The 68,847-nt window shown below is 46.7% G+C and overlaps 8 protein-coding genes across 8 annotated transcripts in view; all 8 read left to right on the top strand.

The window, feature by feature from the left end:
• The window catches only part of HOXA11 (homeobox A11), a 2,394-nt gene extending 325 nt beyond the window's left edge, over positions 1-2,069 (top strand). The window contains exons 1-2 of the mRNA XM_054641112.1: positions 1-342; positions 1,837-2,069. The exon at positions 1-342 is cut by the window's left edge and continues 325 nt beyond it. Of these exons, the coding sequence (XP_054497087.1) occupies positions 1-342; positions 1,837-2,069 (575 nt within the window). The remainder of the gene's footprint in view (positions 343-1,836) is intronic.
• Positions 2,070-11,612: 9,543 nt separating this feature from the next.
• Positions 11,613-14,137, top strand: HOXA10 (homeobox A10). The gene is made up of 2 exons (XM_054637116.2): positions 11,613-12,432; positions 13,863-14,137. Exons 1-2 carry the CDS (start codon positions 11,613-11,615, stop codon positions 14,135-14,137), a joined length of 1,095 nt encoding a protein of 364 aa, XP_054493091.1.
• Positions 14,138-20,734: 6,597 nt separating this feature from the next.
• Positions 20,735-22,649, top strand: HOXA9 (homeobox A9). The gene is made up of 2 exons (XM_054636588.1): positions 20,735-21,281; positions 22,411-22,649. Exons 1-2 carry the CDS (start codon positions 20,735-20,737, stop codon positions 22,647-22,649), a joined length of 786 nt encoding a protein of 261 aa, XP_054492563.1.
• Positions 22,650-29,667: 7,018 nt separating this feature from the next.
• HOXA7 (homeobox A7) lies at positions 29,668-31,595 on the top strand. The gene is made up of 2 exons (XM_054633793.2): positions 29,668-30,043; positions 31,098-31,595. The coding sequence occupies exons 1-2, from the start codon at positions 29,668-29,670 to the stop codon at positions 31,379-31,381; spliced, it is 660 nt and encodes a 219-aa protein (XP_054489768.1). The 3' UTR covers positions 31,382-31,595.
• A 6,811-nt stretch (positions 31,596-38,406) lies between these two features.
• On the top strand, positions 38,407-40,427 carry HOXA6 (homeobox A6). Its single transcript, XM_054642390.1, has 2 exons — positions 38,407-38,842; positions 40,168-40,427. The coding sequence occupies exons 1-2, from the start codon at positions 38,407-38,409 to the stop codon at positions 40,425-40,427; spliced, it is 696 nt and encodes a 231-aa protein (XP_054498365.1).
• A 2,151-nt stretch (positions 40,428-42,578) lies between these two features.
• HOXA5 (homeobox A5) lies at positions 42,579-44,381 on the top strand. The gene is made up of 2 exons (XM_054642381.1): positions 42,579-43,140; positions 44,131-44,381. Exons 1-2 carry the CDS (start codon positions 42,579-42,581, stop codon positions 44,379-44,381), a joined length of 813 nt encoding a protein of 270 aa, XP_054498356.1.
• An 11,990-nt stretch (positions 44,382-56,371) lies between these two features.
• On the top strand, positions 56,372-57,853 carry HOXA4 (homeobox A4). Its single transcript, XM_054633857.1, has 2 exons — positions 56,372-56,960; positions 57,512-57,853. The coding sequence occupies exons 1-2, from the start codon at positions 56,372-56,374 to the stop codon at positions 57,838-57,840; spliced, it is 918 nt and encodes a 305-aa protein (XP_054489832.1). The 3' UTR covers positions 57,841-57,853.
• A 10,743-nt stretch (positions 57,854-68,596) lies between these two features.
• The window catches only part of HOXA3 (homeobox A3), a 9,577-nt gene continuing 9,326 nt past the window's right edge, over positions 68,597-68,847 (top strand). The window contains exon 1 of the mRNA XM_054635057.2: positions 68,597-68,611. The gene's annotated coding sequence lies outside the window, so the exon portion shown is untranslated. The remainder of the gene's footprint in view (positions 68,612-68,847) is intronic.

The following is a 68,847-nucleotide window of genomic DNA, read 5'->3' as shown; positions in this document are numbered from 1 at the left end:
AAAACACAGCTAACGTCTACCACCCCAGCACCAACGTCTCCTCCAATTTCTATAGCACAGTGGGCAGGAACGGGGTCCTGCCCCAGGCTTTCGACCAATTTTTCGAGACGGCTTATGGCACGGCGGAAAACCTGGCCTCGGCGGACTACCCGGTAGACAAGAGTGGCGAGAAGGCGCCCGCGGCCGCCGGGGCGGCGGCGGCGGCGGCAACTTCAAGTTCGGAGGGCGGCTGCGGCAGGGCGGCGGCGACGGCGGCGGAGAAGGAGAGGAGGAGGCGGCCGGAGAGCAGCAGCAGCCCCGAGTCATCTTCCGGCAACAATGAGGAGAAATCCGGCAGTTCCAGTACGTATAAAGGCAGCGCCGGAGCGCTTTTAGGAAAGGCAGCTTGAAATCTAGCGCACCGCCGCTGTTAAATTTTTATATGCTGTTTTATAAGCATATAAGGTTTATGAAGGGCCTTTAGATTTCCCCCAACAAAACTTTGTTATAAAAGGCGAGATCACGTGTTTAGTGCTGAAATTGGCCGTGAAATACCCACCGGGCAATGGATGCCTAATTTTTTTTTTTCCTTTTTCTTCTCATTTTTTTTCTTTTTTCTGCATTTAAAAAAAAAATAATAATAAAAAACCAGTTCCGTGGTCAGCTCTTGCAAATATAATAACGTTAGTTCTGTGCCTGTAAATTCGGCAAAAAAGGAGTTCCTGACTCCTTTGATATCAATGTAATCCAGTGATTTTATAAAAGCCATGTGTTGCACCAGAAGTCTAGTTAGGAGCTGAATTCAAAGCCCTCGCCGTTTTAACGATTGCGCTAGAATAGCGTTTAACAGATAAAGTAGCCGCCTGAACTGTAGCAATATATTAAAAGAAGCAAATTAACCTAAAGCTGGCCTTTTTGTCTAAAGGAAGCCATTTTACTAAGGCACTGTGGCAATTACGTGTTGCCTTCTGTCCAACAGTTTGTTACTTACAATTGTTATTCAATCTGTCAAAGTCTGATTTTTTTATGTGGGCTTTTTAAAAGGCAAAGCCAGTATACGGCCGGGGAAAAAAAATACCTCGACAATGAACTGTACCAGAAAAGGAAGTTTTTAAAGGGATAGCAGCTACGTTTAATGTAAAGAGCTCCTGAACCTTGAAACCTTTTATATTCTGCTTAATGAACTTTAAAACCGTAATGGCTAATCGAGAGGAGAATACCTCGATGCGGTGGAGAACGTGCTTGAAAATAGACGGCTAGGGGGAGAGGGAGACGCCTCAGCCATGGGCTCAGGGGTTTTTCCTCTGCTCGGGACGTAGGGACGGGATTAGGCCGGGCAACGAGGGCGAGATCCAAGCGGGCAGGGGCTCGGGGAGGGCTGGGCGCGGGCCCCCCCTCCCGCTGCAGCGCTGCCCGCTGCAGGCAGCCAGGTGATGGCTGCTCCCTGGGCAGCTCCGCGTGCGGGGTGGCGCCCGGCCGAGCAGCCGACAAAGGCTTTCCTCCGGCTCGTGAAATCCGCGAGAACCCCCCGCCACCGCTCTTTCCTCCAGCTGCCCTCCCCGCGGAGGAAGCGAGGCCGGATCCCCGCTCTCGGCGGGGGTTTCGCCCTGCGCGCTGCCCGGGGCCGCGGCGCCGCAGGGGCCGGGCTGTGCCGCGGGTCCCGGGCCCGGCCGCACGCACCCGCCAAGGCGGAGGGCTGGCGCCAAGCCCCAGACCCACCAACTCCGACCCCCGAGCGGGCAAACCGCGTCTTTTCCACGTTAACGTGCTTTCCCTGAGAGTGCCCCCGTCCCTCCTCAGCCCCCGCCGCCGGCCACCGCCGGGTCTCAAATGTTTCTGCCTTTTTTCGCTCCACAGGTGGACAACGTACCCGTAAAAAGAGATGCCCATACACCAAATACCAGATTAGAGAGTTAGAAAGGGAATTCTTCTTCAGTGTCTACATAAACAAAGAGAAACGCCTCCAGCTCTCCCGAATGCTCAATCTGACCGACCGTCAAGTCAAAATATGGTTTCAGAACAGAAGAATGAAAGAAAAAAAAATTAACAGGGACCGATTACAATATTACTCAGCTAATCCACTACTTTAAAACTCATAGCGTTTTTCAAGACGAGATTAAATTCAGATTTCGCCCTTGACAAGGTCAAGCCACGGGGTTACGTGGAGGAAGGAGGTGTGTATCTGACGGGACTAGAAGAATCTAAGGTTTTACACACACGTAAACCTTCTCTGGAACTGCGATGATGATTTTTTTTATATATGTATTTACATATCAACTGGAATCGATTTGATTTTGACACACATGGGATCCATTTCTAAACGTGCACGTCACCTCTGAGTGCAAAATCCATACCTCTTACCTTTCCAGGCACTGCGGCTCACCCTGCCACCGCTTTCGGCAGGCACGGGCGGGGACGGTCCTTCTCCATCCCCGGACTCGCCCATCCTCGGCCTTTTCTCGCCCCTGTGCTGCTGTGGAACATCTGTCTGGAGATTGCCAGGTCGGGCTCACCCAACCAGGACCACTGCAGAATATAAACTCTGAGAAATAATCTTTCGTTCTTCCTTAGGAAAATATCTGGGTTAGAGGCAGTGTTCCATTGCTCATGGGCTTGAAATAAGATTTGAAGGACGGACACACACACACGCACACACAGACACACAGACACACACACATACAGAACTAAAGAAAGGGGGGGATGTCATGTCCACACCTTCCTGGGGCCAACCGCGAGTAGTTGTAACATGGATGTAGTGATGGTTATAGTAGTGTTTCCTTTGGGGGTGTGGGATGGGATGGGGGCGAGGGGAAAAAAGACCGAAATTAAAAAATTAATTATTTACTTTTAAAAATCAGGTATAAATTCGCCATATGTCGTAAAGAAACAATCACTAAAAATAAAATTAGAAAAAATTAATTAGCTCTTGTTTTATTTATGACAACAGACTATGTGTTGCCATCTTTCTGGAGACAAATCATACACAAATACTAAAAATAAATCGGCAAAAAAGTGTGAATTTCAGCATTTTAAAAGAAACAACTCCTTAAAGGAAACTAACCTTCTGGCTTCTGGCTCACAAACTTTCTTCAGGAAATACCTGTGGAGAACGACAGTTTAGCAAATACCACACAACACTTAATTGAAACTTGGAGTTGTGCAATGCACTAACATTGGATGATTAAAATAACTCTATTGCATGTTCGTTTAAAGGTGACTAGTGAGGAGTTTAAACAGAAGCCAAACAATGTAAATATGGTAATTTTGTTGTTGTCTACTTTAAATGTCATGAGCTCTACTTTGTCGCCCAGTCGACGTATGCAAAGAATGGAGAGTTGTTTGAACTTATTTTAAATATCTATAAATATATATATTTCCCTGCAGGAACCAAAGCGTGAAAAAAATGCAATTTAAAAAAAAAAAAAAAAAAGAGGAAAAGAAAGGAAAATATTTAAAATTCTATAACAGTTTACAAAGGATACCGTGTTCTATCGTTGAGGTAATTTGCTGTTGAGAATATCTGAATGTATATTTCATACAGGAATGGTGTTTTACAAGACTTGTAAATAATAAAAAAAAAAGAACCCATGACCTATTTTGTTCGAATGCCCTTTTTTTTTCCTCTGGTTGGTTTTTTTTCAGTGGTGGGGTTTTTTTTGGGTTTTTTTATTGTTCCTTTGGGGCTAAAGGGTGTGGGATTTCTTTACATGTGCAACAAAGTGGTGATAAGAATGTTTTTGACTAATAAATTTTACCAAATGGATGTAATTTCTTTGTCACAATTCACAAAATGCAATATCTTTATATGACGTCACTGTTTTCAATATGTATCATCTATATGTATATACAGTTTTCTTTTAATATGCGCAAGTACTTGGTTGCATGTATACAGTGGAACAGCGCACAAGGAAAATAAAATTTAAAAGAAAAAAAAAAGAAAACTTTATATTTTTACTCTGGTGTTACGTTACTGCATGTTCTTTTATCCGATGTAACTCTGGGACCCGAAATTCCTCGTGACCTTCTTCGGCCATTTGGGGTGAATTACTCTTCTTTTGTGAACTTCATCGTTAAACCTTCTACTCTGGAGTTAACAAGTGAACCTAGGCTTGTTTGAGCGCACTTCCAGCGGGTCACAGGAAAAGGAAAATTAAGTGTGTACATAGCTCGCTACGTGTTAGGCCTTCTCCTTCTCCTGCCAGCACCGGTGGGGCAAGGTCCTGTGCTCCAGGGTTGGATGTGCCATTGCTGTTTGCTCCCCGCCACATGTGTCCAGGAGAAATGCCTGTCGGTAGCATTTGGGACACGTTTTATAAATTGGCACCAAAGGGAAGTTTCGAGCCAGCTGATGGATGTGGCCAGAATTTGAGAGCCCTAAGAAAATTGTTGTCTTTGGGGAAAAGAATCCGCACGGCAATGTGGTGGAAATGGACTGTTTGAAATTGTCCTTGATCTCCAAGGCAGGGAGGGGGTGGACTGAGGCGGGCAGAGGGGGGAGGAGGGCTGGAGGGAGAAAGTTGGAGAGGGCAGGGGGGAGAAAACCCCAAACACCAAACAATAGCTGAGATAGGAATGTGTTTTGAGGAGAGTATTTGAATCTTTAATGTTGACCCTAATCCTAATTAGGAGAAGAAAGTGGATTCTGTTTTTGCATTGTTTACTGGCTTTGAACTTCTGTATTGCTTGGACATCACCCATAACCTTGAGGTGAAGGACTTACTGACTTTGGGCCTTTGTTGACCACCGCCACCCAGCCAGACAACGTTTACCCAAAGGGAATGTTGAAAAGTGAGCGGGAAAAGAGGGGACTTTGTTTGTTTGTTTGTCTAGTATGCAAGGGGAAATGCCAGTTAAAAGGAGACAGACAGATGGATGGACAGACGGTGAGAGAGAGATAGAGGGACGGATGGAGAGCTGAATGGCAATGAAAGTTAAGCCTGCAAGCTTCCTTTCCTGGTTAAAAATTAACTGGTATTCAGAGCCAATCCTAGAGACAGTAAAAACATGGAGTTTCTGTGGTCGGGGTTTGGATTTCCTAGCCCAATAAAATCGCATCCTCTGTGTTGCTGTGACATTGCGGCCATAAAAACTGTCCGTGACTCGTCCGCTCGCCTGTACCAAACACATCGCTCTAAAGGCAGCCGAGGTGCGCCCAGAGGTTTTTACACCGGGAGGTGAGCCACCATTGCTCTCCGCCGCCGTCTGTCCGTCCCCCCGCCCGCCCGCCGTCCCGCCGCGGGGCCCCCGCGTGAGGGCGGGCGGGCAGACGGACGGACGGACGGACGTCGGCCGCGGTTTAGGGGCTGCTTTGCCACAAGATGGCGATCTTCAGATCAATGTCAAAGCCGCCCGGGGCAAGGGGAGCAGCCCTGCAAAGGGGAAAAAAAAAAAAAAAAAAAAAAAAAAAAAAAAAAAAGAAAATCTTGGCCTTTGTTCACTTTGCATCCCTGGAGCCACACGGGTAATTATTGCACTTACCGGGCTCCGCTGTACAAAAACCGGCTCGGGATGCCGGGGGAGGGGGGAGACGCTGGGGCTTCTCGGTGGAGTTAAAGCCTCTGGGCTTTGGGTTAGGAAATGCGCGAAGGTAAGTGTTTTCTACATCTATCCGGCATGGAGAGCGGCGAGGAGTGTGCGGTGACCGGAATGGTACCCTGCCATGTGGGGTGGCCCTTGCCCCGACCGCCGAGCACCGCGGAACAGAACTGCAGGGAGGGGAAAGGATGCAAAAAGTTGGTGATTAGGATGTGAAATAATATAGAAGGGACTTTCTAAGCTGCAGATGACCTTTTATTTTCTCTTAGTTTTGGCCGGCCGCGTGGAAAATCCACGTTATCTGGAAATATTTTTCAGAGTAACTTGTAGCTTTCTTCCACTTATTAAAAAGAAAAAAAAAAAAAAGAAGAAGAAAAAAAAGAGTGTAGCATTGGAAATATTATGAAACTTGACATTTATGTGTGGAACAGTAGGTGTCTTCAATCAAATAGATCTATGGCAACAGAGTCTGCAAATGACAGACAATTCTGACGATCTTATTAGTCTTGAACTATAGTTTAGTTAGGGTCGTTTGGTAGCTTTAAAGGGTAGTCTGCTTCCTTGCAGCTGGACACAGATTGTGGTAAACAACTTTTGACATACTTATGCTAAAAACTGTTTATGTGATTGCATATTAAGTCAATGTTCGTGCAAGACCAGATTTAGATTTCGATTCTTTCTTTCTTTCTTTCTTTCTTTCTTTCTTTCTTTCTTTCTTTCTTTCTTTCTTAATCAGCACATGTGCTGTAAACAAACAATAGTCACTCATTCTCATGTGCTCAGGGCTGCTCTGGATTGTAGCTTTGAAACTCTATCCTCTCTACGAGTACCCCTAACTCCAGGTTACTTTTCATGCCCATAAAATTTTCACATGTTTTTCTTATGTCTCCATTTGAGAAGGGTGGGCGGGAAGGTGGTATTGTATGGAGAAGATACTGGTTTGGCTACATACTTTAATACACGTGTTTCTTAGGGCAGAGTTTAAAATATCTATCCGAAAACATTAAAAATATTATTTTATCATTTCTTGTCTATGTATATAATGCCTGTTGCCTACAGCATTTTTTAAATTGTGCTTCCAGGGGACTGTTGCAAGTGTAGTTAAAAGCACATGCTCAGTCGACAGAGAGCAGTTTCAGATGATTATTGGAACCTATCGATTTCATCAAAGATGCTCCATTAAAAGCTCGGGGATGTTGATCCCTTTTGACTTCCCTCAGCAATGCCAGGATGCAAGAAGCCACGTGAGAAGCAGGGAGATTTGAGGGTCCCTTTGCAACATTTCATTTTACACCAGTCAAGTTAAACTCCGCATATTTGATCAAATATTTATTTTTCCCCTTGTTGTTTCCCTGTCCCATTCAATACTTGGCTGAATAAATCAAAGGGACCCCAGCAGCAGTTAAAGCGCCCTCTGGTTACGAATTGTTTACTGACGGCCGCGGTCATAGGATAATATTTTAAAAAAACAAGCTTGTTTCTTACAATAACTGTTTATTATTTCACATTATTTGGGTTTGCATGTTTTGGAGGGAAGAGGGGAAGCCAGCTCAGTGTCTACACTGTGTTTAATTAATCGTGTACTCAACTTCAGCTCACATACCACATCCAAACCCCTGGGAGGCTTTTTCATAAGCTCATTGGGTTTGTGTTTTGTTGTCTATATTTTTTTTTAATTTTTTTTTTTGTTTGGGTCACAATCTTTTCATTAAATGCTCTGAAATCGAAACTTCTGGCCAACGTGTGTGTCTGACAGCCAAGCTATACCACAACCAAAAAAAAAAAAAAAACCAAAACAAAATTGTATATGTATTCAGATCTTCTTTAAAGGGAAGCCAGCCACAAAAAAAAGGAGAAAGGCTACAGTTTCAAATGCTTAATAGAGCGGGGCGGCTCATCTCTGGCAATAGAAGGGCTACACTTAAAAGACAGACTTGGGCATGCAATATTTTCCCCACACATATATAACCCGATACCGTTGTTGCTTCTGCATGGTGTTTGGGGCTCTCTGGACAATAGAAAGCCCCGTTGTTCTCGTCAGTGCCGGAAAACGGGGAGGAAATAAAGCCCTAATGAATTGGTTTGGGTGTATTTTGTCCTGCCGCACACCAGCATTTGAAACTCGTCAGAATTACTTGCAAAATATGTTCCTAATCCAAATAAGTAAAACGATACATGTATAATATAAAACATAGTTAGGCGAGCAAGCCTCCGGATGGCTGGAATAAAATTAAATCGCAGCCTAATTTTTAACAAGATAATCCGCCAAAACAAGCCAACCTCCCCAGCAGCACCACCAGCGTGAAAGAATTTCTAGTAAAGATAAAATTAGTGGGGCCGTCATTTGTCACCTAACTTGGCACAGACGCTGTTCCTAAACCTCCTGTCTGAAATCCGCCTTCTTTGGAGCAAATCCAGAAAAGAAAAAAAAAATTAAAGGAAAAAAAGAAAAAAGAGGAATCTGGCACACACGCACGTTCCAGGGAGCTGACAGTTCCAATATTAAATAACTATAGTCTGATCGCATTAATTTTTGGAGCTGTATAAAATGTAGTCCGCGGCTGTATTCTCAGATAGGCGGCGCATGCACTCCCGCACAGACTGCAAGGCCGTTTACGTTTTCACAAATTGCAGCTTGCCCATGTCTACAAATAAAAGCATATTTTAATTAGCTCGCAAAATGCGTCTCTGGATTAACAGCGCTGATCTTTTGGGTTATACGGGCCAATAATAAAAAGATAAATCACGGTTTAACACGATACGTTTTGAGATTTCCAGTCAGAGTTTGCTTAGGCTGAGCTGTCGGTTTTTATTTATTCCCTTTTTGTTTTTAATTTTAGTTCAACCAATAAAACGGCTTAACGACGCTATTAATGCATCTATTATATTTTTCTTAGATCAATAAAATTTTATTTTGATAGTATTGTCTATGTACGCCATGAATTTAGATTCTCCACGAAAACACCTTCTCGCTGGCTTTGATATTTATCAGAATTTTATTTGCTCGGTTTTATAGACCCTCGGATAGCTTTACTTACAGAAGTAGAATTAAAAAGAAAGTAATTCTCGTCCCCTGGCGTCCACAATATTCTTTAAAATTTCTTTTAAATAGGGGTTAAGTTCCAAGGGACACATTGTTAAGCGCTGGTAACGCAGTAGCTGCACTCAGCGCATGCCAAATTAGCTCAGTTTAGTCAGAATTGACCATTATCTTTTATAGTTACGAATCAAGTGAACATTATTAGTTTTACTTCGCTGGGTTTGATGATGCTGGTTACTATTTGCCTTGGCCTTGTTAGCGATTAAAGAAAGCGGAGATAATGCAGAGCCGAGCTGAGTTCATGATCTAGACGGGGTCGGTGCCTTGACCATCAAACCGGCTCCGTTTACTGCGGTCAACACAGCAGCCCACGGCAGCTCCCGCGGGACCTGACACGGGGCTGGGGTAACCCACTGCTGCAAAACCTAAATGGGGAGGCTAAAGAACACCTTCAAAAATTCTCACCGGCCTCTGTGCCTTTTGTCTGATTCCCCTGCATTAGATCGCAGAGGGAGGAGAAGCCAACTCGCGTCTCATCGATGCACTCCCAGTCATTTCGGCTGACGAGGATTGCAGCGTACTTTTTATAGTACTTTCCTTCAATTTAATCCAATTTTTAAAAGGGAGCTGCTTATTTTAAAAACAGCTTTGGAATGATTTCAAGCGTTTCTCCTCGGTTCCGTATGGCTTTTAGATTTGCAATCCGTTTCTATTTAATTTGGCAAATGCAAAATAAACATACCGCAAGAGCGGACTTCCCCAGAGTAATTTTTATACCTGACTTGTGTAGAGAAATGTATTTGGAAGGCGGCGCTGGGGCTCACGTTTCTTTTTATTTAGATCTGTATTTATGAAGCTAAGCCTATTGATAATAGCCTTCCTGTATACCAGCCAATAAACCAGTTCCTTATGTGGTATTAATTTTGTTAGTAATGATATGGCCCTCATAGGAATCTGATAAGGGTTCGTCCATCGCACATTAACACATCCGAAGTTAGTCGGGTTGGGAAATCACAAACAATGTTACAGGAGGAAATGCGGGAAGGGAAAAAACCTCGAAGGGCTTCTATAGGCTGGGAGATCTCCCCCTGTCACCGCATCCCACGGGCCGGTCAGAAGGAAACCGCGATGTGATGCTCGCCCCACCACGCTGGAAAAATCAGGCGCCTTTCCACAGAGATTTTATGGGTGTTTCAAAGTTGTAGCATCCCCTGCCTGCCCTGGTGCTTCCCGGGGGCGCGGAGGGACGCTGGGGAGGGCCCCGCGGGAAGGGACTCTGCCCTCCTGCCGCAAGGAGGGATTCCTCCAGAGGAATGTCACGCTGTGGAAAAAAAGCTTTTCCCCGTGGCGGGCAAATATTGCGAGACAAGACCACGTGGGGCCTGACAGATCCGTGGGGCGAGGGGGAAGAAGCGCTCCCTGGGGGTTTCGAAGGCCGAGGGTAGGGGCCGGGGAATTCGGGGCGCCGCGCCTGCTCCGGCACACCCCTCCCCGCAGGCAGCGGCCCCAGCACCGCCGCCGGTGCCCTCCCGGCCACGGCAGCCGCTGCTCGGCAGGGGCTCTCGTCCCGGCCGGTGATGACGCCCGGTCGGCGGCCGCTCTCACCCGCCCGACCTGCTGGAAGCGGAAAGCGGCCGATGGCCGCTTCTCCAGGCGGCGTGCGGGAGAGAGGAGCGAGTGATGCTCCTCAGGGATGGGCAGCGGGAACTGGGCAGCCTCAGGCTCCCCTTGAACTAAAGTGCCCTTATTCCGCGGGCCAGGCAGTGAGGCGACTTCAAAATGGCATAAGCAAGAGATGATGGAAGTGAAAGCAAGCCATCATTAAGCATTTAATTACGAAATCTATCTGTCTCTCTGCCTGCGTCCCTGCCTGTCTGCTCTCTGTCTGCTACCTCCGCCACAATTACATATCGACTGGACCGGGCTGTCTAGTATCTCGGTATTTATCTAGCTACTCTTATTTCTATTATTTAGTGCATTGCTTAACGGAGACGATGCTTTTGAAGAGGCGAAAGTGAAAAGACCCAAATGGAGCGGGAGGGAGGGGAGATATAAAAATGATCGTCCAAATATAAACACATCAATAAACACGGTGCGCAGCATCCTGCGAGGATCCATTTGAACTGCTCGCGTCTGGATTCTTTCTGTGACATATGTCTGGCTTTATATTTTAAATGGTAATCAGACCTCAGTAAGAATCCAGCGTTAACTAAAGCATTAGAAGCTGCAACCGCACAATCAATCCTCCCAGAGTGGCATTGCTCCCTAAGAGATTCCTCAGCGCAGCGGCGAGCATTTTATCTCCAGGAAAATTAAGCCCAGCCTGGCGTCGTGGCGGTGATGTTAGGCTGCAAGCAGCCCCCTTCCTCGGTAGTTTAACGCGGGAGGCACCAGGCCCCTTTACGGTTTCCAATGATCCGTGATAAACAATAACACGTCTTTTATTTCTTAAAAAAACGAGACAATCAAATAAAATGAGCAGAGGCTGAGCATAAAACACCGGGCGAGCCGTGGCTTTATTAATTTCGTGTGACACATAGGCTGCGGAGGGAGGTGAGCAGGCATTGCTGCTGGAAAGCCCAACCACGGGGAGAGAGGAGCGATAGTAAAAGCTTCATCTGGACACGGCTTCAGCCTAGGTATAATAAACATCAGGACCGCCGGGCTATTTTATAGCGGTGTGTGTGATAAGAGGGGAGAAAACTTGGAGCCAGTACCAGCACAGCCCTCTCTTTCCCCTTCCCCTTCCCCTTCCCCTTCCCCTTCCCCTTCCCCTTCCCCTTCCCCTTCCCCTTCCCCTTCCCGGGAGCGTGGCTCCCGCCTGGGCGCAGGCGCTCGCCCATATGGTGGAAGTGCGCGCGCCCGTGTGTATGGAAATCCATATTACACATTAATATACATCTATCTTCCAAATTCAGAGGTCGACCTGAGAGCAGCTCTGTGCATACGAAACCAGACGGGGAGGGGTTGCTGGGGAGGCCCGGGCTTCCATTGGCTGCGGGCGCCTGCCGTGGTGCGGGGGTATCTCTCATCATATTCAGCATGTTTTGCACAAGAAATGTCAGCCAGAAAGGGCTATCTGCTCCCTTCGCCAAATTATTCCACAACAATGTCATGCTCCGAGAGCCCGGCTGCAAACTCTTTTTTGGTAGACTCCCTGATCAGCTCGGGCAGAGGGGAAGCGGCGGGAGCAGGAGGCGGAGGCGGAGGAGGAGGCGGCTACTATCCCAACAGTGGTATCTACCTGCCACAGGCGTCCGATCTGTCCTACGGGCTGCAAAGCTGCGGACTTTTCCCCGTTCTGGGCAAACGCAATGAAGGTACTTCTCAAAGCATGGTCCCCAACTCGCACTCCTACGTGTCAGGGATGGAAGTGTGGCTAGATCCTCCCCGGTCCTGTCGCATGGAAGAGCCGGAGAGCCAGCAGGCCACCTCGTGCTCCTTCGCTACAAGCATTAAGGAGGAGAGCTCCTACTGCCTCTATGACTCAGAGAAATGCCCCAAGGGCTCGGCCGCCACAGACCTCGCTCCCTTTCCCCGGCTGAGTGCCGAGGTCAGCCCAACCAGCGGCGGCGGCGGGGTCCCCGTCCCGGGCTACTTCCGCCTCTCCCAGGCTTATGGCACTTCCAAGAACTACGGCGCGGGGCCAGCCGGGGCTGCCCCCTTCCCTCCGCAGCCCCCCGGCCGCTTCCAGACGCCTCCATCTTTGCCTCCCGTCCCGGAGCCGGGGAGGAAGGAGGATGAGGAGCGCTCTCCAAGCCCCTTGGCGTGCGTCTCCCAGAGGGAGGACGAGACTCAGGCTTCATCTTCCACCGCAGAGGAGCTCTCTCCAGCTCCATCAGAGAGCAGCAAAGCTTCTCCAGAGAAAGAGCCTGTAGGTAAGCGAATGATGATGGTGATGGTGGTAGTGATGATTAAAGAGAGAAAAAAAAAAGAAAGAAAGTAAGAAAAATAGTCGTTGAGGATCATAGTGGCATTGAAATGCGAAAGGAGGATCCCAGCTGCCCCGCGGGGCTGCCAAGAAGCGCTGCTCAGACTGACCTTCTGAACTTTGTAATATTCGGGCATGGGGTTGCCGTAAAAATTAATGTCCATCCTATAGTTTAAAACCCTTAGAGCCTCCGCTATGGGCAACTTTAGCCTGCATGCTGCTAAAACATATAGAAAAACAAGATCAATCTCTCCCCCGTGATGTGAAGGTGCCTACCAGATAACAGAGATGTTTGTAAAGCATCCAAAATAAGCAATAGGCAGTGCCAATAAATAAACCTATTAACGCGGTAAGTTATATTTTACGATCCAGAATGCTTTTCGGAATAACAACCGCGCTGAAATGTGCCATCTATGAGCTGCTATCAAATTAGACTGATGAATGCACGGCGAATATCCTTCAGCATCTACACTAGATAACAGAGCTGTTATTTATACTTTTCCTTATTTATTTCCCTTTCGCGTCCCCATGGCAAAAAAATAACTCCCCTTCCCCGGACGGCAGACTTAGCAGGAGCTTCTCTACGTCCGCCTTTCGGACGCCCTTTTATTCCTTTCAGGCGACCCGTTGGAAAGTAGCATTTAAAGAAAAGGAAAAAAAAAAAAAAAAAAAAAAAAGAAGGGTCAGCGAAAAACTATTAGAGAGCCAACCCCAAACCACTAACCACTCTGAGCCATTAAGGGATTGGTGTTACCTCTTTCCCAGTCAGTTCCACTGTTAGAAATCACCTCAAAACGTTTTTATTGTTGTTATGACCGCATTTTTTCTTTCCCGAAATGGTTGGAAATGAGAAGGCCATGGCGAAGCTCTCCGGAAAGGCAGGGGCTGAAGGCAGGGAGGCTCCGGCTCCCCAGCTCACCTTGTTTTCCACCTCCGTAGCACGCTTACAAAATCCGGATCCGGAGGCTTTGTTTTTTTGGAAGCAGGTGCCTGGGGGGAAGGAAATAAGACTGAAGGCCCTTCAGCAACTGCCCCCAGTACCAAAGGGCTCGGAATGGCCGACAGGGAGAGGGTAGGAGCTCGTTTTGGAGGGTCGGAGATAAACTACAATCCGGGGCACGCTGCCCCTCCAGAGGCTGTCCGGAGGTTTTTGAGCAGTGCCAGTTCTTACCCGGACATATCCAAAACCTTTGGGAAACCGTTCTGAAGCTCTCGGTTCCCTCAAGGACACCCCACATTCCAATTCTCCGCAGCTGGCGGAGCGAGCCCGTCGCACACACAGACACAGGCACACGCACAGATGCTCCTTCCTTCTCCCCCACAGCTCTTTGCCTCCTACCCGATGGTAACGTCCATTTTTTACTTTCTCAAAACTAGGCAATTCAAAAGGAGAAAATGCAGCAAACTGGCTCACGGCAAAAAGTGGCAGAAAGAAAAGATGCCCCTATACCAAGCATCAAACTCTCGAGCTGGAAAAGGAGTTTCTATTCAATATGTACCTGACTCGTGAGCGTCGCCTAGAGATCAGCCGCACAGTCCACCTCACAGACAGACAAGTTAAAATCTGGTTTCAGAACCGCAGAATGAAACTGAAGAAAATGAACAGAGAGAATAGGATTCGGGAGCTCACAGCCAACTTTAATTTCTCTTGATGAACCTATAAACACATCTTTATGGTTTAAAGAGCCAGTATCATTTTCCTAGGCTGTATTCATCCGCACCTGTATGGATTAACGATTTTAGGCGCTCTCAATATGTCCTTAACCTCTTAAGAGCTACTTTGGGGGGTGGGCGGACTAAAGTCACGCTAAAGCACAAAATGCCGTGTGTGAACCTCCCGTCTTCCTTCAGCCTTTCCCGGGGCCAATTTGTTTCCTCTAAGCTTTGAAACACAAAAATACCATTTCAGGAGCTGCAAATATGCTTCTCCCTATCTGTCTCTCTGAAAAGTAAACAATCCTAGTTAAAGGTGCATTCATTTAAAATATAAGTGCTGTAACTTGGACTGTACGTAGCTGCACAATGAAGAATTTAAGCGTTGCCATATTTCTATATATTGGGAGCTTTCCCCTTCTCTGTTTGCCTTTTCTCCCCCTCCCCCTTTTTTCCTTCGAAAAGCGGGACTTAAAATAATGAAATGCAGGCATCCTTTAAAAGGGTTTCACGGGAACGGGTGTTAGGAATTATTTTTCTTTTTTTTTTTTTTTACACTTTACCTTAAAAGCCAATATTACAGCTTTAAATTTGGCCAGGAAAATGAAATATCTTCTCTTTAAAGGTATAAAAGATTTCGTTTTACTCATGGACTAAATTATTACACTTACCTCTGAATTTCTCTCGCTGGTTGTAGATATTTACTTAATGTAGTTTTGCTTAAATATGTGAATTTGGTGATTTTCTTTTGTGTCTATATATAACGTTACCATTGGTAACGCATGACAAGCACACAGAAATTCCCCCTTGAAAAGAAAATAGTCACTTTTTTCCTCACTAATTTCACTGAAAGTATATATCCTGAACATCAGATGGACTTTCTGAGCCAGAGTCTGAGATTGCGAGGGAGAATATGTTCATCTTCCTTTATACTGTGAAGTTACATTCATTAAAGGGTCAAACATATAGGTCAAAAAATTAAAAAAAAAGATTAAAAAAAAAAGAGAAAGAAGGGGAAAAGCTATAAATACAGATATGGATAAATGTCTATTATTATTAAAATGCCGATACTGTTTTAAGCAAATGCATTCTATCGTTATTATAAATGTTAGTTCTAGCTATATCTAGTTCTTACCTTAAATCGGAATAAATTAATATTGTAATGCTGCTGTGCGTGAAAAAGACGATGTTTATGTTCTCATAGAAGAATAAAAAAACCGTGGAATGAATCCTTTTAATTTTACCTCTTTTTGTGACTGTTTATCCTCAGGTTCTACTTTATGTCTTCGAGAACTTTTACAACAGGAATAGTTGCCTAAACCCCCTGCAATTACTTTAGGAATCTATTTAAATATTACCTAGACGGTCGTAATTTGTCTGGGCCATATAGCGATGGTGCTCTAAGGTTTGTCGGCTTTTGTTCAGTTTTATGACTTGCTAGTATATCTGGATTGTTGCTGTCTTGAACGAGTGGTTTCAGTTGACTGAGGAACTGCATAGACTGAGGAAGCAAATTACTATTTCTTGAGGGTAGGGAAACGATATATTTCTCCTCTTTTTTTTCCTTTTTTTTTTTTTTTCCTTTTTGTTAATCGAACACCTACAAGTGTGCGGAGATCTTTAACTCCAGAGGACGTTGACAAAATTCTAGCTTTATCTCAGGGCTGAGAAGAAATCGTAAAGGTGAGATCATGGGAGGGGGGGAGACCCCAGCCTCGCCTCCCTGCCAGCGGGCCCCTCCAGACAAGGCTATTCCCTACCTGGCTGCATGGGGAAGAGCTTATTTCACACAGGCTGCCTTCCTTTTTTTTTTTTTTTTTTTTTTTTTTTTTGCATCCTCTCTTCCTTGCTGCATGTTTAGCTAACAGGGTCTTTGCACAAAGGGAACCCAAAAAGAAGGCTGGAAGAAAACAGACAGCTAATGCTTCCTTGCAAGGGTATATGTATGCCGGGAGGAGGGGGGGGACAGACTTTGAACCCGGGCTGGCTTCTTGGGAGCCGTTAGCTTTTCGTGATGTAACATTGTCGTGCACGGCCCTTTTTTCCCCGATTACATCTGCATGGAAAAGCGAAAGCTGCCCGCGCGCGTGTGTGTGGGTGGTTGTTATTATATTTTACTCTTGTTTTCATTAACCCACCCGAGGCTGGCCGGGGGGCGCGGAGGGGCGCCGGCGGGGTGGGCGGGAGGGCGAGAGGCATGTTTTAGTCACGTTTCTGGTTTTATTTTCGTAGCGGGATCCTTGCGTTAAGGACCACGGCAATGGGGAAAGTAATAATTAGCGCCTGAGAACTGCTCTGTGGTTTAGGTAGTTTCATGTTGTTGGGGCTCCACCTTTCTCTCTACAGCACGAAACTGCCTTAATTACTTCAGTTGATATCATCACCAGGTATGCTTGGTGCGAGGGTCCTTTCTACCCGAAGAAATCTTAGCGCTGAAATGAACTGTAGGCGTCAAGTCCCAATGCCATTGTTTCCCATCTGCAGCGGAGCCTCCTTTGATTCCTCAGATAAACACGGCAGCCGAGGGGGGAAGCTTGACAAGTTCTTCAAGGTTAGCTAGCTCCTAAGCGAGTCCCTGCCTGCTTGCGGGTTTTTAATATATCTCGTTGGCTGCATTCAAGGTCAGGTGCGTTTTTGCATTCCGCTCGGCGTGGGTCGAGCTCGGGGGGCCGGGGGGAGGTGGGTGGCTGTTTTATTTTTCAATCTGGATTTATTAAAAACCGAGATACCTGAAAGCGTGCCTGGGGGAGGGGGTGGGGAGAGATCAAATCTACCTGCCCCACTCCAGGCGTCATCAAAAACTGGGGCCCGGAGCGCAGCGCCCGCGGCCGGCTGGACACACCGGCGGCGGGGGTGCCCGGCCCTGCCGGCGGCTCTCGGCCCCCGCGCTGGAGAGGCCGGCGCTGCCGGAGCCTGGCGCACGGCTCGGCCGGCTCCGCGCCTCCGCCGTCGGGCCCGCTACCCCGGGGCTGCCCCGCGGCCCGCAAGGCCTCGGTTACGATCACGATTGCAGTGCGGGCTCTCCGCGGCGGCGGAACGGGCAACAGCGACCTCTCCGGGCCCGCTGCCGTCGCCGCCACCGCCGCCTTTTGTGTTCGCAGCGCGACCGCGGGCAATGGGCGGGCTCCCCCCGGGCCCTCCGCCAGCAGCCAGCGCCGCCGCGGCCGCGGAGCGGGGCACCCTTCGCGGAGGAAAGGAGGGCGGGGAAAAGGACAGAAAACTCATTCGTTGCTCGTTTATTTCTATTTATTTTTTAGCGGTCGTGATTATGTTTGCCTTAAAAAAATAGCAATAGTAAAACCTAAGAACTTTTTCGAAACTTCAGGCTGGGCTGCAGGAGCTCAGATGAGTTTGGATAGCGGATTTCAGCCATACTCAGAAAAGCAGTCGTCCCCGACCGGGGCAGGAGCAGAGCTCTGCATTGCAGTCAAATTTAAGTGCTTGTGTTTGCCTCTCCACACAAGGTCTGACGAGCTATCTGCAGCGTCTGTGTACATTTCGGAGAGTGTATTTACAGTTCTGTGTTTGTGTGTGCCTGTATGGCGTCTTTTGCCTCTGCCCTTTTGATTCCCAGTTGAATCGCCTCATCCTGATTTTGGACTGCTTCCTCCAAATTCTGAATCATTTTTTCTCTTCACTGTGCCAAAACCCCTCCGTGGCTTCGTACCACCACTGGTTCCGTGAGAGAGGTCTGCAGTGGCAGGAAACCCTGGGAAAGGCGATCCTGAACTTCCCGTTCAGGCGAGATCGCCAACGCCCGCGAATTCCTGCCCCGCGCCCGCGTACGCTGAGCGCCTCCGTGGTGCACGGCTAATGAAGCAGCGCTTGAAGCTGCCCCCCCTGCTTAAAAACCGACGGGATCCTTCCTGATGCAGCCTCCTGGTGCTGGAGTTAGCGGAATAGGAGCTCTGCTCGTTCGGTTGTGTTGGGATAGAGGACAGGGAGTACTTTTATTCGGACATGATCGCTCCAGCGCTGCTTCGTTCCTGGGAATTCTGGTTTCATATAGCATTTTAATGTCAATGGCTGTTTCTGCCCTGTTTGGGGTCTTTTGCCCCCGATGGTGGAAGTCACCAAAACCTTAAGTAATTTGCAAAGTAAATTGATGAAGCGAAATCGCCTACGTGGCTCGTATGAAAAATGTACTTTTGGTGAAAATGGACCTAAAACGGCGATAAAAGACTCGAATATCCCAGCGTAATTATCAGCAACGTGATCGCGTGAAAAATATCTAATTATTTGCTGTATTTCTCCTCTTACTTTCTGTACAACCTCTCCTGCCTCTTGGATGTTGGCAGCGAACAAATGCGGAATTTTACAGGGGAAATAAAAACGCAGTCACGTTCTTTTAAGCGCTATTGTTATTGTTATTCATTTGCTATTAGTTTTGGTGACGAACCAAAAAAATAAAACCCGCTGCTGAAGTTGAGAACCCAAATTCGAATATAAACATCCAGGACTCCTGCAGCTAAGATTATTTTTTCTGAATGGAAAAAGGAAGTTCTACAATCACATTTCACCACAGCTGACTCTTAATAATAAATACAAATGACGTGGAGTTCCGTCTTTCCAGGAAAGAAATACAATTATTTTTTTCTATTACGGAGTGTCTATACAATGGGAAAAAAAAAAAAAAAAAGACGGAGAGCTTTATTTGCATTTTTAAAATTGTTAGAAAATAACGGGCCCCTTGTTTATTGAGATCTTGAACTGTTCCACGATTTTCGAACTCTAATGGGGGATAATAGTTTCATTATGAGCCTTTGTAATTTTGAATGTGGGAGACAGCGGTGTTAAAATAGGCCCTCTGTAAGATTTCGGATTAAACTGTTGAGAAGACATGAAAAGAAAAAGAAAGAAGGAGAACGAGAGAGAGAGAGGGAGAGAGACAGCCCACATAGCGATGTAAAACTAATTAAAACCACACTTTCGTATGCACAATATTTACACGCGATTCTAATCATTACTCAGTCGTCCCTGCCATTTGCTGGGCTCTATTTTCAATACAAGATATTTCGAGTAAATTGAGCCTCTCACGGAGATTTTTTTGTGCCCTCTGCATCTTAGTGACCGCGCTCCTTCGCCAGCCACGGGGATAAACAGCGTGAATGTCCGCCAGGGAGAAACCAGGGAGTCGCAGGCACATGTTTGCCAAGAGCTCAGCCACTACTTTAATTCCTAACACTGGACTTGGATCTGGCCGCCTCTTACTTTCCCCCGCGCACCCTCCCCTCCTTCTGCGGAGGATTGTAACCCTCCGCTCGGCTTCCGATGCCGCTAGCGTGTGTCCTGCAGTCACAGGAGGTGCCAGCAAATAAATAACTATATTTGCACATAAATTTGATTCACCAGAATGCCGGACGGCCGGCTGCGAACGCCCCTTTGATAGCCGCCTGGAGAAGCAGGGTGCCTTTCGGCAGAGGGGAGACGGGGCATTTTCTCCCCTTTCCCCCCGCTGCTTCCCTGCATAGTTGAAGAATTAATTGTGGTGATAAATACCGCCGCCCGGCTCTGCCCGCACTCCTTCCCTCCCGGCCAGGACGGCGGATCTCTCCGGCCACCGCCGCACCGCCGCCCAGCCCCGGCTCCTCTCCCCGGCCTGGGGAATGGGGTCCCCGGTCCAAGGGCAGGGGCGGCGGGGAGGACGAGGAGGGTGTTTCGGTCACTGCCACACCGTGCCCGGCGGGGTGGGGTGGTGAAGTGCAGTTTGGTGCGGGCCGGGCTAAATACCGAGCCAGCGCCTGCCCCTGTCCTTCTCCGGCCGGGCGGGGAGGGCCGGCTCTGCGCCGGGGTTTCGGAAAGGGGATACGTTGAATTTGACTTTCCGCTGCCAGCTCTGAGCCGAACGGAACGGTATTATTTACAGTGGGTTCCCAAACTAAACACAATAGTATAATTTAACCTTTCCAAGCACTCGTAAATTTTTACTGCTGTGAAACACAGCGATGCAAATGAGCGCGCTCATAGTTACTGACTTAATAACAACCCCGTGGCTCCCGAAACAATAACTCCTTATGAAATATAATAAATGTATATTTAAATACAGTATACCGCAACTACTATTTTGCTCTTTTTATTGCTTCGGTTATTGTATCGTTTTATGTGAAGGTCTCCGATCACAAGGGTGGCGGGATTTTTTTCCGCGGAGAACACGACCCACTGATGGGATGATTAATTTTGATATAAAATAGTCCGCTTAAACGAAAAAAAAAAAAAGAAAAGAAAAAGAGAGAGAGGGGAGAGAGAGAGGAAGAGAGAGAGAAAGAGGGGAGGGGGGCTGTAATACGGAATCTGATCTTTTAATCTCAGTTGGCCGCAATTAAAACAAACCCCGCCGTATAACTCAAATATCCCTTTGCATAAAAACATATGGCCTCGCTATAAAAATTATGGCTGGAAAACACTGACCCATTAATAGCCCGCGGACTGATTTATACTTTATTGTTCTGCTCCCCCGCCACGTGACAGGCGCAGCCAATGGGCGCCTGCGCTGCCCTCAACTTATTACTGACTCTACTTCTCCGCCAGCACCAAGTTGTTACGTGAAACCCGCAGCCCCGAACCGCGGCGGGTCCGCCGCCGCCCGCCCGCCCGCCATGTCGGCTCCCGGGACCCTCAGCAATTACTACGTGGACTCCTTCCTGGTGCCGGAGGGGGACGAGCTGGCGGCGCCCCGCTACGCCCCCGCCCCGCTGGGGCCGCCGCCGCGGCCGGCGGCGCTGGCCGAGCACCCCGAGCTGGCCCCCTGCAGCTTCCAGCCCAAGGCGCCCGTCTTCGGCCCCCCCTGGAGCCCCGCGCACCCCGCCGGCGCCAGCGGCGTCCCCGCCGTCTACCACCCCTACGCGCACCACCAGGCGCCCGTGGCACCGCCCGACGGCAGGTACATGCGTTCGTGGCTTGAGCCTGTGCCGGGCTCCTTGTCTTTCCCCGGGTTACCTACCAGCAGGCATTACGGCATTAAACCTGAACCGCTGGCGGCCAGGAGGGCTGACTGTACCACGTTTGACACTCACACTTTGTCTCTCTCTGATTATGCTTGTGGTTCTCCTCCAGTTGATAGGGATAAGCAAAACCACGAAGGCGCATTCTCTGAAAGCAATGGAGAAAGTGAGGCAAACGGAGAGAAACCGCAGATCGATCCAAGTAAGTGGGACGGCGAGGGTAATGGACTTCAGGGCTCTGCGCCGGCCGCGGGGAGGTGTCGAGGCACTGGGGCTAATTACGCGGCCGAGCACCGGCCGCTGCCGCCGCCGCTGCGCCAGCCCGCCGGGGTCTGCCATCTGCAGAAGCCAGCGCTGCCTTTCTCAGGCTCGAACGGGATCTAGGACGGCTCTGGCTTTCCTGGGTGAAAGGAAAACAAAAACCCACCCTACAACTGCAACTTAAAAAAACATAAAAAAAAAAAAAAAAGAAAAGGAAAAAAAAAGAGGGAGAGAGAAATGCAATAGCCGCCCATCCTCACTCCTGCCACCCCAGCAAACTCAGCAGGACGTGCTCACATCCTCCTGCCTCGCCGCGCTCCCAGGCGTGGGCAGACGCCGGGGAGAGGGGTGCCTAGAAAGCACTGGATGTGAATCAGATCTTTTTTGAGACGGCTCTCAGGACGGGGCGGCTATTGCTGGGCTGAGAACAGAAACCTCGCCGTTGACTTGGTTCCTCCCCTCCCCCTTTCTCCTCGGTGGAAAACCCCGGGCTGGATGCTCCCAGGACTACAAGACTGGTGGCAAAGCGCCTCGGGATTACTATCGCGATTAACGCCGTGCGAATAAGGGTCCTAAGAGGGCGAGGGTTTAATTATGCCAGCTGTAGATTAACTCGCCAGCTCCCTGGGTTTTGCCAGGGATGACACAGGAGAAGGTAGAGATTAAAAAGACAAACAATTTCGATGACATGTTGATCTGGCTGGTTACTCCCCGGGCTGGCAGCTTGAGGTGCGGGGAGGCCAGGAAGGAGGGAGGGAGTTAGAGAGTGAGGAAGAGAGAGGAGGAGAAAGTATTTAAAAATTGTATTCTCTCCAAACAATAAAAAGGGCGAGGGGAGGCGGGGGCAACGGGGCTTTGCCGCGTGTGGTTGCGTGTGACCTCCCCATGTGTCTGTATTTTGGAGTCCATTGTGCCTCACGAGCTTCTGTGCCTGGGGAAATGAGAGCCACGTCCCAAACACGAACACCGGGACACCTGATGGGCTCTTTCTGCGTGGATTTCTCTCCCAGCCCCCTCCCTCCACCTCCCACCCTCCCCCTCAGCCTGAACTTCTGTTGTTTTCGTTGTAGATAATCCAGCTGCAAACTGGCTCCACGCAAGGTCCACCAGGAAAAAGCGATGCCCTTACACCAAGCATCAGACCCTGGAACTGGAGAAGGAGTTTCTGTTCAATATGTATCTCACTAGGGACCGTAGATACGAGGTGGCCAGACTCCTCAATTTAACAGAGAGACAAGTGAAAATTTGGTTTCAGAACAGGAGGATGAAAATGAAGAAAATCAACAAAGATCGAGCCAAGGACGAATGATGGCGACACGTGGGTTAAAATGAAAATGCGTAAAGTAAAAGAAAAAAAAAAGAAAAAAGTTGAAACAAACAAACAAATAAAAAATCATCCCCTCGAGCCCTGCCATGCAATGCGTCTGGGTCCAGGCCTCATTTTTCCCTTGGCAAATTCTGATTATGATTGTACAATGATAGTCACAGAGGCCAGATTGCCAGGAGAGGTACAGTAAGACTTTTAATTTTCTAATAGGAAAGAAAAAGGGGGCATTAGCACGAAAAGGCTGTCTAACTGGCTTGTATAAATCTACCTGTTTCTTCACTTATGGAAAGAAAAAAAAAAAAAAGAAAAAACTACCTTTTCATAATGCACAACTATTTACGGACTGTATAGTTTAGTCTACGTAGTTAATTTTATTCGCTTTTTTGCGTGGCAGAGAGATCTCTGCTCTAATACTTGAACACTGTGTTTTATTGTGGTAATTATGTTTGTGACTCAATTTATGTGCTTGGGTGCTGTACCGGATGTAATGGTGTAAGCTAGAATTCAATTTGAACTCAGGTTGTTTATTATAAAAATTGCATAGAGTATAGCTCTGTAGTGTATTAAGTCTTTTCTGTATAATTAGACAGTTAACCTTTGATTGTAAAATATATATATTATATATATCCCAATGCAAAATAAAATAAAAAAAAAGGTAGAAAAAACCGTTCGTTCGGGATGTCTGGGAATTACGGTTCTCAAAATATGAAGCAAGTAATATTAGTATGCACAGTTGATACATATATAGTACTGTCTTTGTCGGTTGTATATATAATCTATATATTAAAAAAAAGTAAATAAACAGACTAGCTTAAATATTGTTTTTGCACCAGTGAGCAGTTAGCAGATTTCGGAGCTATACGTATATGTGAAAAAGGTAACTACCTATGGTTTATGTTTGAATTTTAATCGAATGATTTGATGGTTATTGTAATGAAGGTTAATTTTATTGATAATAAATTATACATTATAAAAACCTACATTTGGTTATTGTAAATTTGTATCGATTTAAAAAAAAAAATCTGGGAAGTTATGTTAATGCAGAACGTACACTGTCTATTTTGAAACAGTTACCTCATGGCCTACTGACCAAATCGTTGTGTTGAAATGATATTTAACTTTTTGCCAAATAAAATATATTGATTCTTTTATATTTTGTGATGTTTTAAGATTATTGAGGAGAGATTCTTCCAGCAGATGTGGCGGGGCTAGGGCAGCTGCAGAGGCGAGGGGTGGTATTATTTTCGAGCCAAGGCAAACCCACGGTTTTATAAACGCAGCCCCCAGGTGATGGAAATTTGGTCTTATTTTTATCCGAAATGGACAGATTCAGGTCCTAAATCCCATAGCTTCTCTGAGGATAGGGATTTCTTCCCCCCTTCGGGGCGTGATTTGGTAAGCTGGTGCTTAGCAGTGCGCGGAGGGAGCCCCTTGGATGGCAGCGGGGCACGGTGCCGAGCGAACGCCGTTTTAATAAAATTCGCCGCCGAGGCGGGGGAACTAGGACCAAACCAAAATGTCCGACGTTCTTCAGCGCGGACAATAATGTAAATCTGCTCAGACAGCGACATTTAAACTGAGATTGTTAATTAGCCTCCACCAGAAATGTCCAGCACTAAGTGTGCTTCCACAATCCCGGTGAGAAGGCTCGCCTTACCAGGGCGTTCATTTCAAATTCCCTGCTAGAGATAATTGCCCATGCAAAATATGTTATTTCAAACATCATCCACTTTTTTCCTTCCCGTGCCTTCATTTTTGTAATTTTTCCCCCCTTTTAAATGTCCCGTGGCAAATAAATACAACCCGTTGCGTTTTACTAGTGCCTCAGATTATATATGTATTTATAGATAGATATAGAATCAGATAAAATTTTACTGACAATTATGGTAGAATTTATGGTGTCAATTTTAATCGCTGATTTAGCCGAAGGAAAGCGGTGGGCTGGCCACAGTCTACAGCAGAGAACACGAAATTGTATTTATTTTTAAAAAGAGAAGGATGATTTCTTTGGAGTGGAAGATTTCCATACATCCCCTCCCCATTTCATCTACCCCTCCCCCGCCGCCCCAAGCCAAACCAAGCTCAGCAACAAAAGAAAATAGCAAAGTCTATGAGCTTGCTGAAATTTACCCTTGTTTTGGGCGGACATCTTACTGCTCACGGTGGATATCCTCCATAACATGAATCGCAGCACAGTTCTACACCACACAGACCCTTGCTTGCAAATATGGCGAATAACAATAAAATTCTTCTTGTTTTATGAAGGTACCTTTACACATATATACATATATATATATATACACATATATATATATGTGTGTGTGTGTGTGTATATGTATTGAAAGCAAAATAGGACGGAACACGCTTATGGTCTTGGCAGAAGTTGTTGTTAGGAAAATTCAGAGCCATACTACGGTGCAATAAAAGAAAATGACTGCTGTAACCGTTTATGGGGTGTAAAACGCTGCAGGGCTGAAGACAAAACTTAGGGAGTCGGCAAGAAGTTTACAGATGTGCAGAACTGCGGGAGAAAAAAAATGCTTTCGACTTCACCTTAAAAAAAATAAAAGGAAATAAATCCGAGGTAAGATTTGATGAGTTCTAATTAGCAAAAGGGAGCCCGTTCTGGCGTGCACACACACAAAAAAACCCCTAATTGATCCCCGAGCCAGTATTTGGGGATGCTGGGACGCCCTCTGTTGTTGCAGACAGAGGCAACTTCAAAGAATCAGCATTAAGAGTGTGTAATAAATGACGGGTCTGCAAACTGTCTGGAATTCGGCTCTTAATGAGTTTACAACTGTCCAGCCACAATTAAGATTTTCTACAAAAGCCTTTTCATTTGTTTTGTCTGGCTGTTTTAGATAAAGCGGGAGAGCGGAAATAACAACCTTTTATTGGCCTTCCCGTGCTTAAATCCAGGCTGGGAGGTGGACATTTATCTTGCCGCGGGCTGGCGGGCCGGGGCGCGGGCCCCGCCGGGCCGGGCCGGGCGGCGGCGGCGCGGCAGTGGCGGCCGATCGGCGGCAGGTGGCGCTGTGAGCCCGCGAAACGGAGCCCGGCCGCCCTCCGCCATCAAGCGCTCGGCCGCCTCCCGACAGCTCCTAAAATGTCGACTTTATGGGAGCATAACCGGGCTTGGGAGCGCTGAGGTGGTTTTGACAAAGGCCGATGGGTTTGAGGGTGCTTTTTGCCCCCCTTTATCCCCGAGATTTTTCCCGCCTTGTCCCGCCGAGCGGGCGCCGTCAGGGTGGCGTTTGCCGCCTGGCCACGCTCAGGGCACTCGTGGAGAAAGTGAAGCTTGATCTGCACCAAGGACATACTGTGCATTTTTAATTCTCAAAATACCGAGACATTTCCTATTATGTGGTAGAGACGGATTGAGCCCTGGCACCCAACTGCCAGCTCCTTCTTTTCTCCCTTGCCCCAAACCTTTGCCTCTTCTCTGCTTAAGCTTCGAGCCTGCAAACAGGGTATCCTGATTTCCCGAAGGGCTGGTGTGAAATGAAATATTGGGAGAAAGGGGGAATTGAAGGGTTCGGGCAGGATGTAAGAGGGTCTCCCCGGCTCAGCCTGGGAGGAGAGCGCCCGAAGATCTTCACCCTTGGAGCTCTGGGGCCAACCGATGGATTTTCCAATGCCCTTGTCCGCTCCGCGCGGCTGAGACAGCCGTGCGGGGAACCGGCAGTGCTGCAAAAATCTAGTTTGAAAATTATTTACCGGCCGGTGAAATTCTTCAACAGCTGTCTTTGATACAAATAAAAAGCCCTGCTTGTGTCCGAAGCAATTTCAGCTCTGTGGGACCCGTTGTGATTATATTACACAGATGTGAGAAGGCTGATGCTCTGCAAACTTGACATGTCTCTCAAAGTCATTCCTAACTTGTTCTCGCCGTCTATTTTGTTTCCTCAAATAGTTTTCTCTTTTTTTTTCCTTTTTTAAATTTTCTTTTATTTTTTTCCCTTTTTTTTTTTTTTTTTTTTTGCCGCTTTGCTTTTGTTGGCTCCCGCGTCTTAAGAATGAGGCTTAGTGTGGAGTTGTGGAATATTTTCAGATGGCAATTGCCAAAAAAGACGGGGGAAAAAAGTAATTGGAAGGAAAATAAATGCAGGAGGAAAGGAAGCATAAAATATGGGCTGAAGTATAAACGTTGTATTTCGTAAGTTTACGCCAGACAACTAAACAAATCCCTGCATAGTCCTCTGTAACAGAGCTACTTTCTCTGCATCTTACTTACATTTCCTTAAATCAAAGCCATTCTCTTTATATCGAAATTCAGCACTGGGAATGTAGTGAGCTAGTTTTTTTTTCCCGCACTGATTCAAAGATTTAATACTTTCTAGGGATAAGGATCAACAGCCACTCCCTGCTTTCTAACAAGAGCCTTCCTATCAAATGTTTGTCTACAATGGCATTGCTAAACTTATTATGAGTAATTATTTTTTTCCTTGGGCAGTAAAATTATATTGAAATTAAAAAGTGTTTATGCATCGTCATACTAAGTAATAACTTGGCACAGCATGTTCCATTATAATCGTGGATAAATTATGGCGAGAACAGATTCCAAACCAGCAAAATCTTCTCTACTATGAACCACATCAAGATACTGCTTAGTACACAAGCCATAATCATGTAGTGCTCCCAGGTCGCTTATAACTTACGAGCACCGTTTTATCACTACATTTTACTTCCCGGAAAGCTCAGTGCCAAAGAGGGGTAGTCCAGACCTTACAAGGAAAAAAAAATACAATTAATCCATCCTAGAGGATTATTTTTTAAAGCGTGCGAGAATATTACCATGACCAAAATCTTGAAATCTGCGCCTGTTCACCCTTTCTCGATTGGAAAAAAATAAATTCAAATGCAAAGAGGATTTACAGGCACGATAATCTAGCCTGATCCTGTAAGCGACAAAACGGGAGATTTCAGAGGGTGTTTCAGAAGCAGCGTTATGCCCAACTCGCAGAGGGTGGGGGGAGTCAACAAGGTGGCAGGGACCCATGTCTAGGGGTCCTTCTAGCATTTATTCAGTGAAGGCTTTTTGATAAATCTAAACGGCTGGCAGGGAAAAATAAGCTGCAAGCAAAATACATTTTAAAAAACCGTGGCGGCGACAAACACACGTAAGCAAAGAAAAATACATAAACGTGCAAATTGTAGAGAATCAGAGAGCTCGAAATGCAACCAACCACCCAGACAATCTATTTAGTCCTACGCTATCCATATTTAAGTCTAGACATTGGTTATATTTGCTGTTTCTTTTTTCTTGCATCTTGGTATGTTGTCACCAGAGGAGCAATTTATTGGTCTAATGCCATCTACTTCAGCCTCTTTGATCTTCTTGGTCGTCGTTTTGTTTGCATCGCATTCGTTTAAGTTCTTGGGCCTCTATTCCCTTCCAGCAGCCTCTTCTGCCGGCATGCTCCCGCACCGCGATTGCGACCGCAGGGATATTGTCTAATATTGGTGAATTGGAAGAAATAGCCGAAGGGGCTCTTTCGGCGGCTTCTCCCTTAATGCCTGCGAATAATAACTGCGTTTTCACATACTTAACACTTGGCAAGCATTTACATACATACACCACATCTGCATGCTCCGAAGCACCAGTATCTCAGGGATCTGCTGATTTCAAGAATTGACTTGCTTCTGTCAGTAACCTGTGCTCATGGGGCTGCAATAACCACGCATAAAGGGTGCCAAAGGGTGCGCGGGTGGGTGTTGGAGGTGTGCAGGGGGGGATAGGGTGCTCCACGTTTACAAAACACAAAGTTTAGGGTCCGTGCGAAATATCGGCAAGAACAATTTTAACTGGTGAGAAAGTCTTTGTACACGGGGCACCAAACTATAATTGAAAGGAGAATTTCCGGGGCAATTCCATTGTGCTTCTTCCAGTTTATGATGTGCAATACAGGCAGGCAGTAAAAGCTGTCTTTACTAGGACTCCCTGTCTGAGGGAAGGAAACTCATTTTACGATCCGTTTAAAGGAAGGGCACGGAGCAGCATCCTCAATGGAGAGCCATTCGCATTGTTGGGGATCCCAGTGTTTAGAAAAGCAGCAACTCTCCCCGTCATGCGAGCGTACCGCTGCCGCCTAACGCTCTGGACTGCAAGGTATGTAGGGCGGAAAGGTAACTCGGGCAGGAAAGAGGCGGCGGCGATTTGAAGCCATTTGCAGGCGATTTCTTCAACTCTAGAGTTTCGGTTTATTCTGTATTTTCTTCCTGAGACATTCAGAAAGTTGAGCCCTCAATTTTTTTTTTAGTTTTTTTTTTTTTGGCCATTATTCATAGTGGGTCCTAGGGGGTTTTTGTGCGTCCTGTTGTTGGGTGGGAGTTTTTTGTTTAGTTGGACGTCGTTGTTTGTTTGGGGGTTTGGGGTTTTTTGGAGTGTTTTTTCAGTGTTTTCCCTCCTTTATTTTCCCGGGGAGGGCAACTGTGATTTTCGCCCCCCCTCGGGGAATGGCTGCTGGGAAGCGCCTTGATTTCCGCGGCTCGGCAGCCCCTGGGGGCCGGCGGGGGTGCCCTGGCACACCCTGTGCAGGGTGGCCGCCTGCTTCTTACCATTACAACGCGCAAACAACGCGGGGTGAGGGGGGGGGGCGGAGAGGAGCCACCTCCTTTAAACCTGGCGCACACAGATAACTCCACGCGTACACATTTAACGCTTTAAAACCTGATTTCTCCCAGCGCCCCGCGGTCCGTCAGCGCCCGGGCGGGGCGCGGTGTCCCCGGGGCCGGGCGGGCGGCGGCTGAGGGCGCTGGCGGGCGGGCGGCCCCGGCCCGTCCATGGCCGGGCACCGTCGGGCCCCGGCCGGCACCACCTGTGAGGCGGGCGGGGATTGGTGGGCGGCGTCACATGACCGGTCACGTGCTGCGGGCAGCTCGGTCCAAAAGAAAATGGGGTTTGGTGTAAATCTGGGGGTGTAATGTTATCATATATCACGCTACCTCGTAAAACCGACACTGAAGCCTGCCGGACAACAAATCACAGGTCAAAATTATGAGCTCTTCGTATTATGTGAATGCGCTTTTTAGCAAATATACGGCGGGGGCTTCTCTTTTCCAAAATGCGGAGCCTACTTCTTGCTCCTTTGCAAGCAACTCCCAGAGAAGCGGCTATGGACCAGGCGCGGGTGCCTTCGCCTCCTCCATGCCCGGCTTGTACAATGTGAACAGTACCATATATCAAAGCCCGTTCTCTTCCGGATACAGCCTGGGCTCTGATGCCTACAACCTGCATTGTTCCTCTTTTGATCAGAACATTCCCGTCCTCTGCAATGAGCTAACCAAACCCAGCTGTGAGAAAGCGGAGGAAAGCAACCTGCACAACCAGGCTGAGCCTAATTTCCGGATATACCCCTGGATGAGGTCTTCAGGTAGGGGCGAGCGGAGAGGGCTCGGAGCCGTGGCAGCCAGGCAAAGCGTGTCGCCAGGATTACTGTCAGCACAGCCTTTATGGTTTTAATTATAGCCGAGGCGCCATTGCGTAGAAAGCCCGTGGCATTGTATGTAAATGAGTATCATAAAACTTTTTATTGCCCAATTAATGGGTTCTAGCCTCGTAAATTTATTTAACTCCATTTGCTATGGAATTTTTAGCATTGAGTTGATTTGCGCTGTTTGCTATGAAAAAGCGGAGAGCTGGCTGCGGGCTCCCGGGGCCCCCACGGATTAAGCGTCTCCCCTACCCTCTTGTCGAAGTTGGGAAAAAAAAAATCCCGCTCGCTGGGCGAGGCGGAGGGGACAGAGGCGTTCGGGAGCGAGGGACGGCGTGTCGAGGACTTTGCCAGCTCGCGTTGCCGAGACGTGCCACTCTCGTCCCCCCTGCCCTTTCCACGGAGATAAGAATCTATAGAAATGTACTAAACAGGAAAACGGCGGGGGGAGGGGGCACTGGGGCACGAGTGTGTGTGTGAAAAAGGAGAGCTCTCTTCTGGAGCTAAATGCTATGTATTGTTTACGATCCAGGCGGGATGGGTGGGGGGAGCCCACGACATTAAAATAAAATAAATACAGCCCAGCCTTCCAGCTTTTTATTTCCCCTTGCGAAACGTGAAAGTCTGGAAGGTTTTAGGGAAATACATCGCCTGGGGGAAAAGTTCCTCCTCCCAAAAGCAATTTCCTCCCCCACCTCCTCTCCTGAACGCTTTCTCTTCACTTTTTCTAGGTCTCGAGCAACTTAATTTTTGCCCTGCCTGAGCAGGGCAGGTCGTGTGGCTGAAATGTCTTTGTTAGGGCAAAGTGGGGGGGCGGGTGGAAGTCGAAGAAGGGGATCGTTCACTCTGGCTCGGCCACTTTTCTGCTTGTATGCTTGTTTATTTATTTAATTATTTATTTTTTTATTAAAAATATCAATAAGAAAAATAAAAAGAGAAAACTTTCCACTTCTCTTCTTGTCTAACTCCTGGCCGTGTGTGTGCCTGTTTTCAGGTCCAGATAGGAAGCGAGGGCGCCAGACCTACACCCGCTACCAGACCCTGGAGCTGGAGAAGGAATTCCACTTCAATCGTTATCTGACTCGGCGGCGAAGGATAGAGATCGCCCATGCCCTCTGCCTGACGGAGAGGCAGATCAAAATCTGGTTCCAAAACCGGAGGATGAAGTGGAAGAAGGAGCACAAGGAGGAGAGCTCCAGCACCCCGGCTCCCAATGAGCCCACGTCAGCAGCAGCCTCTGTCGAGAAAGTGGAAGAGGACGAAGAGGAGGAAGACTAAGGAGTCCCACTCGAGGAAGTGATCTTTTAGAATAGTGTGTGCACATGACAGTTGGAAAAGCTCCCTTTAAAGGAGAAAGGAAAAAAAAAAGAGAGACTTTTTATTAAAAAAGAAATCAGTTCCCTTTAATGATCATCTTGAAAGCAAGCATTTGCAAACATGAAAACATTTCTTGGGCTGGTCTTCCAGCCTTCTCTCCACTCTCCCATACTCCCCAAACCTGCCCTATGCCGAACCTTTCGGTAATATCTCCTAAGAGCATCTTACAATCAGCTTGGTTTTTTTTAAATCTCCATTAACCCAAACCTGGGTGGGCTTCTTCAGGGGACATTTCAGTGGGAGAACTGCTGCTTGCACAGATAGTAAACCGTGACCTTCCGAAGTAACTACCTGACTCCATAGTCCCAATCATGTGTAAGGGGAAAAGTGCATTAGGCTGACATTAAGAAAAACTACCTAATTTTGAATAAGTAGCTCTGCACTTCTCTTTTTGTTTTCTTTTTTTTTAATTGTTGTTAGAAAAGTATCTTAAGTAACAGCTACACTAACAAAAGGTTAAACAGCAAATAAGGGGGGGAAAATGTTCCACAAACCACTACAATCTACAGCAATTATTTGTACTACCTATTTTCCAGACTACCTACCTATATATCTTGCTCTGCCTACCTATCTTCGAAAGTATACTGTATTTTAGTAGTCAAAAGGATGTTACAAGATTACTGATGTGAATCGCGAAATGCTTTTAGACATGTAAGTGTAGTCGTTCAAAAAGCACGCATCAATAGCTTTGGTATAGAATTTGGTACCGAAAAGGCTGAATATATTTAAATTTAAAATAATATATTTATTCCAAAGCAATTATAAATGAAAACCATATGCTGCAATATATCTTTGTTCTCGATTCTTTGCTATTTCGAGAGAGGAAGCAAACACACGCCAATATTGTACAAAGCGGTTTAATATCTCCCGTTGGCTTCTACCTTCAGCTGCTTCTGCTAAAGGCCGTTTTCTTATTCTACATTGATCTTACTTAATATAGCGGAAAGTGTTCTTTGAAAAGTGAATTTAAATGATCATGTAACCACCTTTAAAAAAAAAAAATCCACAAACTATTTGTCCTGATTATCTGAACGTGTTAATATGTAATACCATGAATTTTCCTACAATAGCAGATATTGTAATTTTTTTGTCATTTATATTCGTCTTGAACCTCATTTGTAAGATCATGTCATAAATTGGGAAGTATGTAATTAATTTGGAAACTTTGTAGCATGATGTATTGTTAAGAACTCTGTATAAATCCGTCTTGAAGGTTTGACTAAAGTTTATTCACAAATTGTATGTTACAATGTGTTTCGGTGTGTTCGTTGTGAACATTTGGATATGCCGTGTAAGTATTGGAAGTGGGAAAAAAAATGTCTGTGAACTCTCTTTGGAAGTGATACCGTGTTCAACTATCTCCCACGATAAATGTGTTTTATGTTACACAGAAAATAAATATGCTTGTTGACAATGAAATGTGTTTCTTTATTAAGGAACCAGTTCGAGGGAAACAACAAAAAATATATTACATAGACTAATAAAGAAATTAGACCACTAAACATTTTTTTTTCGGTAATCAGAAAGGGAAAAAAAAAAAACCACCAAGGTGATGAATTGATAGGAATCAGTCAATATCTCTATCTCGACTTTGTGATTTTTTTCCTCTAGCGTTGTTGATTAATAAAGCGGAAAGCCTTCTTTATGGGAGAGCTTCCTTCCACCGTGTTCCCGTGTCCTCTTGCAGTCATTACCCCAGTCCAGACGATCGGCGATCAAGTCGAAATCTCATGCAGTGAAAGAATATTTTGTAATGAACAGAAAGTGAAAGACGAAACTTCCAAGTGTAAATGATCTGATGGGGTACATGTGTGGTTTGTGTGTGCGGCTTTCGGGGGCCAGGGGGCATCACGGTAGCACGAAAATGGGGCAAAACTGCCCCGCTTTAGAAAACGTCTTATTTTTGCCTGGTACCACGTAATATCAATGAGATCTAATATTACCCCCCCACCACCACCTTTTTTTTTCCTAATTAAAAGAAAAAAAAATCGAACCTGAAAAGTCCTTTTATTCGGCCGGGTAAATACAGGTAAGACCTGGAGTATTATTTGCGCTGAAGTTCCCTTTTCTCTACTACACTCCGTTCCTGGTCAACGCACTAATTGTTATTTTAATAAAATTAGTACAAAGTCTAGGTCTTTTAAAAAACTCCAGGGCTGCCTCTGTGGTAAGATGGCGCCTCTCTAAGACCTGCCTCTTCTTAGTGATGAGGAAAAGGCCATAAATCCGTTGTTGTTTATGAAAATTTACAACTTTGCAATACAACTTTATGAGTTGTTCGGTTTTTCCATTGGTCGTTGTCGGTCATGTGGATGGTAACCGTGAACATGAACTTTTTTATAATTTCCCTTGCGAGAATAGAGCCGCATTCTTTTGCTGAGCTCTGTCCTGCTTCGGATCTCTCTGGCTTTCAATCCCCATTTCATTTGTTCTTTGTAAGGCAATAGTGAACAAAGTGTGCTGAGGTTCGGCATAAGCAGCCGCCTAGAACACAGATCCGGGATGGCAATTTCCAGTTCCCCCGCTGGAAGGTGTGGCATATTGGATTCAAAGCACTGGCGTGGCAGATTTTCAACTTGCAACCTGGCTAATTTCCTGCTTCTTCTGGCACCAAAAGGAGGGCGATTCGTCTCCTGTGCAGCCAAAGCGACAGCTGTCAAAGTCGCAGGGGCTCCTGTGAGCCAGAACCTAAAAGGTGAGAAATGTATATGACACTACTGTAAGCAGGGAAAAATGGTTTAATACGTTTAAATATTAGACATGTGCAATTAAACCAAATGGAAATGTTACCGGCCAAAAATAGAGATGGCTGCAGCTCAGCTGATTTTAACTTAGGCAGTGCATGCAAAAATATGCCTAAATAAAATGTTTGTTTTATGTGATTTAGCAAGGAAGCGGCGGATTTATTTTTTTTTTCACGAAGTTGATTTCTTTTTGCCTTAGGCAGGGGTATATTGTGACGTTCAGGTTATTTTCTAATAATTCAGTTTTACAGCATCAGTGGAGGGGATTTTTTTTTCCCAGCACGGGGGGAAAAAAAGTGATATCCCCAAACATTTTTTAATATTAATTCGCAGTATTAACTCATTAGCTTAAATTTCATTTGCGGTTGAAGAAATTTAGATGTGATTTATTTTTTTACTATTTCAAAAAAAAAAAAAAAAAAAAAAGGAAAACAACAACCAAACAGCACAATGTCTCCTAGCTTCTCTGCCATGTCCGGGAGGTTATTTCTAGACGGGGGGAAACGGCGCGAATGTGGCTTAGATTTTCTTTATCAGATCGAGCGCTGCCTGCATAAATCCCTTGCCCCGCCGTGGGTCCGCTGCCGGCGGCTCGCGGCGTGGGCGGCTTGCGCGCCTCGGGTGCGCGGAGCGGGCTTTGCGGCGGCTGAACCCATTTCAGCGCCGGAGACGGAGCTTTCCCCCCCCTTTCTCTCCTTGTTGTGACTGTTACGGTGCGGCGCTGGGGCGGGGGAGCGGCGGCCGGCGGGCCGGTGCCCCGCGGTGTGCGCCGGCGGGGGGCAGCGAGGACCCGGGGACGGCGCCCCCGGGCTCCCCCGCCGCTGCCGCCCGGCTCCGCTCCCGCCTCCTCACGGCGAAAGAGCGGCTCGGAAGGCTTTAAACGGCGGCCCCGGCTCCGGCTGTGCCGCCGGGCTGATAAAGCTCTGGATTTGCATTGCATTGCGGTATCCGCCGGACTGGAGCTGCAGTGAGCGCCGGATTATTTATTGCGGTGGCGGGTGCTCAGTGCTGCCACGGCGTGGCGGGACGGCGGAGGCGGGCGCCGAGCGGAGCGGCCCCCGCAGCCCCTGGAACAGCAGCGCTGGCAGCCTGCGCTGCTCGGGGGAGCCCAAATAAAAGACCAAGAGGGGAAAAAAAAAATAATAATGCGGCCTACCTTTTTCTGTGGGAGTATCGGAGCTCGCCCCCGGGCAAAATATTCCGGCAGGACCGGCTCTGCCCACTCCCCTTCCCCTCCGATTCTAGCTCGGTGTGTGTCAACTGCAAGTTACCACGGTGGGAGCCGGCTGGGGAGGACCCGCCCGCGTCCCCCCGGCCGGGCTCTCTGTACCCCGCCAGTCTAAACAACGGTCCGCCTTGCCCAAACTGTTTGGATTAGGAGCTATTAGTTAAAGGTTGGTTTTGATGACGCTGGCGAGCACGAGGATGATTTGAAAGTGGTTTTATATACGAAGAGAAGGAGGCTTTTAAGCTTAAGAGGGTAACTACTCCCGCACCTGTATCCGAAAGTGGCTGGGGTCGCGGACGCGTTTGCGGCGGGAGGAGGAAGGTGGAATGTTCTGTGGAGGAGGTGCTGGGGGTGCGTGGGATTACGAAAACAAATAAACGGGGTATGAAATACACAGGTACCGCAAAGTGTGACTTTGTTGCAGTGGCAAAATGCAGCGACTGGCTTTCTTTCTGCTTTTCAGAGTGGGGGCGGGAATGGCGAAGGAAAACTGCTGTGAAATGTGTCCAGGCCGGACATTTCCTCGGCAGACTTGGGGGGCAGCAGATTATTGTGATTCGGGGTTTTCTGGGGTAGGGGGAGGAGCGGAAAGGACGCCTGAATGTGACTGAAGCAGAGATTGCGGTGCAGATTGCTTGGCTGTCACTGTAACTACTCGAACACGACCCAGTCAGGCAAACGTGCAGATTTCATTCCTTTTCGTGTTATGGGATCGGCGAATAAATGTTTTCGCTGCCTGCGATCGGGCTTTCACAACTTGGTTTGGACGCAAACAGTAACTTGAAAAACGGGAAAGAAACAAAAAGAAATGGAGGAGGGGAAAAATCAGACTGTAGTTCATGCTACAAAATGTAAATATAACTAAGCCTGGAGAGATTTTTATTTTAAAATTTGTTTTGGTCTTCGTGTGATGGATTCAAACAAAAGATCGTCTGCCCACAACTTTTTGGAAGTAAGGCCGGTGGGGTTTGTTTGTCCCGAGTATTCTTTTTCTCATGGTGCGTTTTCGTTCTGACTTACTGGCGAAAATATGCTCTTTTAAAAGCCTTTTCGCATTTAGCATGCTGTGTATGAGTGCTTGCTTGCTGGAGTTTCCTCCTTTTTAAACTCTATTCTCACCGAGTAAAAAACCCCTTATTTTTCCGGAGAAATCTGCTTTTCAGGAAATACATGTTTCTGAAATGACCTCTCAAAGCATGCAGCTAGTGAGCTGTAATTCTACCAGGTGTGTTTGTTGATTAGCTGGGCTGAAGAGGTTAAGGAAGTTGAAAAAAAACCCGAAGGCAATCAACATCTGAATGTGAAAGTCCAGCTGAGACTGCAAACAATACAAACTATTGTGGAGCGATGTTTTAACTCACTACTGTTTTATAGGTATCGTAATCTGCCCCCGGAAATGAGACAAATAGTCTCCCAACAACAACAAAACTGTCCTTTGAAAGCTGCTTTAGGAAACGCTGCTCGTACGAATGTCACTTTACGTGACAGAGCGCGTTTAAAATTAGTCCATTCAATCTGTTGTAATGGGCAGGGATTATGAGTAAACACATATTGGAATGAACAACCCCATGTTATCTGCAGCAACTGCAGGGTTACGGCTGAATTAAACCCGCATCAGCGAATTTCATCAGAACAGTTACTGTCCGAGCCCTGGGCCAAGAATTATATTTCCGCTATGGGGTAACTGCCATATTGAAAAATGAAGGTGGAAATGTTTGTTTCGTGTATTGTTCTTCCCCTCTTAAAGACACAAATCTACGTTTAATCAAATTATTCCGAGCAACAACGAAACCGATTGGCTTCCGCTGAGTCACTAGAGGGGTTGTATTAATTAGGAATAGTCCTACTGGCTCGTTTTTGAATTTGAATGTTTGATACCCTCGGCTCTACTCTGGCGGGAGGAGGGCAGACTTGGGGAGAACAGACACATGGAACTTCATCTGGGCTGCCGGGGGGCGCCGGGAGCCCATGCGGCTCTTCCCGAGGCCTCCTCGGGCACTTGGTGCAAATCAAAAATCCCACTCCCCAGAAGGCCACCGCCCCAACCTCCTAATGCTGGGGATGTTCATTAAGATACGAGACCTCTTCCACTGCAGGACGCGTTAGCCTCTCTCACAAAAGCTGGATTCGGCGCTGGGGCGGGCTCCCTGAGCTCCGAAGGGAAGCCTTAGTGGAGGGGCAATTTTCGACTGAATGGATAAATAAATACGTTTTAGAATAGCTTAAAAATCCTTGGATGCAAATAAATACGTTTTAGAATAGCTTAAAAATCCTTGGATGCAGTTGTGGCATCGCGACGCCAAAACGGAGAGAGGCCGGGTCCCCCCCTCGCCCCCCAGGCTGCGCGGCGCTCCGCTCCCCCTTTCACGTGCTCCCTCCTCTCCAAAGTTTCCCTTCGCAGCATCCTCCACCGCCGTCTCCTTCCCTCCCTCCTCCCTCCCTCCGCCGGAGCGCCGGGGGCGGCTCGCCCACCCTTCCCACGGGGTTGCGCGAATCCTCGCCGTGGGGCCTCCAACTTTTAAGGGCGCCCCCCTCCCCACCCCTCCGGCAGCCGGGGGGGTGTCCCCGCTGCCCGCTCTCGCACCGCCCGCGCTGCCGGGAATTATCGCCGCTCCTGTTGTTGTTATTATTATTACTGGATTATTTTCCCGCGCGGGGGCGGTGCCGCGGCGGGGGCGCGGCCGGTCCCGCGGGCTGCGCGGGGAGCGCGGCGGGCGCGGGGCGGCGCGGCGGGGCCGGGGCTGCCGGTAAGTTGGCGGCGCGGTGGCGGCGGCCCCGGGGGAGCGGGCGCCGCGCGCGCTCCCATTGGCCGCCCCGCCGTCAGCTGCTCCTATTTTCTGCTGTCGCTTTTGGCGCTCGGCCATCCAGAAACAAACCACTTCGATGACTCCTAATAGTTATCGCCAGATGTACTAATACACAACAAATCACGGTCCGGGAGAGGGGGAGAGCAAATGAGTTCCTATTTTGTGAATCCCACTTTCCCGGGGAGCCTGCCCGGGGGCCAGGACTCCTTCCTCGGGCAGATCCCCCTGTACCCGGCGGGCTATGATGCTCTCAGGCATTTTCCGGCTTCGTACGGGGCAAGCAGCCTGCAGGACAAGACTTACACCTCACCTTGTTTCTACCAACAGTCCAACACCGTCATTGCTTGCAGTCGGGCTTCCTATGAGTACGGAGCCTCTTGTTTTTATTCGGACAAGGACATTAGTAGCGCCTCTCCTTCCGGCAGTGGCAAACAGAGGGGGCCCGGGGACTACCTGCACTTTTCTCCCGATCAACAGTACAAAACCAGCGGCGGCCAAGCCAAAATTATAAATGACGAAGGCACCGACCGGAAGTACACGAGCCCTGTTTACCCCTGGATGCAGCGGATGAACTCCTGCGCTGGTAAGGCATCTCGGTGCAGTCAAGGGCGGAGAGGGGAGGAAAAGGAAAAGTTTCTTTTTTTTTTTTTTTTTTTTTTTTTTTTTTTTTTGGCTAGATAAAGTCCAGATTGCTGGAGAAACACGGTTCCTGCAGGGCAATATGTAACATGAAACCTTCGCAGGTTTAGATCTGGCACGTTGGCACCCAGGGAATGGTGGCCAAGGTCCCAGTATGTAGGTTTACTGGTGAAAGTTACAGGGGAATCTTTGGAAAGTAGGGGGAAAAAAAAAAAAGGAACAAAGCACTTTTATCACTCTCTTAAAGCCATCCCAAAGCCTCTGCTCTGCTTCCTCATTGTCAGAGAGCGATGCATGGAATATGCCCTCTGTACTGAGGATCCAAAGCATTTGTGGTACATTCCTCCTCGCCCCCCTCCCCCAGCTCATTAGCCTGTGAGTATTGGATATTGAGAGCACGTTTCTGGGGCCGTGGGCGCACTTCCATGGCATCGCGAATTTTTTCAGACTTAGGAGTGAACTTCACATAATTGAACTATTCTGTACAGGAGTGGTGCTGGGGGAATGGGGGGTGGGGGTGGAGTGGGAGGGTTGTACTGGGGTGACATTTATTTTTTATAATCCCAAATTTAAACGTTTACTTCAAGTGTTCGCTAATGACTCGCCTTCTCTCCCATCCTCCCGAGTTTATGTTTGCAGCAGGGTAGGTCTCACTCCTTTTTTTGAAAATTAAACTTTTAGCAAGACCATTCCGATGCTGCTTTGCATTCAAGAGCAATAAATTCCGGAGCAAATGGCAAAACGCTCTTCTATGATCTTTAGCTGATGTCTATAATTATACTTAGAGACCTTCTGCAGTCCCAGCCATGGCAATGGCTGTGTGTTTGTGTCAACACAGCCACATGTGCGTGCACACACACACGCACAGAACATGCGTGAGGCTTCCCGGGTAGCACACGTGTGCCTGTGCCTGTGTGTGCGCACAGGCTCCCAGCGCGCACAGAGCAGCCTCTGCCCAGCGACTCGCACCGTGCCACCTCCTGCACCTTCCCCAGGTCCACCTTAAAGCCTCTTTGTATCCCACTTACCCCGTAAGCACACTGCACATCTGCATTTACAGCTCGTCAGGCAGGAGAAAAGGAAAAGAGAGAATTTTAAAAAGAAAAAAAAAAAAAAGGAAAAAAAAAAAAAGCCTCCAGGAAACCAGAGCAGCTTCCCCCACTCCCCGTGATTGTGCCTGCAAAAGGAGGCAGAATATTCTAATCGCTCTTTCTGGTCTGAAATCAGTGGGCCCTGTCCAATGCGATCGTTTTGTCTTTACTTCTACAGGTACAGTATATGGAACACATGGGAGACGAGGGAGGCAAACTTACACCAGATACCAAACGCTAGAGTTAGAGAAGGAATTTCATTTTAACAGATACTTAACCCGAAGACGACGTATTGAGATTGCAAACGCTCTCTGCCTTACTGAACGCCAGATTAAAATATGGTTTCAAAACAGGCGGATGAAATGGAAAAAGGAAAACAAATTCATAAATTCCACACAGCCCAGCAGCGAAGAAACAGAGGAAAAGTCAGGGGAGTAGAACCACGTTTAATAAACGCTACCAGGCCTTTCCTTAGCGCTTACTACTACTATTAGTATTATTATTATTTACATTGTGTTCCTTCTGCTACTGAAATCCTATAGGTTTGTCACAGTCTATTAATCCCCAAAAGGCTTGGTTAAAAGATGTATATTTGCAATCATCTGTGACTTACTCTAATATATGTGGAAGCCCCAGCTTTCGAGCTACAGGCATGTATGTATGTAACCACCTTCCTAAAGCGTATATGGCGTCGGTTAAAGCATTAGAGAATTGGCCCAGAATTTTAAATGTTTGAGATTAGCATCTCAAATGGGTGAGTGTGTGGGTGTCCCTGGTGTGCTTGTGTGAGAAAAGATAAGCAAATTATTTTTTATCTTTTTTTTTTTTTTAATTAGAAATGCTTATATTGTAGAAAGAGAAGAGATTTTAGAAAATATTTGGTTTATGTTTTTGCTAGCTCCCGTTACGGCGGGCCATCTCGTTATTCTGTGTTTGGGAGTTTATGATCCGCAAGGGAGAAAAAAGTTTTAGTTATGTATAAGATATTTAAATAGCAAAAGGAAGAAAATTGCTTTTAAAAAACGTTGTATAAATCCCTGTGTATAAACTTTCAGTTAAAGCAAAGATGAATTGCAGGGAGTTGTTTTGTTTTTTTTTTAATGCCGCTAAACTGCTTAATCTGCACTACAGAATTAAAGTAAAAACTCGGCGTTAAACTTCAGGGGAAGCGAGGGAAGAGGTTTCGAAGCGGGCAATTTTCTGTGGTTCCCGTTGAGCTTACGCTAAGGTTTTGGTGAGCTCAGCTCTGCACTGAAGGGGCTTTGAATTATGGACTACATTTCTTGGAGCTTCGTGAGCTTAGATTGATCTTTTTTGCTTTTATCTTTCTTTCCTTCTCTCTTTCTTTCTTTCTTCCTTCCTTCCTCCCTCCCTTCCTTCCTCTCCTTCTTATTTGAAGAAAAGGTCTTATTAACTTAGGGGTTTTCTTTCCTGCTTCTGCGGTATCTTAATTCACATTCGCATTACTTAGCACTGGAAAAAAATAAATTGCTACTTTGAAGAAAAATAGCTGCCATAAAATGCTTCTACTTCGAGATTTGTAAAAGTAAAATAAGCGCAGAAAAAACATTGATTAATATATATGTATATCTCTCTATATTATATTGCGTGTGCATGAGTGTGCATGTGAAGCTGTGTACAAATGCACTTGTATACGCATCGAGGCTCTTTTGTTTGGAAGGCAGCACAATTTGGGCTACCACTCTAAATGTTTTAAAAGCCAGATCTGGAGAATATAATGCAAAATGGCCACCACCGCATTTAGAGGATTTTTTTCTCTCCGAGAGGCGATGAAATAACGGCAGCCGTAAAGTCGCCTGGAATCTGACCCCCTAGTTGGAAAAAACGCCGCACGATATTCATCTTTAATAGATATCTGCCATTTCACATCGGCAGGACCCGGCTGCCTCTCGAAAGCTCCGGCACGGGAATAAGTGTGGGGGAAATTATAAATCTATGTATATATATGTAGAAGGGACATAAGCCTTGCCAGCACCCGAGAACGGATCCGATAGGATTTGTGAACCGGTGTAAAAAAGCCCCCGCACGGAGGACAAGGCAGGCACAAAGCGGAGCGCTCTCTGCACACCCGGCTCGGAGGAGCAATGCCCGCCAGCCCCGCAGCCTCGCCGCCGCTGCCGCTGCCGGTGCCGGTGGCGGCGGCGGCGAGCCCCGCTCCGCTCCGCGCCTCTCCGCGCCGCTCCGCGCCGCCGTCGGGGGCCGTCACCCCGGGCCGACCCCGCGGAGCCGCCGCCATCCCCCGCGCCGCCAGCGGGTGGCGCTGGAGGCCGGCGGACGGGCGGGCGGCGGCGGCGGCGGCGCGCACGGGAGGCGCGCCCCGGGCCGCCCGCGCCCTCCCAGCTCCCCCACCAGTGCACGAGTTTACCTCTAGAGGTCATCAGGCAGGATTTACGACTGGACAACAAAAGCACGTGATGTGAAGCCGTACCCCATATTTGGGTGCCTACGTAGGAGGGAACCAAGTACATGTCCCAGTCATTTCCATAATTCATCATAAATTGTGCAAGGGTGCTATAGACGCACAAAACGACCAAGAGCCACAAATCAAGCACACATATCAAAAAACAAATGAGCTCTTATTTTGTAAACTCATTTTGCGGTCGCTATCCAAATGGCCCGGACTACCAGTTACATAATTATGGAGATCACAGCTCGGTGAGCGAGCAATACAGGGACTCCGCCAGCATGCACTCCGGCAGGTACGGATACGGCTACAATGGCATGGACCTCAGCGTCGGGCGCTCTGCTTCCACTCACTTTGGTGCCAATGAGAGACCCCGCAGTTACCCGGCCAACACCACCTCTGCCTCGACAGAGCCCAGGTACAACCAGCCCGCGACGTCTTCCCACTCGCCTCCCCCTGACCCTCTGCCCTGCACCGCCGTGGCCGGTTCGCCTGTCAGCGAGAGTCACCACGGGGTGAAAAACTCCCTCGCCAACTCCACCAGCACTTCGTCCAATTCCAGCAGCAACACGCACATCAGCAGAGACGGGGTTGGCACCTCGTCTGGGACTGAGGAAGACACTCCAGCAAGCAGCGAGCAGGCAAGTGCCCCGACCGACCAAAGCACAGCCCAGCCTTCACAGCCCCAGATCTACCCCTGGATGCGAAAACTGCACATAAGTCATGGTAAAGCAAATACCCTGTTCTTTCTTTATTTCTCTGGAGGAAAAGGAGGATTTAATGTAAACCGGGTGGCTGCGCCGAGCAAGGTCGGGGAGAGGGGGAGAGGAGGGCGTGAGAGCGGGCAGTCTCCCCGCACACCACAACTCTGCTCGCAGGGAAGCACGCTCCCTTCTCTGGGCGAGTCCCCCCCGAAAGGAAAAAAAAAAAAAAACCTCTCGGCCCCGAAAACACCGCCCGCCTGGCTCCCAGCGCCGGCGGGGGGAGTAGAAGGCGCCTTGCCGAAGGGAGATCGGGAGCAGAGGCTGCTCCCGGCTCTCCTCTGAATGGGGGACCTTCCAGTGGGAACGGCGCGGCTGACCCCATTTATTTTGCTTAGACATATTAAAAAGAGAATAGGAAAGGGCGAGAAGGGCAGTTTTCACTGCTGGGAAGCCGTGGGGGAGGGGGCAGGGCGAGTCGCCCCAAACTCGGGGTAGAGGGCTCGAGGGGCAAAGCGGGGGAGCAAAGCAACTTTCAGCCCCGTGTACCTGCCCTGCCCTCGCTGCTGGGAGAGCGGCCGGAGGCTCGCTGCCTCCCAGAGCCTTCCCCAGCTCAGCCGTGGGAAAGGGCTGCACGCTTCAGCTTTGCTCTCTCAGCTCTGAAAACCCAGCTATCAGCAGAGACATCCTCCAAATCAGTTTAGCTGGGGGAGGCATGGGGGAGAACTAACCTTATCAAAAAATTAAAAAAAAAAAAAAAGAAACTGAAAAAAAATTAAATTATAAAAAATCGAATCGCAAATCCAAGCGAAAACTTACCGAGACTACCAAATCCCCCTCCCCCAAGCCTTTCCTAAGAGGGGCTGGAGGGGGAAACTTGTTGAGCGTTTATCCAAACCAGAAACAAAACCAAAGCAGGACTGAGAATAACGGTCCTGGTTGCTGGTAGCTGCAATGAGACACGAAGGCTCTGAGAGGCTGCTGAGAATCTAAATCATGTACTTTTCTCTTCCAGACAACATAGGGGGACCAGAAGGGAAAAGGGCTCGGACTGCTTACACCCGCTATCAGACCTTGGAGCTCGAAAAGGAATTTCACTTCAATAGATACCTGACCCGCAGAAGAAGGATTGAAATAGCACATGCTCTTTGCCTCTCAGAGAGACAAATAAAGATCTGGTTCCAAAACAGGAGAATGAAATGGAAAAAGGATAATAAGCTGAAAAGTATGAGCATGGCAGCTGCAGGAGGGGCATTCCGTCCCTAAGCGTTTGATCAATTAAAAGTACTGAGCAGTATTAGCTGACCCTGCGTCGTCTCATGTCAGTACTAAGTTGACTTTCTAAAACTTCCTTGTGTTACTTCTGTGAAGAAACCCTGTTCTTGTCGCCCTTATTCATCTTTTAATCATGAGCCTGTTTATTACCATTCTCTCGCGTGTATAAGTAGATCTGCTTTTATCGTACATTTCTTTGTCTTGAATGGCTTTGTCTTGAAAAAAATAATAGATGTTTTAACTTATTTATATGAAGCGAGCTGTGTTACTTGAAGTAACTGTTAAAACAAAACAAAACTAAACAAAAAAGAACAAAAAGGAAAAAAAAGAAGTTAAAAAAAAAAAGGAGAGAGAGAAAGGAAACCCTCCCCCGGTTTAGTACAAATGTTATGTGTTGCACTCAACCTGCTTAACTGTGCATGTGTGGTCAAGTGTTAATGTCTGTATAGCTCCAAGCTGTTAAAAATATTTTTATTCAAACTACCTATATAATTCCTGTGTAATTAATGCTGTTGTAGAGGTGAAATGATGAAATCAACTGAACTTGTCCTACGTGTAGTGAATAGTGAATCTGTGACGAAAACTGTGATTCCAAGCAGTATGTCCTTGCTGTGCCTTTGTATATGACTCTTTGCACGAACTCTTAGAAGTGGCTCTTATTAAGCGCAGCTTCTGTGATGTATGTTTTTTGTGAACAAAGTTACAAATATAGTCAAAGTCTGGCTGTTTGAGCAAACTGTGATCAGCTTTTTTTTTTTTAATTATTATTATTATTATTATTTGTTTTTAAAAAAAACCTGACTGGAAATCAACAAAAAAATAAACTTTCTATTGTAAAGTTTTTGTGATCTGGTTTGTGCAAAGCAAGAAGTTGTGCTTCCTGATTTGCCTCTGAAAAAGAAAAAAAAAAAAAAAAATTAGCCCGTGCAGAGTTTGTTGTAATATTTTACCTGGCTCCTGCTGCACGTTGCATATGGTGGATGCTGCAATTGTCCACTACCAGTATTTTTAATTGAAAGTTTGACCATAAGTTCTTCCTTACTTGTTTCTCGCTAGGTGGAAAGCTGCATCGCAGGATCACAATCAACACCCTTTGTGGCTGAATCAACTGTTAACTGTTTGCTGATGGTTGAAATTAAAAAAAAAAAAAAAAAAAAAAACCAAAGGGAAAAAAAAAAAAAAAAACAACAAAAAAACCCCACAACCCAAACCCCAAAACATGTGCTTTGTTAAAATACGCTGCGAACTCCAGGGTGTGTTTGCATCGCTCTAGAATTTCTCCTGTGGTTTCATTAAATATATTTTAGGACAGCCATGTCCAAGCCCTCTGCGCCTATTAGTAATCCTCTCTAGCCACATTCCCACTCTTCACCCTTTAAAGATTTTTGGTTTTCTTCGCTAGAATTAGTTTGCTATAAACGTAATGTTACTTACCCCATCAGAGCTTGAATGGTTAACTCTTCTGAGCTTCTAAGAGCAACTAAAGATTTGCACATTTACTGACTGGTTACATTGATGCCTTCCCTTAAAAGTTATAAAACAGTAAACTTTATAAGCCCCAGTTCCGGCTATATGACATTTGGGTGCCAAATGAATAGGGTTTTGTCTATGAATTAGATCGTAAAATCATCCATAGCACAGACAGATAGGCTCACTGGCTATAAAAAGTCACGTGGTGCCATTAAAGTAAGTTTTATGGTTTTGGGGAGTTGACATCCAACATTATATACCACATAACATATAATCTCACTGACGCTGGACTTCATTTGACTCTTTTGCAGGCTACGTGTGCCTCCTGGCCATTCAAATTGTCAGGTTTAGGGACAGAAGTATCCAAACCACAAGTTCTCAGTACTATGTGAAAAATGGCTCCTTGCAAGTCAAAGGTAAGTTTTGTGCACAAGTTCCTTAAAGTTTATTTGTACAGTGGGGAAGCCGAGGCTCCTGCTCGCTCTCGCTGCCTCTCGCCTCTCTCTTTCTTTCTCTTTCTCTTTCCCTTCCTCTCCGCCTGGAGGTTTTCAGGACGGTCCCACCGAGCCCGAGAGGCAGGATCAAGCACTAATGATCCAGGTTGCGCTGCAAATACCTCCCCCCATCCCTTCACTCGCAGCAGCTAGCTCTCTATTTTAACGATCAAATCAAAGTAAACCACAATAAGCGACTTTGGCAGAGATGGATTTTGGGGCCTAGCTTTAATCACTTTGACTACCGCAGAAGATAATTACTTCCTTTGCTCCAATAGACTCTCCAAGTTTGGAGAGGTTTTGTTTAGCAAAGAGTAGTTACTGCAGGCGATTAAAAAAGGGGAGAAACAAAATAGATTGGGCTTGATATTATCTGGGCAGTATCTTATGGAGGCATGATAGAGTTGGAGGCGTGATGATATGGTAATAATCTTTGGATTGGTGAAATATGTTGCACATCAGAGCCAGTATTAAAATGGCACAGACTGTACTGGAGTGTTTAGATACATATTTTCTGCATTGGGTTGTGCAGAAAGCTTTAGCTGTGTGTATATGTGCATCTGTGAGTGTGTAGTGTGTTTTGGGGGTGAGCATTTATAACGCTGCTGGAACTTTTTCCCGGTTCTATACGTAACTGCAGAAATATAAATGTATTTAAATTATATTCATGTGTGCCTGCATGTACAAATCAGTTTGTACGTCTGTGTAAAGCCGTGCAGATGCATATATGTGTCTGATATTGGTGTATTCATGTACACAAAGGGTGTGTACACATATATAGGTTCCTGTGACTTCCTTTTTTTTTTTTTTTTAAAGCGAACCAATTGACTGTAACTTGTAGCATTAATACAAGAGACTACAGGTCATTAGAGTGCTGCAAATTATGAAATACGGGCTTGGTTTATTGAAGATTGTAAATATCCCCCTAGCTCTGCTCTCTCCCTTTCTGCCTTATATTGCTGGCTGCCATTGTGGGGTAGGCCCCAGCTGCGTGTTTACTTCAACATTCTTTTTATTTAAGTGGACTGTTCTCACTAGAGTGTGATTACTCAGCAATAAACTTTATGGCCGGATTTAACTTCAGTCTTTGAATTTCCAGGACTTGAATGAAAGGGTGAAAGGAACTCTATCTTTCTCCGGGTAGCATTAAGGCCTGATCCTTATCCTCAGAGCTGTTACTTTGGCGAGTGATCTCGGGGGGTATAAACAGACTAGTCAGGGGCTATGGTAGAATTCTGAGAATTGCCTATTATCTATCTATCTATCTATCTATCTATCTATCTATCTATCTATCTATCTATCTATCTATCTCTCCAAACCAGCTGTGGGTATCTCTTTCTCTGCACAGGTTTAGAGTAACATTGATTCAGCAGATTGCATTGTTTTCTTTTATGTGTCATAAAGTCGGGTTTGCAAAAGAATTGAGTGGTTTGATGTGAGAGAGAGATGGGCTTTGTTTTATTTTGCTAGTGCTATGCCATTTGAATGTTGTGGTTTAGGCTGGTTTGGCTACTGTGAGGAAAAATGGGAGAAAGGCGCAGGGTTTTAGGAGGGTAAGGTTGTTGTGTACCTCTGCAAAGTCTGCATATTGCTGACTGATCCCTATTTTTAATTTATTTATCTTTAAAGAAATGGTAAAATGGTAGTATCTAAGGTAGGTTCATCCCAAAGAGCTCAGTTTTAAAAGCATTTAATATTTAAAGTCAACCCTTTCGGAAGATAAATAGAGTCTGATGCCTTTGTGTCTGTCGATCCTTCCTGTCAGCACTAAACAAACACATCTGCATATATTTCATATTAAAAAAATGAGAAAGGCTTTAAAAGAGCATATCCAAATGCACATTTGAAAATAATTTCCTTTTAAACAGCTGGAGATTTTATAGTACTCTAGTTGACACATTTTCGTCAATAGGAATATCAGAAAGTTGTATATGATAGGCGTGTATTATATTATACCAAATGCCATAAAATTTTATAGTTTGAGGCAAGGCATGAAAAACCCTTAAAAGTTTGGTCCTCATTTATATATAGGTCGTTTTCCAAGGAAAACCCTTTGCTTGTAGATGGGAATTATATCAGACACAAACAGCTCATGATTACTCAGTATTTAATAACACTGCCCTATTTGAATTAACTGGCTAATATACAAGCACGCACGGACGCCCGTTGGACTAATATTTTAGGATCCTGGATATCATCCTGGATTGTAATTTTTCATTGCCTAGAGTGAAAAGATTTGCTACTGTGTATTTTCCACATTTTTGAATGTGGCTTCTGGACCATATCCCACACAAAACAATGTACAGTAGTTCAAGAACTATGGAAAAGAAAAATATCCCTAGGTCCAGAAGCATATGAGCCCGCCTGTACTGCAAAAAACACTAGCAACAAAAGAAAGTTAGCTAGAAATCACAACTTCACCCTGTTTCTGGCCCTGCCCTGTATTAAGCATCACAGTTGAAACCATTCAAATACAGAAATGAGTTAAGATTTCCTAATACGCTTTGAAATTTGAAATTCAAACGAGCCCAGACTGCCGAACTCTGCGAAAATAATCCCAGATCCGAATTGTTTTCCGAGGGAAAATGTCATGGGAAATTATACCTGGGAGTCAGGCGAGAGGTATCTGCACACCTTATTTTTCTGATGAGTTTAGCGGATTAATAAGTGCAAGTTTTTTTTCTATTTTAGGAATGGCACGTTGCGTTCTGAGATTTGAAATAGTTTACTTAATCCTTTGAAAGAAATACTTGCCTCTAGTGTCTCATGTCTAAGTGTAAAACCAATTAAAGATTAGGCAGCTCTCCTAATGTGTGGAACTGGTGACTTTGCAAGACTTAACTTTCTCTAAACCAGGAGTGTAACAATCCAATGGAAATTCATCCGTAAATTACAGCTCTACAGCCTTGTCTAAACCATGCAAATGCCCTAATTTCAGAACAAGGAAATTATTATTCTGCCATTTCCTTACACGTAATATGTGTGTATCTGTGTAAAGGTGACAATAGAGGAGTTTGCAATTTGCTCCATGGGAAATTGAATGAAACCGATCATGAGGGAGGAGATCAGGAGGTTTCGATTTCTAACGCTGAATACGGGAGCAATGCGTTTTCCCTCCCCGTAAATACAGATTTGACGCATTTAATGCAGACACGAGTAAATCTCTTGACCAAGTTAAAATGTCGTTTGCTTTCTTAGTCCTTTCTCTTTCTGCCCTCAAAATCTCCCGGATTTGAGGCTAGGGTTACTAGCTAGAGCGGAAAACCACAGTTCCCACAATCTTCTGGTCATCTTTGAAGATATTATCCCTTTCAAATTAAAGCATCTTCACTAATGTCTCTCTGTAAGGCAAATACTCATGGACCACCCCGGTCACATGTTCCTGTAGCTATGCGCACAAACAATTTCAAATCTGACATAGAGATCGTGTAAAATTTGCATGGATTTTGCCTTATAACACGCAAAAGGAATCTTTTCTATATCCCCTCCCCCCAAAAAATGTCTTTTCAATAATAATATTTGCTATGAAGGTTATTGGGTAATTATTGCAATTTTGTGGAACAGTCCTTGCTTGAGGTGAAGTCTGTCTCCGGATAATAAATGGCAGCCCATGCAGTTCACTGCCAGGTTAAGTAAATGCAGAAAAGATAAATCTGCACACCCTAGGAATCACCAGCAGAGCTCGCTTTAGACCAAGTTCACAGTCAACTCGTTTGCCTAGACAAGGCTTCGCAAACAATTAGACTTGTTTCTTTATGTTTAAATCAAGGAGAAATGACTAAAACCCTTCAGCAGAGAGCTGCAGCTTTTCCCCCAACGCTCGTCGTTCCATTCCTTCCAACCTCACGCCCGGAACTTACCCAGCAATTCACCTGCAATTGTAACCATTTAGCGCCTTTGAGTAACAGGCTTCCCTCCAACGCTGCCGAAAGGCTGTGCAAACTGATCTAACAGCATTTTACAAAGCTGAGAGATTAAGAAAAAGGAAAAAAAACCGATTAAAAATGCAAAAGTATCCGATTTCTCAGCAGCAAGAAGGAAAAAAAAAAGCAACAATAAAAAAGAGAGCCCTTAGAAAGCTGGGGGAAACAAGCAGAAGTATTGAAACAAACAGTGCGAGTCTCTTACTCCTAAAAGAAGCTGCATAGCTTTTGTATATCTTTGTGGTTAAGGGCGTTACAACTGCAGGTCAAAAAGTTGAGGGTCAAAAGTTTACGTTTTGCACCACTCTTAGTCATTCGCCCAGACAGAGTTTGATGTCAATGTTATAGCCGAGATCTTGACTATCAGCACAAAAGATAAAATAGCTTTGAGTTACGTGTGTATCACAGTATGGACTCCAGGTGAACCCTACTGGCTGAATGACCTCAATTACCAAGGAAAGGATAGAAAATTCCTCTTTTCAAGAGTAATACACGTTGTATTTCATCTTGAATTATCAGCCACATTTGTGTCTGAATATCTCGGGTTCAGCCGCGGCAGGTAAACACGCGTGTTACCCCCACAGAAGCCACTGGTGTTGCCTCCTCCGAAAGTCAGGTAGCAAAATGCCTCACCCTTGTTTATTATATAATAACCTACTCTAAGAGGTTTAATGTTAAGCCTTCTCACTTTGCAAAATGGCAGGAAGATAAGATAGGAGCGAAGCTATTAACGCGTGTATCGATCCTAGCCGCGTCTTTGTTTTTGCTCTCATTTCTGTAGCGACCGCTAAACTGTGCTTAAACAGGACATGCCGGAGATAATACGGGCTATATGTTTGGTCCGAAGGAGCTCGTTTAAAATGCGGAGCGGTGGAGCTGTGGTGCGATACCCATGGAAAATATTACGGAGAAGCTGGCCCCCTGCGCCTCTCCGTGATTTGGAGGGTTCTCACAGCCTTCTGGAATTACCCGAGGCGGCAGTTCCCAGCGAAATTGGGAGTAGGACGCGTTGTTTTTCCTCTCGCCACCCACCCCTCTTCACCCTTCCAAGAAAAAGTTTAGTGGAATTTCTTTGCGCGGAGAGATTCCCACATTGCTGGGATTTTTTTGTTCCCAGTGCCGCCTCTGAGTAAAAGCTTTAGCTCCTTGGTTAGACGTGTCTGCAGGGAGAACTAGCCAATATTGCTCAAGCAAATTCATTTTGGAGGACATCATCGCAGACGGGATTCAGCTTGAAATTTTAAGGCTGAGGGGTCGGTGGAAGAGGGAAAGGATACTCGAATATAGCCATAATCAGACCTGAAAGGTGTGGAGGAGGCGACAGTGCGACAAGGAAATCCGAGAAAGAGCGCACCTCACCCCCAGCCACGCATTGCTGCCTTTCCACCCCCAAGGCAGCAGCCTACACCGGCCTCTGTGTAACTGGTACGCGTGAATTATTTGCCAGAGACACAGCTGGATCGTGGCAGGCGAGCGCTGTATCTTGGGAACAAGTACGCGAGAGGTTAGATATCAGATTAGCCAAAGTGATTATCGGAGATTGTGCCTAAAGTACCTGCTGAAGCCTGGAAAGTGTGTAATGCAAGTGTTTGCTCGGCGTGCAGACGCTGTTCACAAGTTGTTGCTGCTGCTCACTTGTAGCGAGCCCTGGCACTGCACGTTTAGGGAGCCTGCCCGCTCTGGAGATAGTATATAACCTTTCACATCCAGACTATTTATTTGGTGTAAGAGCGAAGCCTGATAACAAGCTAAAAACCGTAGCCAAATATCTATTTTGTTAGAGAATAGCAGGCGGATTGTTTCCAAGAATAACAATGCGTCTTTGATATACCCAGAATGAAAGCTGTTACTATAACCGGCTTACTCTAGAGTAGGTGACAGAAATCCATTTACTTCCTCACTAAAACAATTAGTGGTCCGAATTCCATATTTTAAATCTGGTTTAGAATAAAAATATCAATGAGAATAATTTCAAAGGAGTTGAAACCGCGACTTACATAAATATTGACTCTTTTCAATTATTGTTTAAATTGTTTCCCCCTTCCCCCCCCCCCAAAAAAAAAAAAAAAAAAAGCCAACGGGCTACAACAGGACAGTTCAGTTAATAATTTGAGACGAACTCTTTCTGTCCTTTCACTCTCTGCATTCAGCACGCTGCTCTCTGGCGTGGAAGGTCTGCTCAAAAGACCATTCATTTAAAATCCGGGCACAAATCACATTTTACGTGTGTTTATTTAAGCGCACCAGGACAGGGTGACCAAACCCCGCCAACCATCCCGTTGTTAAGAGGAGCCCCAATGCCAGGGAAACCATCGCTTTTATCAAATGCTGAACTTGGGGCAAAAATGCCAACATTGCCCCGGCAGCGCCCATCGGGAAGGACGCTCTCATCCGCGGAGGCAGGAGCAGCCTCGGGGCTGTATCATTCCCAGGAACAAAGAAAGGAATACAGTCGATACATTCCATAACGTTTACATTTTCCCTCGATTTTTTTCTTATTTTTCCCTTAGAAGAAGTGACCTGGGCAAAGCACCCTGCTATCTAAAAGACACTGTTATAGACCTTTTAGAAAAACTAAGTCCAAGGCCGAGGTGAACTTCAGGTCACCGCGTCTAACAAATATGAAAATGTCGCCTGGTGAAGGGCACGCCTTGTTATTTAACAAAGACTGTCAATGTGTAAGATTAATAAGAAACAAAATGCACACGGTGTCACTTTTCGGTCACTTTGAAACTTGGGACAGCCTCGCATTCAAGAGGGGAAAGCTGGGACTAAATATATTCAAAATGGTTCAAATCAAAGTCAAACCAGGCTGCTAGTGCGATTCTTCCTCCTCCTACCGCTCTCGGTGGAGGATGCCCGGCAAGGCAAGAGGTTGACTTGAATTATTATTATTATTATTATTATTATTATTATTATTATTATTATTATTATTATTATTATTATTATTACACTACTACTACTATTCTTATTATTGCCGTTGTTATTATTATTTTCTCTTTCGTGGTAATTATGTTTTAGCTGCGTATGTGGAGGGTAACAGGAATGCTTGCCTGTTTCACAAGAAAAAGAGGGATCCCCTTTTTCTCCCTCTTTCGGTATGTATTGAGTTGCTTCTTCTTGGTGCATGAAAATTTACTCTGTCCCTCTAAACTTAATTCCAGTGCTGTCCCCATCCCATTCTCGGCCAGCCTCGGCCAGGAAACTCTCGCTTCTTTATTAATTGATTGAAGTCTCCTTCTCCAGTGAAATCGAGCCTTTAGTCCTTCTAGAAAAATAAGGGAGCTGGCCTATTTTATCCTATCCTTTTCTTTCTTTGAGAACTTAGGGTGATGGTACAAGTTTGTTAAAGGGAAGTACTGGGGGAAAAAAGGGTTTGAGATTGTTTATTACAGCCATAAATCTTGCAGTAAAATGTCGAAATGGCCGTGTGCAAGATAACACTTGGTGGTCTTGGCTGGGTTCTTGTTTATGATAACAAAACCAGAAAGACACGGAACAGGCCTTTTGGAGGTCCTGCCTCAGCACATCTTCACAGACTAAGAGAACCACACGAAAAAGCCAGACTTGAGCTGGGCAGCTCAGGTCACCTTGCAGATTTACACTCGTATACAAAATTGAGTCCTTCTCTCTGTAACCAAGCGCCAGAGCCTTCCTGCAGAAAAGGGCACGGTGAAACTTTGAGATCTAATCACAGTAAATAATATGAAGCAGAGCCCGGTCAACTCTCCCAATATAGCGCTGATCTTACAAACCGAGACAACACTTCTCGTTGTGTTTTACTGTGGCGTGGGAACACGGCAGCCCGCTGTAGTGCTCCGGCCATAGAGCCTCAGGACTTATGCCGAGGATAATATTTACGATACCCCAGTGTAATTCATCTGGTGCTAGCCGGCAGGTATTTGTATGTATGCGTCTCTGTGTGTGCATGTATCTCTTTATACCGGGAAAATGCTATCGTGGCGGACTTCGGCGGTCTTTTATTTTTAACAGTCATGCAGATGGGAGCTTTTTTTTTTCTTTTAGGAAATGGGTTTGCTGTTGTTTTGTTGTTTGGAATCTAAATAAAACAATCTCCCCTTTTCTATCAAATGTGTGCTGTTGAGCAGTTGCGGCTGTCTCTGTGTGTAACCGCGTGTGTGTAACCGCATTTCCTCTCCACGCAGAGTAAATAGAGAAACTTATCTATTACTCTAGTTAGAGTTCCATAGATGTGCTGTTGGAAATGAGTAAGTAAATGTGTTTTAACTCTCTTTACAAATTAGACATTCGATAGTAGGAGGAAATGAGTGATTGTTTAGATAAGTACCCCAGTATACCCAAGTGCTGGAAATGTTCTAACATATTACAAGCCGCATGCAACGTGCGTGCCTATGTGTCTGTGGATAAAATATAAATCGATACGCTGTGTGTCTTGTTAGATAGAATATATATTCAAATAGAATTTTATTGCATGTATCCATTATCTATTAAACTGCAAAAGACAATAATCTGAATTTAAACCAGGGTAACTGTTAGTGTAATATCTTTAGGAAGGCAAGATCTAAACTGTATCATATTTACGCTTGATATATTAGAAGTATTTACCCATACCAGCAGATGAGATTTAGCCACTCAGCAATTATATTCTCTAAGGGTGTGGTAAATATTTCTATCTGTTTATATTCTTTCCTGTACAGATAAAAAAAATAATCTGAAAAAGTTCGCGCCTACTCCAAATGTGGCAGACTAACTGACTTTCAATAAGTACTTTTTTTCCCCTTAGAATAAGAGCGTAATTAGTTTAACCATCAAATTTCAATTACCTAAGGTCAGGGCGGTTGCCTCGTTTCCCCCTGAGCTGCAAATACTGTTAACAGTCTCAGTTTTAGCAATCTAGATGTGCCCGAGTGCCCTCTCGCTCCTACACCAGGGTTTACGAGCTACTGCTACGAAGGCGCTAGCGATTTCTTATGGAAGTGAAAATTAAAAATAAACCCCAGACGAGGCAAACCAACGGACTTAAATTCGTGGTTCAGAAAGCTCTGCTCCGCGGGGAGGGATGCTCCCAGGGAGCCCTGTAATCGCCGGTAGGAAGTGTTTGATACCGTCGTGTCCGTCTTCCCCTCTCCCTTCCCCCTCTGCTCCCCGTTATTTTCAGGTTTGCTCTATGCCTCACACCCCGCAAGCCCCTCGAGGACTCTCCTCGGCCTCCCCGCGACCTTCGTTCTAACTTTCCCTCCAATTAGCCCAGCTTCAAAGGGGCACAAGGCTGTCCCTGGAGCCCGCGGCCACCGCGGTCCGCAGCGGCGGGGCGCTGGGGACAGAGGCTGGAGGGTGGCCGGTGGCCTGTGCCCGACAGCCGCTGCCGCCCTCTGCCTGCGCGCAGCCCCGGCGTTTGGAGATGGGCTTGTTCAAAAGGATTGTGCAACGCCTTGTGCAATGCCTGCCTCCCTCCGGATCGCGCAGCTGGGCTGCGCTCCGCTTCCTCGCACTGCTTCCTACACTCTCCCACGGGAGAACGAAGACACAAAAAGTGCTGGGGCGGGCGGGGCGGGTGGGAGACTGTCAAAGCCGGATTAGTTTTATCTCGCTTGACACCGCGACTGCTGGACGCGGCCCGGGCCGGCGGGCGGGAGGAGCCGGGGATGCTGGTGCGGAGCGGACGCGGGGCGCTCCCTCGCCAGGCAGCCGCCGCCCGTGGGGGAGGCGCGGTCCCCGCCAAGGGTCCGCGGGCGCGGAGCTGCCCTGCGGCCGCTCGTCCCTCTTCCATTTCCTGATCCGGGGTCCGCGGCCCCGCGCGGTAATTGGCGCTGGCGGTCAGGTGGTGGCGGGGCGGCGGGGGGTGCGGGTGTGTGTGTGCGCGGGTGTGTGTTTGTGTGTGTTGTAGGCGCTCCAGGGGTGGGAAGAGAGGAAGGGAGGGGAGTGCAGTGGGAAGGAGGGGGGGGGGGGGGGAAGGGCTGGAGGCCCAAACTTTGGCAGCGGCAGCACTTGACAGCAGCGGGAGGGGGAGAGGGAGGGAAGGGAGGGAAGGGGGGGGGAAGGGGAGGGGCCTCGCCGAGCCCAGAAAAACGACAACGCGAGAAAAATTAGTATTTTTGCACTTCACAAATTAATGACCATGAGTTCGTTTTTGATAAACTCCAACTACATCGAGCCCAAATTCCCTCCCTGCGAGGAATACACGCAGCACAGCGGCAGCGCCGGCAGCTCCGCCAGCTACCACCCGCACCACTCGCACCCGCACGCCCCGCCGCCGCCGCCGCCGCCGCCGCCGCACCTGCACGCCGCGCACCCGGGCCCGGCGCTGCCCGAGTACTTCCCGCGGCCGCGCCGGGAACCGGGCTACCAGGCTCCCGCGGCGCCGCCGGGGCCGCCGGGGCCGCCTCCCGAGGCGCTCTACCCCGCGCAGGCACCCTCCTACCCCCAGGCGCCCTACAGCTACAGCAGCGCCGGCAGCGCCGCCCCGGGCCCCGAGCAGCCGCCCCCGGGCGCCTCGCCGCCGCCGCCCGCCAAGGGCCACCCCGGCCCGCCCCAGCCCCTGCTCCCAGGCCATGCCCTGCAGCGCCGCTGCGAAGCTGCCCCCGCCGCCGGGGCCGGCACCGGGCCCGCCTGTCCGCTGCTGCCCGACAAGAGCCTGCCCGGGCTGAAGGGGAAGGAGCCGGTGGTCTACCCCTGGATGAAGAAGATCCATGTGAGCACGGGTGAGTTGCCCTTGCCAGGGAGAGGTGGGGATGCGCCTGCACTGGAGGGAAGGGGGGAGGGTGCTCCCGGGACCGGGATGGGTCGTGGCGTGTGTGGCTTTTTTTTCCCCCTCCTTCTCCCTCCGCGTTTCCTAATAGTAAAGGAAAAAAAAAATCAAGGAAAAAAAAAAAAAAGAAAAGAAAAAAAAGGGGGAAAAAAATAAAAGAAAAAAGTGAGAAACCTTTTGTATCCGGGGTCCTTTATCAAAAGATTTACGAGACGCCAAACTGTTAGGGCAGTAATTATAGCCCCCATAAATTTAATTGCCCTGCAGTGGCTCTGGGCCATGTGTCTTTGAAGCTTTTCTTCTAACCCAAATGCCCATCACCATTTTTTATTGCTCCTCGATTGTCCCCACTGTCGATAGGCTGGGAAACAATTTTTCTTGCCGTTTATGTATCTTATGTGAACCCGGTGTCAAGTTATTATATAATGATTATGTTCCATCCCTTCCCCTCTCCTTCTTTCCTCTCCGCGTGTGTATGTGTGTGCCTGTGTGTGCACGTTTCAGTCAACCCCAATTACAACGGAGGGGAGCCCAAGAGGTCTCGCACTGCCTACACCAGACAGCAGGTCCTGGAGCTGGAGAAGGAGTTTCACTTCAACCGCTACCTGACCAGAAGGCGACGCATCGAGATCGCGCACACCCTCTGCCTCTCCGAGCGCCAGGTCAAAATCTGGTTCCAGAACAGGCGCATGAAGTGGAAGAAAGACCATAAACTGCCTAACACAAAGATGCGCTCCTCAAACCAGTCCACACTGAGCCAGCAGTCCAAAGCACAGACACAGGGCCACCCCCATCCGCTCGATGGGGCTACACCCAACGCAGCTGCGCTATAAATACGGTTTTTGGTTTGAGTCTTTTTGGTCTTTTTTTGTTTGGTTGGCTTTTTTTTTTTTTGTCGTTGTTGTTGTTGTGTTTTTTTAAATATATATATATACCTATCTATTGGGGTTTTCAAGCTGCCTCGAGGGGGAGGCTGGCCTTTTGGACCAAACTGTGTAAAACAAAACAGGAGCAGAAAAGGAAGACGAGACGTGTCCAAGAACGGGCACATGTTTAAACCAAAACCCGGACGATTGTCTACATTGTATATAGATAATGGTTCCATGCCCATCATTTTTTTCTATTTATGGAAACACTCTCTTGCCCTCGGTGTAAGAGAGGGATGGATGCTGTCATGGACGAATTCTCTGTACCTAAGACGGACTCTTTTTTTTTTTTTTTTTTTTTTTTTTTTTTTTTTTTTTTTAGGGAACACGTTAAAAATAAAAAACTTTTAAAACAAAGCAAAGAGCTCGTGAGACACTTGTGTAAGGCATTGACTTGAATAGCGCTGTTTTGTGGTGTGTTCATGGATTTCTCTGTGCGTGCTTGTGTGTGTGATGGTGCGCAGGCACGTATACACACACAGACCAACATGGGAGAATGAACACGTCCACAAGAGGTTAAAGACTTGTGAAAAAGTCCCCTTACGCTGTCTAAAGGAAAATGTTTTATGTATCAAAGGTAACTTAACTGGTTTTAAGTGTAGTCCCCTCAGTAGCTGTGATCTATTAGTTTTTCTCCACATTCCCTATTGCATTTATTTAAAGAAATATTGCTATAAAGGCTGTTGCTGTCTTCATATTTGGCACCGTCTAAATAGTTTGGGTCCATGTACAATTTGTGGATTTTTGGTGTAATGTATAACAGTGCCAAATGCTAGTAATAAAGATTATTCTGTACAAAAAAATTAAACGCTTGAAACACAAGTCCACTACGTGCTGTTTCATCCACCTTGTGCATGGCTGGTGTTGGCATCAGGAATGGAAAACAACAGTTTAATGCATTGTTTTGACTTGGATTCATCTTGTCAATAACGTAATGGTTATTTTAAATGTGGTGAAAAACCTCCTGACTCCTACTCGCCTGGCTGGGAAAAATTGAGTTGCAGGACGAGGAAAGGTCTTGCTTCATTGTATAGGTGAGTGGTGCTCTCTTTAGCTGACTTAGACAGAATGAGGCTGACTCCACCGCTGGCCGTGCGACTGTTTTCAGCTGCCTGACAAGAGAAACTGTGCTTCTTCTGGGAGCCAATAAGCTCCCATGCCGTGATAACACTTTAAATCTTTAGCCAGTCCTGGTTTATTCATTCATTTTTGCCTGATTATGATTTCTTAGCTGGCTAGCACTGTTTAAGGGGAATACATGAACGGTAACCTAAAATTTCTTTTTAAGCTGCCTTTTCTGTTTCTATTTTCTTTTTTTATTTTTTTATTTTTGTTTTAAGATTACTTCAAAATGTGTTGAGAAAGCCTTGGTAGACACATGAATTTGGATACAACTCATGAGGCTTTTTTGACTGAGATTGTCACAACTACTGTGGCAAAATGGGATTCAGCTGGTTCCAGCTCAGGCTGTGCATCTTCCTGCTTCCAGGCAGCTAAGGAGGTCAGGCAAAACAGAGCTGCTAACAGAGCTGCTTGGGGCTTTCACAACACGGTGTAGCACTGAGCTGGGTAGGAAAGGTCTTGGAAAGGATCTCAAGTCTTCCAGGGAAGACCTGAAGGCCAATAGTTATTTATTTACTCACCCAAATACATACAAGATGGATTCTTGGAATCAGTGCTTGTCTTCACCTAAGTGGGGCCACCAGGACCAGGGGGCATCATCATCCCTGGTTGAGGTAGCACCAGGCTCCATAGGTTGCGCCAGCATCCCTGCCTAGCCATGGAATATGCACCATCCCAGAGGAAAATGGAACGTGCCACTGGCAGAACACATTCAGCATCAGGAAGGTGGCAGCTGTAAACACCCTCAGCAAACACGGCTGTCCCCATACCTGACCAAGGAGCAGGCCTGAAAAGCACACTTCTGCTCACATATTGCTGTTTGCTAAATCCTGAGTCGCCAGTTGTCTCTTATAAAGGGGAAAAAATATAGCTGTATATAGGTAACTGCTATCCACAAATGTGTAACTCTTCATTTGGTTTATTGCTTGAGAATCTCTTAATGTGTTTAGAGCCAAAATTAGCACAACTGAGCAAAATTCCAGCTGAAACGTATTAACTGGCAGTGCAGGATTTCTTTCGTGTGCAGCCTATGCGTACAAACCTGGTTTGCTCCCATTGTAAAGAGAAATGAAATCACGCTGCAAATAGCAATTTTAGGGAGAATCATTAATCACCTCCTACAATAAATACTTCTTTGTAATTCAACAGCGGTTCTGAAAGGCATTCTCTTGGAAAAGTCTGTGAAGACGCAAAGGATTTTCCTGGGGAAAAAAAAAAGTGGTCATGTGTAAAGACACAGCATCTTGGCTGTCTCCTAAAAAAATGTACATTCTCTTGCTGGAGATTGAACTGCGGACTGCAAAAATACCCCATGGCCGATTATCATCGTTTAAGGTAAATTCTCCTTCCTTCTCTTCCCCTTCTGCCTGTGCTGGGAACAGAATGCTGCTCCTGGGCTGGGAGCCCTCTGCTCCCCATCCAATACCTCCCGTCTTTACAATAACCTCAAAAATTACATCGTCCTGTTTAAATTCTCGCATTGTGCTCCCTTTGCTAAGGCAACCAGGAGTTCACCGAGAGGACAAATTTTCTATCCCATTAATTGTTTTTTTTAGAGGAGCAGACTGACCCTTCAAACCCTTGACCTTTAAAGACAGTATTCTTTTTAATCCGGCACTTGGACCTAAATGTCTCTCCCCCCCTCCCTCTCTCTCGCTCTCCCGGTGTCTCTCACACACGGATTTATCTGCTCTGGCCACAAAGGCGAGCACAGCTCAAAACGCTGGAAGTGGAAGTGTGTCAATATTTCAAAGAAAGACCAAATCACCTCGGAGTCAATTTGCTGTCAGCAGGGAACGCCACTCGGTTAACCCCGGCACCCACCTCCCCTCCACCCACTAAGAAAAATACTCCTCTTCCGAGATCCCCATCCCCGTTTCTCCTGCAAGCTCTTGCTATACCTGGTGTTTCATTACAGGAGGAGCTGAACTGTGACAAGCGCCTTGTGGTATTTAATAACCAGGGCCATCCTGCACCGGGGGATTACGCAATGCTAGGATTCTTTTTCCTTTATTTTTTACTTTTCTTTCATTTTCTTTCTTTTTTTTTTTTTTAATTTTTTCCCCCAGGGTTCTTGCAGTCCCATGTCTTCTTGTCCTGTGTTTGTAAACGAGGAAGGGGTGGGGGGAGCCCTCACGCAGGCGGAGATCCCGACAGGCTTGCAGTGAAACTCCAGCTCTCCCGGCCCCCCCGCCTGGCGTCGGGGCCGCATTGGGGCAGCGCGGGCTCTCCCGCCGCTCCCGCACCTCCGTCCGAGCCGGGCGGGCGGCGCGGCCGCGGGACCCGCGCGTCACCTCCCCGAGGAGGCGGAGGCTGAGCCCGCAGCCTCAGGGCCGGGCCTGGCCGGGCCGGGCCGGGCTGGGACCCCGAGGTGTCGCTCCGGGGCTGTCCCCAGGCCCGGCCCACGCGGGTGCGGCGGGGTCGGGGCTCCCCGCGTGGGCAGGGGGAGCTCCGCGGCCGCCGCCCCCCGGCCCGGGCAGCGCTGCTGGCTCCGCCCGGGCCCGCGGACAGGCGGCACTCACCCGTGGCAGGCGGCCCGCGCAACGCCGCCCTGGTGCTCTCCGTGCCCCTGGCAGCAGCGCGGAGCCCCCTCCCCGCTGCAGACAATGACGATTTGGGTTCAACTGAGTCATTTGGAGTTGCGGGGGGAGGAGGGTGTAAAGCTGCCCCGGCTCGCTGTGCAGAACGGGACAAACCCTTGTGAATAATGCCCCAGAGCTCTCCCTGGAAACTGAGGAGCTGTCAAAGGCAGTAGAGATTAGGGGACCCAAGTACGAGCATCCCTGCGCTCGCAGATAAAGGTGTTGCGTCTGTTCTGGGGGAGATATTGAAATTTTAATCTTTAGGGTCACGTGACTCATTAAATAATTAATGCAGATAGTCAGGAATGGATCTGTGGCCGTCAGTCCTCACTAGGAGTGATTCTCTCAGAAGTGAAACTCAACTCCTTGTTACTGGAGTTTGGGTTTTTTTCTTTCTTTCCTTTTTTCTTTTTTTCTTTTTTTTTTTTTTTTCATTTAAAAAACCCCCACCTGATTTATCTTGAAAGATTCTAAACTTCTTAAGCAAGCAATAGGGTCTGTGTTGGTAAGTAGGTAGTGTGTATTTCTAGCTTGATGACTTTAATTGTTTGTGCTTGCTTTGTCTGCTGAGCATTTGCTTAACAAGTTTAATATTTAGAAATGTTAAATCTTTGTTTTAGCTGCCTTGTGGTCACATTATGGCTTTTGGTGATTAAGTGTTACGGAGGCAAACACACTTGATAATGTTCTAATTCACACTGTGGAAGGCTGGGTGCCACAGTGCAGGAGGACCTGCTTTGTTCAATTTTCCTGGCGTTAATAAATCACCGTCTCTTAATACATGGCCAAAAAAGCAATGGAAAGGCAGTGAGCATTGCAAAGGAAAAGTCATGGGCGAATTTCTCTATGACTCATTAGTCTGAACGATTTATGTACGAACTTTGAGTGCCGCAATGAATATTAGAGCTTGGGATAACAACAAATTAAAAAAAAAAAGTCATAGTTTTTTTAAAGTGCTTTATTACTACTTAGCAACTCTTTCAAGAAACAGCATACTTTAAAGGACCGTGGCAGTGTAAAATATGGTAGCGTGACCTAATAGCTCCAAAATAAATAACAGAAAGTCGCTGGCACCGTTTTCAGATACACGCTCCATATTTAACACGAGTGGGACAACCCAGTCACGACACGCTTGATCGATGATTATTGCTGTTTGTAACATGATTATTGATTAGGGATCAAAACAGCTAAGGTATGACTTTGAGCCTAAAATGCCGGGGGGTTCCCCCTGTGCTGAAGCCGAGTGGAAGGAAAGGTAGAGCAAAGGATAACCCCAGGAAGCAGCGCCTGGGCTCTGTGATTGCAGTTCGAACTTTCCATTTTCTTTTGTGTTTGCCAGTAGATTTTAACAGTCAGCGCTCGCAAATTTATGAGACAGCAATAAACAGTTTAGTAGGCTATTATTGCATGATTTTATGTAGACTGGAGTTCAACACCAAATTTAAAATTATTAGTGTAATTATGGAACTACTAAATTACCAAAGCAAAGTATCTGCTCGAAAAGTTGTCCCAAGACAGACTTAATATTTCCAGGGCTCAGATAACACCCTTCAGCAAGAACGGTGTTATTTAATTATTAGCATTTACATTTACTGACGATTGTAAGAGGCGTTAGATGGGTTTTATTAGCAAGACGGAATACAGATGTAAAATATTAATTCATATGTAAAAGTGATTCAGTAAGTGGCATGCAAATAACCTGACTATTGTCTTTTTGGACCAGCAGTACTGTTTATTTTAGGGGAAAAGAAGCAGCCCAGTTTTTTCCCCTCCGTCAATGGCTTTCATGGATGTCGACTTTTTCGTTGCTGTTTTCTTCGTGTGTATGTTGTGTTGGTGAATTTTTTTTTTTTTAAGCATTTGGGCCCGATCCCGCTTCGCTGAGGTCAATTGTTAGTCTCTTAGTGAGCTTGTGGTGGCAGGATTGGGCCCCGGCTAACCGTTTGAATAAAAGCCCAACCACAATACGCCCCGCATTTAAACTGGAATCCTTTCCGAGTTTTATTCAGCAGAGATGAACACCACGACTTGTGTTTAATGTCTGTTCTTGATTAAATGATCCTAAACAAAGGTTTCCCAGAGGAAAATAAAGCAGACATTCATGTAACAAGAGTTAGGAATGACAATATTTCCAAACACTTGGAGACAGAAGGCATAGCTGTCTACAGGGAAAAAAAAATAAGGAAAAAAACCCAACCAAAACAACCGCACGCTTTTATTTCTCAGCTCCCCGTGCTCTTCACCCGGGTGGGAATCCACGCTCCTCGCGGGAGCCCGAGCCCGCTCCATCCCCGCCCGCCCCTCTCCGGGCTCTCCCAGCGCACCCGGCAAACCATGTATTGCCAATGAAGGAGCAAAATACCTCCCCCTGCACTCCCCGGTAAGGCACTGTTTGTTGCTTGTTTACAGGGAGCCCCGAAACGAAGCCGCTCGGCCGGGGCGGCGGAAGGAGCCGGGAGCGCCTCTGCCCAACCCTGCGCAGCTGGAGGAGGTAAGAGCCGGGCAGCGGCCGCTGCTTTTGCGCCGGTGGCGGCTGTAAGAATGCGATTTGCCTGGTACCTGCATGAAGAACAAGACTGCTGGAATGAGATTTTGTTGTTGTTGCGATAAATATTTAACCTAGCTGGAATTTTTTTTTTTTTTTTCTGGATTGGCTCTATTCATCTTCCGTGGGTGGTGAATGCGCGTGTCTGGGCAGACAAAGAAGTGTACGGGACCTGAGTGATCGCCATCCTTATAAAGGCATTGGGGACAGGAAGGATGCAAAGTCATCTGAAGAGCGAAAGAGTTAGAGAATTTCTTTGTCCGTTCTTAGCTCCTTCCGAAATCAAAGGCACAAGGCGAGGGAGAGAGGGTTGGAGCCAGTTCGGTGTTGAATGGCTGCTTATCGCGGCTTGTCTGCTCGCCTCCTCCTCGAGGAGTTCCGCAGCCGGTCCTGGAAACGAGAAGTGCATGTGGGGATGTTAGAAAACCTGATTTTTGTCTGCGTGCATACAACAGAATGGTTCGCGAATAGATTTCGGTTGTTTGTCCGTCCTGGCCTGCTTTGCACTGAGTGGAGGTCGGTGTCTGGTGGTTCGGAGTTGCTGAAGTCCTTGATGTGCTTGGTCCTCTGGCAGGAGAAAAGAAATGCTTTCCATAGTGACAAATTTTTTTTTTTTTTTGTATGCCGGCCGTCGAGAGGGGAGGATTACATAGAATTAGCTCAAATTCCTGCTAGATTTACCTGCTCCTTTTTGGATGTTGATGTACAATTAGTGTATTTTACTACCTTTTAAAAGCGGCCATAAATTACAGGACTACAAGGGCTCTTTGTGTTGGCTTAATGAGCTGCTTAAATCTTAACTACAAAAAGGCTCTGCAAATGTCTATTCACGCTTGCGTTCGGAAATTGAAAGCGAAAACACGGTACGAAAGAACCTTCCTCCGGTGGCATGTACCCACAGCATGGCGGGCAGAGATATTTGGGATTCCTTAGCGGACCCAACACCGGCAGACTCAGCTGACTCTGAGCAGAACTTCTCTCGCAAGGGCACAGTCGATAACGCTGCTCTTTTTATCTACTTGGGAATGATCAAAGACCAACTTTATCAGGCTCACGGATGTAGGTAAACAGCTCTGCACCCCAGCAGATTGCAAATCTTTCGAGGTAGTGAGGAAATAAGTACTTATATCGTACGGGTGATTCCCATTTCATCTCCACATGGGAGTGATAGGCACACCTCTTACCGACTGGCATAAAAGTAAACTTGAAGCACAGTAAAAATTCTAACTCCGATTATATTGAAGGTAACTTCAAATAGCATTAATGCTAAGATTGGCTATTAATGCCAGAACGGGCACAAAGGGTCTCCCTTAATGAAGGCACGTTATGAACTCAGATCTGTTTGTTGTTACTGAGGCTGGAATTCAATCTCAGCTCCAAGGCATGTGTATAAAGCACAGAAAAATAAGTAGTACACCTACTGATAAACTCCACATTTTTTTCTGCTAGAAACACTCTCTCGGGTCTCTAAATCATCAAGGTAAACAACGTTGAGTGTCCAGGAACAGGAACAAAGCAAGAAATGGGGTGGCGAGGGAAGTCTAGCGCCTGCGACTCGCAGCATCATTTGAATTTGCATCTGAAACCTCGTAATCACGCTACTAGAGCAAAGAAAACTTTCTCCAAATTCGGCGAAGAGAATAATTTTCAGCTGCAATTCAGGACAGCACAAAGTTAGGCAGACTCCCCCTTCTGCCTTCCCAAAGCACACTCTGTGAAAGGTATTCACACGTCAAGAAGTTACTTTTCTTAAGAATTAATTAGTTTCCCCACTATATACACCAAGTTAATTGTTAAACAGTAGTTTTAGGATTAACTTGACCATTAATACCAATAAAGATGTTCACAGAAACAAGGTTTTGAAGCCAATAGCCACAGCTAGCGTTAAGGCATTTCAGATGACTTATGATTGTGATTTATTGCTTTTGTAGTTTCTATTTGCTCAAGACTGTAACTTCTAAAGCCATCTTTCTACTTTTGACGCAAAGCAGTCGATAACTTTTTACAACAGCCCCAAGAAAGACTTGCTTCGCTTTTTTCAACATCTGCTCCATTCCCCATTAATTTCAGTTTCATTGTTGCAGAAGAACTTCTCTGTGCGTTTCCTCTATGGGATGCAAACGCACCAAATTTAAAAGAGCCGTGAATCCACCTCAAGCAAATATCGGCCTTTACAATAAGTATAAGGGCTGTGGAGTTACCAGGCAAGCTGATAGTTACAGACTCGGGCATGTCGAGTGTGCCTAATGCCCCCTCTTTTCTGGGGCATTTGTAGTTTTTATTCCAGTTCCCGGTGAGGGATAATATATGTATACCCTGGTACAAGCTTAGTCACTTCCATGTGAAAAATTGCAAAGTTTTCTCCTGCTGTAACGTCACGCTGACTTTGCTGCAATGCCACTACTGTACACTGTTACGAATGGGTTTACATTCCAGTGGCCCACTTTTACAATTCAGGAGAGAGTATAATAAGGCTCGTCACTAACAAACCTTACGGTAACACTAAAAGTCATCTTTAAAAAGAAATCTCCTTCCATTCTGTTCAATGAAGTGTAGGTGAAACAGTAAGAGGGGATATGTAGTTAGCTTCTTTGAGCTCATGGGAGATGGTGGAAGGATTTTGGGCAAGGGTGTACACATGATGATGCACAATGCTGGAGCCACAGAACTGAACCAGGAGCACGGTAAAAGCGTGAACTATCTGATTTACTTTGACTCCTTCCAGAAAAGTTGTGTGAGTGGAGGGTTTCTTTTGTTTGTTTAGCTTATTGTGTCAATAGCACAAGTTAAACAATCTTACAGGGAAGATGTGATGGGTTCACACACAGGCGAACCTGCCTGGCTCAGGGGCCACATACAACTTTGATTTTTTTCTTTTTTCCTTAATTTTTTCCCCTTAGGCAAAGAACTCCCCCTCCCCAATTTTTTTTTCCTTTTCCAACGCTAGAAACCTATAATTTTGTGCATCACTCAAACTAGCTGTATAGGAAATGCGTAAGCACAGGTTTAACAGCAAGGTCCCAAAAGATTTTGCAAAAATCAGAGGCACGCCAGTGAAGGAAGGTGTATTCTTCATAGTGTGTTACGAGGACAAAAATCAACTAGCCTCTTAGAAGAGACTCTTTTTTGCCTTTGTCAGGTAATTATAGGTCTTTTTAGTTTCTACAGGAGCCCTGATGTAGCGTGTGGGAGTTGAGCAAGCCCTGTACAATGGCAGGGTAGAGGGAGCTGGGGGTGGGGGGAAGGCTGGTAATCGTCCCGTTTAGAAGGGGGCTGGAAATAATAGCATCAAGATTTGGGCTTTCTTCGGGGCTTGCAGAGGACATGCGACGACGTGGAGCAGAGTGCCGGGCCTCGGGAGCCAACGCCGGTTAATTAGGCTAAGTATCTAAGTGCAGCGTTATAAGGATTCCTCTTACCTTCCAAGGGGTTTTGTGTAAAGAAATATTGGTGTGGGAGGAAAGAGAATCAGACCAATCTCCCTCCGTAGTCATCTGCATCTCTTAGATTTTTTTTTTCTCCTCCCTTAAAACTCTTCTTTAACATATTGGGTTAAGGCTTTAAAAAGCGAAGGCTCGCGCTAAGAAACCCTGTTCCTTCAATGATTCCCTATTTCAAATAAAAGGATTTAAGTTGACGTATGACCACGTGAGCACATAATACAGCGCATTATTGTGGCATTTGGAGTGGAGACCCGGTCTGGCTCCGTCTGCGATTACGCTTTTCCAGTTTCTGTTCAGAGCAAGCACTGCTTTCTATTATTTTTTTTTCCCTCCTGCCCCCATCACCGTCCCCACAAGAGCTGGCCATTTCGCTGACAGCTTTCGTTCCTTATGGAAAGGTTATTGTCGAGCCGAGAGGACGAAATGCTTCGTTAGAAAGGATGGATTTTATTTTAAGGTATTTCCGTTGATTGTTCATTTATGTGGTGAGTTATTGCTGTTCGAGGCAAAGGTCAGTAGCAGAGGCTGGAGTGAGTGCGTGTGTGTGCGTGCGGGTGTGTGTGCACCCGGAGCCAGGCTGCTTCCCCCTTTGTTTCAATTTGCTGTGGTAAATATTCAACTCTACCCTTGCAGCGAGCAGAGCAGGCAGAGTTTGCTTCTTTATTTATTTTTCTCCATAGAGATCCCATACGGCTGCTGATGGCCAGCTGCCTCCGCTACAGCCCCTCGATTGCCATTTTACCATTATTTATGACCGGCTGGAGATGGGAAGCCTCTTTTATTGCCGTGTTTGAACATTTCCCCCCTTAATTTTATTCTATTATTTTATTTGTGCGTTTGTGTGTTTATTTATTTATGTATTTGGGCAAGTAGGAGAAAGCGATGTGGGGGGTGTGTGATGCTCCTCTGTCGGGGTCGTGCTCGAGTGTGCGGCGGCGGTTGTTGTTTTATGGGTGTTTGTTCGGCCGCTGCCGCTCCGTAAATCGATGACTGTGCGATCGTGCTGCCATTTTATTTATGATGCTTTAGTGGTACTTTGTTTATTGTGCGAGGAGCGCTGCATGAGTGCTCAGCTCTATGGCAAAGCTTCCCCTTCCCAAATGAGCCAAGGCGCTCCTCTTTATTTCTCCGCGGTGAGAAGGAGCTGAACCAAGAGCCAGCCACGGCTTCTAACAATAAATCAGCCTTGAAAATGTGGAGGTTTATTCTGCCTCTCTGAATG

This window comes from Agelaius phoeniceus, chromosome 1 (genome assembly GCF_051311805.1).
Source record: "Agelaius phoeniceus isolate bAgePho1 chromosome 1, bAgePho1.hap1, whole genome shotgun sequence".
NCBI lineage: Eukaryota > Metazoa > Chordata > Aves > Passeriformes > Icteridae > Agelaius > Agelaius phoeniceus.
The sequence above is the reverse complement of the archived record's forward strand: the minus strand, read 5'-3'. Positions and strand labels throughout refer to the sequence as shown.

Excerpts from the sequence above, each read along its gene's own strand:
- HOXA10 (XM_054637116.2), top strand. The coding sequence starts at position 11,613 with ATGTCAGCCAGAAAGGGCTATCTGCTCCCTTCGCCAAATTATTCCACA. Across the intron at positions 12,433-13,862 it reads TCCAGAGAAAGAGCCTGTAG|GCAATTCAAAAGGAGAAAAT; the intron begins GTAAGCGAATGA and ends TCTCAAAACTAG.
- HOXA9 (XM_054636588.1), top strand. The coding sequence starts at position 20,735 with ATGTCGGCTCCCGGGACCCTCAGCAATTACTACGTGGACTCCTTCCTG. Across the intron at positions 21,282-22,410 it reads GAAACCGCAGATCGATCCAA|ATAATCCAGCTGCAAACTGG; the intron begins GTAAGTGGGACG and ends TTTTCGTTGTAG.
- HOXA7 (XM_054633793.2), top strand. The coding sequence starts at position 29,668 with ATGAGCTCTTCGTATTATGTGAATGCGCTTTTTAGCAAATATACGGCG. Across the intron at positions 30,044-31,097 it reads CCCCTGGATGAGGTCTTCAG|GTCCAGATAGGAAGCGAGGG; the intron begins GTAGGGGCGAGC and ends GCCTGTTTTCAG.
- HOXA6 (XM_054642390.1), top strand. The coding sequence starts at position 38,407 with ATGAGTTCCTATTTTGTGAATCCCACTTTCCCGGGGAGCCTGCCCGGG. Across the intron at positions 38,843-40,167 it reads GCGGATGAACTCCTGCGCTG|GTACAGTATATGGAACACAT; the intron begins GTAAGGCATCTC and ends TTACTTCTACAG.
- HOXA5 (XM_054642381.1), top strand. The coding sequence starts at position 42,579 with ATGAGCTCTTATTTTGTAAACTCATTTTGCGGTCGCTATCCAAATGGC. Across the intron at positions 43,141-44,130 it reads AAAACTGCACATAAGTCATG|ACAACATAGGGGGACCAGAA; the intron begins GTAAAGCAAATA and ends TTTCTCTTCCAG.
- HOXA4 (XM_054633857.1), top strand. The coding sequence starts at position 56,372 with ATGACCATGAGTTCGTTTTTGATAAACTCCAACTACATCGAGCCCAAA. Across the intron at positions 56,961-57,511 it reads GAAGATCCATGTGAGCACGG|TCAACCCCAATTACAACGGA; the intron begins GTGAGTTGCCCT and ends TGCACGTTTCAG.